Source organism: Peromyscus californicus, unplaced genomic scaffold (genome assembly GCF_007827085.1).
Source record: "Peromyscus californicus insignis strain IS unplaced genomic scaffold, ASM782708v3 Scaffold_9__1_contigs__length_137607984, whole genome shotgun sequence".
Lineage (NCBI taxonomy): Eukaryota > Metazoa > Chordata > Mammalia > Rodentia > Cricetidae > Peromyscus > Peromyscus californicus.
In genome coordinates, this window is record NW_026294617.1 from 62,501,388 (window position 1) to 62,572,451 (window position 71,064).

Sequence of the window (71,064 nt, forward strand, 5' to 3'; positions counted from 1 at the left end):
GGACAGCTTTTACAATCATGGAACAGTAAATTCAAACATACCACAACACATATGTAGGAAAACATCATTATATACATATATATGTATAACAACAATTGGTGAAAAAAAAAAAGAGGCCATAAATTTGAAAGAGCTGGGGTGGGGAAATGTACAGGAGGATTTAGAGAAAGGAAAGGGAAGGAGGAAATGTTGTAAAAAAAGTAATGAAAAATATAGAAGTAGAAGAAACCTTGAAAATGGTCCCATCATTCTTTGTATTATTTCTCCAGGGCATTTATGTCTAGAAAGAGTGACAGCAAGTCTTTGGAATGAGAAGTGATTGAACACAGTGCAACTTTGTCCACCATTGTCCAACTGTAGGCAGCTCTACAGACTTGCACACAACGCAGAACCTTTTCCTCAGAGACTTCAGAGGAGGAAACAAAACCTCACCCCGAGATTTCACATCAAGATGTTGGCGAAAGGAATTCAAGTGCAAAATTCACACAGGGCAGAACAGTTTGTTACATCAGCCATTGGGAATATGGTCAGAAGACAGGAAAGGACAACAAAGGCAAACAGATGCTGTGGACATCAGACGTGGCCTGCCTTGTGGATGGTGGGTAATCCAGATGGCCACCAAGATGGAGACTTGAGCTGCACTGTGAATTGGTGTCATGTATTTGTAAAGGTTCCTGTGTTCACATTCTTCGGTGGCACCTGCTAGAGTCTCCATAGTCCAGGGGCAAATGGAACAGCCTGTGAAATCTGGTTTCTTCAAGAGAGACATTTGAGTGAGTCACAGACAGAGTAGAAGATTCAAAACAGACCAGCCATCAGCTAGGGAAGAGAAGGAGCTAGCACCTCCTGCTCTTCTGTGACTCTATGAGCTCTAGGCACACTCTACCCTGAAAATAGTTGGTGATAATTTAGTTCCTACAGGAAAGAGTCCTTTAGCTTGATTTCTGTTGCTTCTGTGTCGGTGAACCTTCCCCTCAGGTGTTGGGCTGCTCACAGATCCCTGTTCCCTGAAGGGAGGGAGGATGGTTTGGTGTGACCCCCACTTCACAGGCAGCAGTCTTCCGAACCAGCACAGGACTGCAAGGGTGGTCAGCCCAGGAGTGAGGCATAAAGGCTCAGGGGGAAATCCTGAGGATGCCATTGGTCTGCTTCCTTGCTGTCTTCCAACTGCAGCTTTTAAGATGGAATGTAGATAGACCTTTGTAACTAGATGGCCTCCTCTAGCCCCAAATAACCTGCAATTGTCTAGGCCTAGAGGCTAAGCCATAGTAGATAATGTGAGTTTTCTGAAAATTGGAGGATCTGTGCTAGGACTCTCCAGAACCCATGCTGGGTGACTTTTCCTATGGAGACACATGCTGTGTGACTTTTCCTATGGAGACATGAACAACTTCTATTCACTTTGGATAGGGCACCCACTACAGACCAAGGGACAGATACCACCAGAGTCTTGGGTCTGGCTGTGGGTTGTTGAGGTCGGTTATTGGGGCAAAGACTCTGGAAACTACATTCCTGAACTCCATGCAGGAACTGGAGCCTCTAGACAGGTACAGAGGGCCCTGCCCCTAGGAAATGTTTACTCTTTGTCTGTCCACGGGCAAAGATCTATGAATCTTGTAAATTTCAGCTTTCCTCACTTGTGAAGCTTATTTACCTCCAGTTTTTTAGCCGTCCTTCTCCTATCCAGGAGATGTTTCAATTCAAAGGAAATTGCTGCATGACCCCTGTCTCCTTAGAATAGTAGGGACGTACTCAATAAAGGGAAATTTTGCAGAAAACATGGGAAGTCACTCAGCTCCATTAGAACCTAGGGGTACGTGGTACAGAGACCCCCAAATACTCATTTTCCAATTTTTATCAAGCCATGAGCACTGTAACTAACATTTATCCTGAAGGTCGTAAAACAAACACGTTATAACCAGTAGCTAGCTGTCAGTCAAACCTGTTCTCTATGTAGATACTGGGCTTTGCAGCTTAGGATGTGCAAGGCCACATAAATCCTCAAGGCTGTGCTGGAGAAGAGGCCCAGTGTCACCCAAAGAAACACTTTTAAAAAAAAAATCAAAGTAATCCTGCAAGGAAATTCCTTTTTTATTAAGGGTGCTCTGTGGCCCAAACCAATCTAGCAAGCATACACCAGGGCTGGAAGTCTACTTAATATTTATTCTACCACAGGTGTTGACTGTGTCTCACCCCAGCGGTGGGAGCTCAGCTCACAGTCTGACATTATTGGCTAATTCATAATGTCTAGTGGCCAGACAAACAGGCATGTACTTAAGAGTTCAAAGATGGGTGAAGGCCATGAAATACTGGCCTTCAATGAGCTATCCACCAGTCACAGAAAAGACTTGTTTCTCATAGCTGGTTATTGCATAGCCTCCTCATAACTAAATACTTTACATGTCTTTTGTTTCACCTTGTGCTCACAGTAAACCACCGAGGTGTATTATATCCATCCAACAAACAGGAAAACAGACATGGAAAGTCTATACTGCTAGTGAGTGTGCCACCAGAACTGAAAACCAGATTAGACCATAGACACTAAGTTCTTTCCAATATTGAGATCAGTCCCAGGGTGATCTTTGCTTTAACTCTATTAGATATAAATGCTAATGATGATCACTTTATAGATTCATTCAATAAAGACGTGTAGATGGCTGGTGAGATAGCTCAGCAGTTAAGACACTGTAGTGGGTAGCTATTCTAGCTATGACCTTGAAGCACCACCCCTACTGAGGTAGCTGGTAACTGCTCTACCTGCCTATGACCTTGAAGTACATGACCCTGGGGCATGGCTGCTTGGGACCCTTAAGACCTGGGATGTATGTATTCAGCTCTCTTCACTAGCTGGTGGTTTTGGATGCTGGAGACAGACTAGGCAAAAGAACATCGTGGAACTGTGCCTCAGCCTTTCAGGACCCTGCAGTAATTCCTCTGTTCTGTATCATGAGTTTCCCTTCTCTAATAAATTCCTTTGCCCATTAAGCAGACTCCATGGATTGCTAGCGATGTCTTTACCCAATTAAAACTCTTGCCACTGAACCTGACAACTTGAGTCAGGGACTCACATGGTAGGAGAGAACCGACTCTTCAAAGTTTCCTCTGACATTTATGTGCCCACTGTGGCACACCCACACCCTTACCCAATCACACACATATGCACACACACATACATTCACACACACACACATGCAGATTACACCCACACATGCACACAACACATGCACACTCACACACACACATGCAGATTCACACACACAAAGAAGCACGAACACTCATGGGCACACATGCATATGCATACTCACACACATATTCACAGATAACCATAACATATGTAATAAATAAATCTTTTAAAGCTAAAAATTAGTGTTGATAAACTCAATGCCCTGCCCTATCCCCGGGCAGAGCGAACACAGCAGCAATCAAAGCTGACACCATCCCTGTCATCTCTGGGCTGGGAATAGGAAGATTTGTTATTTTGCAAGGGCTGTGGAGACAAACAAAGCCAGGTAAGGGGTAGGAGTTGGCACGATGACTTGTGTCAAATCACAGCCCTTGAGCACAGCATGGTCTAGGGTGGGCACTTGTCATGAGAAGGTTGGAGTGAAGAGAGCATGAGGGGGGTGAGGAGTCAACGAGCTACTGTCCAGAGGAGACTTCAGATGGACGGACTGATGTGTGCAAAGTCCCTGAGGCTGGGGTGTGATTGGCATATTGGAGTAGTAGCAAGTGTTAGGGACAGAGACAGAAAAGATGAGGGCGGAAAGGGGGTTCAGACTAACTCACGGTGTTTTCTAAGTCTCTGCATGAGGTAAGTCAGTGAATAGTTTCCAGACACTTTAGAGCACGAATAACTTGCCTGAGTACTCTTGAAGCGATGTGAAAACTTACTACCTGAGGGCCAGAGGAAAGCCAGAGGACTAGGCAGGAGGCCGATTGCTTAGTTCAATTAGAGAAGTGGTTCAGACTAAGGTGATAGTAGATGTCAAGTTGACTTCAGTGGCATAGCCTGATAATGGGAAGAGAGAACATTGTTTTATTTTCCGTTGCTGTAACAAAATACCACAGGTTAAGTAATTTATAAAGAACAGATATTTCCCCTTACAGTTCTAAAGATGGGAAGTCCAAGGTCAAGGGGCTTGTGCCTGAGAAGAACCTTCCTGCTTCGCTGACTTCTGGCAAACAGTAAGAGTGCAAGATGAGGCCAGTGTCACTTTATAGCAAGCCCACTCTTGACAACAAACCCACTCTTGGTGGTAATGACATCAGCCCACTCATGAGGACAGTCTCATGAGTAGCTTTTTAACATAAGATGTCAAAGTCAGTGGGGTGCTTGGGCAGGGGTGTGTAGTGGAAGACAAGTTCATGTGGGAGGTGCAAACCTGGGAGTCTATAGTGATGGTACCCAGACAGCTGGGAGCATAGAGAACAGCCAGAGAGACCTGGCCTCCGTGGGTCAGCACTCAGAAAAGTAGAGAGACCAGGGAACGCTGTAAAGTGTACCTAAAGGAGGCAGGAAAACCTCATGAGACTCAAAAGTCAGAGTTTCCAGACCAGCATCATTTGCTTAAACACCACAAGGAAGATGAGTGTCCTGAGCTGACCCCAGAATGCCGCAGTTCTTGCACAGTCCACGGAGGTCCCTGGTCCCTGGAATGAGAAACCAAGTGTCTGAGCAAGTAAATGCATTGACAAAGCAAGCTCACACAGCCCATTAGCAGTAGTACTTGGCCCAGAATCAACCCCAGACTGGGACTTCTAGTCAGTAGTCTGTGACGTCATCCTTCCCATGGTAACTGATTGATTGGAGGACTTTGGAAGAACAGCAACTTGAAACAAAAAGGAATGTACGTCAATAGTATTGTTTCAAGCTCAGTGACAAGGGAATGGTCTGGTTTTCAAAACCGAGCCAAGAGCCCTTCAAATCAAATGGCACAACTGCCGCATCTCGGACAGGCCTGGGAGCCCAGACAAGGCTCAGTAGAAAGAAGTATCCACAGCACTCTGTTGGCTCTGTTTACTAGATGATTTCCAACAAATGAAGAACACCGAGGGCCTGACTGCCGAAGCGATGCGAGTATGTGCAGTCGCGGCTGGAAGACGGATCTGATTGGCAAACCTTTTTCTTTCACCTGATTTCTTTACCTTTGCCACAAAGAGGGAGCATGAGGACAGACTTCTTAAAAATTGTGAATTGTGTAATTTATTACTGCTGTGTATGTGAGAGCCAGAGAGAGAGAGAACAGAGAGAGAGAGAGAGTGAGAGAGAGAGAGAGAGAGAGAGAGAGAGAGAGAGAGAGAGAGAGAGGGAGGAAGGATGGGGTGGGCACGAGTGGAGGTCAGAGGAAGATTTTGCGTCACATCTGAAGGGACACTAGCCCACAGGAGCATGTGACTCTGGCAGGCCTCGCCCTTCTCCCCCATTCTCCATGCCTTGCTAAAAAACCAGTAGATGACATTCCTAAAGCTAGCCACCAAGGTCAATTTCCTTATTTGGCCACTTCCTCCTCCTGAGGCTGACTACCAAAGTCCAGCAATCAAAAGAAAAGCCCCCTTTGATTCACCCAATTAACTCACCCAATTAAAATTAAGCACCTCATCTTTATAAACTGTCATTTGCGTATGTGTCTCCTCTCTATCCAGAGGCAGTCCTTTGTTCCCCCAGGACAAATACCCCTGCCCCCTTTCTCTTGCCGCCTTCCCCTTCTCCCCATCTCCTTCCTATCTCCTTCACCACCACCTCCTAGCCCATTGGAACACAGACATCCCCCACCCCCACCCTGCCTTTTGCTCCTCTTAAAAATCACCCCTGCAAGGTCATCTGCTGCAGTAGTCTGCCCGAGTCAGAAAGCAGCCACTTTAACTTTTCTTTCCCACTTAATAAAGGATCTCTCTGTGTAAGCAGGTGTTTGGGTGTGGTCTGTGCCTAATCCGGGATCCGGGAGAAAGCCCCCACTGTCTGGAGCTCTCCTTCAAGATCTCTCTTTGAACCTTTACCTGGGTTTTAAAGAGACCTCCCAGGCCCTCAGGCTTGCTGCCCAAGCGCTTTTACCAGCTGGGCCAACTCACCCGCCTTAGGCCAGACTTGTTTGTTTTTGTTTAATAAACCAGACAAATGTTTAGTAAGGAAAAATGATAAAGCCCTAAGATATTCAATTGTCTTTTTCAAAAGTCAGTCTAAAGAGTCCCTTGCCTCCCTCCAGATCTTCAACTGCTGCCACCGAAGCAGTTGTGCTGTCCCTGTGGGCCCTCAGAGGCAAGCCTCCCTCCGCCCTGCGTTTTTCAGGTTAGGTACGGGGTTCCGTCAGTAGAGAGGGCAGACAACAGGAATGAAATCTCAGAGCAAGATGAGGGCAGGAGGGAGGGACCGACTGTCACAGGGCAGGGAAAGGGAGGGAGGGAAGGAAACTTTGGGAGCCCGTCCTGCACACTCACTTTACAGTGTGAGAAGTGCACACAGAGCCAGAAGTATGGTGCTTAAGTGCCTAGGTGTCATCTTTTGAATTTTGGTGTGTCCAAAATGCACCTAGCTTCCTTGGGGAGGATCCCGCGGTTGATGCTGGTGGGCGCGGGATGCAGGTGGCCATGCCTTTCCCGATACAGTCATCCACCTAGCCATCATCCCACCGGCCAAGCAGAACCCCAGGTCGGACTGGATTCGTGATCCCGTGCGCCCCCTGCTGGTCAGCCGGGCAGCGCACCCATGGCGGAGAGAGGTCCCCAGAGCCCGTCCCCGGTCCCCGGTGCTCAAGGCATCCCTCACCAGGAAACGTGGGCAACCAGAGGCTTTTCTGGGTCTCTGGAGTTAACGCCAGGCAATTTAAAGCTACTAACGATTCCCAAATTCAACGTTTGAGAAGGAAAATCCACCAAGGCAGAAGTGATGGAGCCCAAATTCTCACCCAAGGAACCAGGGAGTTCTGTCTAGGCCAGCCAGGACCATGAAGCGTCCTGTTTTCTCGTAGTTACTAATAAATAGCACGGGAGTACAGAGGATAAAAAGGAATCCCGGCCCACCCCGCCCCCCTACTCTTTCCTAGAGGAAAATGAGAGGAGCACAAAGGAAAATTCCCCCAGAGTCTGTGAGATAGCACAACACAGTGGATCATTCCGGATCCCAGGTAAAGATCCCGATTCCAATAAAGATGGAAGAAAGAGAACCAACTCAACAAATTGTCCTCTCCTCATGCATGTGCGACACACACACACACACACACACACACACACTTTCCCCTCAGAAATTGATACTCTGCCTAATTTTCATTTTGTTTTTTTGTTTCTTTTTCATTTATGATGAGTAATATAAGAGTAATGTGGTTTCCTCGAAAGCTGTTTGTTTTGGTTTTGGTCCTTTGTAGATCCTTGTTTGTGACTCTTTCTGTACTGACCCTAGGGAGGAAAAAGTTTAAATTAGAAGTGATACAACTCTATAATAAAAGACGGGAACAGGTCAGGCTTTGCGTCTTCACGGATGACTTCTGATGTTTATGAACTATCCGGCCAGCGCCGTGACAAATAAAATAACTGTCGGACACAGCTGAGTTTCCACGACTTACCAGAAATGAAATTCATTTTTATCATTAAATAGGTTCTTATGTGATGTGTCAAGCATTTTAGACTCTCAGATTCCTTAAAGCAATCCTAGTAAATGGGTATTATCACCTGAACTTACAGTTGAGAGACCTGAGGGCGAGGTGTGTGTCTCAAGGGCACACAGACGGGACTTAACCCACAAAGCTGGCGTTGAGAGCCAAGCAGCCTCTGGGTGTTCCCGCTCTTGGCCAGCATGCTAAACTGCTCTCATTAGCTATGATTTGGCTTAAGTGTCTCAACAAACCTAGAGAGTGGGTGCCTCTCTCTTCATTGTGACGAAAAAACAAAAACAAAAACAAAAACAAAACAAAAAAAAACAGGCCAGAAGTTATTTCCCACCACAGAGCTCTTAAGTGGGGCTGGCAAGTAAAAAAAAAAAGAGGAAAGCCTGACCCTAGGTAACCATTCACTCCACAGTGGGCAAGGGGAAGTGCCGGGGGAAAGTGTGAAGCTTTCACAGTTCTGATTTTATAATACTGAGACTTACACCCCATGCATTGTAAGCAAGTGTGCTGCCAGGGCCTTATAGCCCAGTCCTTTTGTATCTTTTGGGACCAGATCTCATTAAGTTGCTTGGGCTGACTTTCAACTCAGGTAGTCCTTCTCCTTCAGTCTCCCAAGGAGCTGGGATTACAGGCCGGAGGGCCAGCCCTTTCTAACCTTCAAGCACTGAGCTTCAAGGTCAGTCCCACATTGCCCTTCCTTGGCTCTAATTGTCCCTTTGAGTAGCCTTCCCCCCCCCCCGACCGCACCCCCCTAGACGTGCTAAGGCAGAAGGGGCCAGTGACCAAACTTAGAGCTAACTAAGGCTCACCCGTTTGGCTCACAGCTAGGATGACTCCCTAAAGTACAGCTCCTCCTAAGAGTCATCCTGTTTGTGGCCTCCAGGACACTTTGGGAAGAGGTAACCTGGGACACGGGTGGCATCAGATCCTCTATGTACCTGTTTGGGAAGCAGTGCTGCTCTGTGGGGAGGGAAGCATGAGCAGGGCCATGGCTCACACAAATCTCTCGGGTTATCTTGCTTTTTTCCTGCCTCTTCTTTCTCCCCGCTGAGGTGAGGCCTTTCTCGGCTGATGGTGCAAGTTTCTAGAGGTTTTTGAGAGGTGGCGTCCTGATTTAAAAGATCCAGTTAGCAATGGTCAGCATTCGGACAGGACTGTAGGGAGGGGTGAGCCTCCTGGCAGGCACAATGGTGTGGTAAAGAGAGACACTGTGCCCTTCTCTCTGTCTGTCAGACTATTGAAAGAATGGGTCTCCATTCTTAGGGTTTTGAGATGCAGCTTTAGGAAGACAAAGAGCGTTCTTATTGGACCTGTAGCTGATTCTTAGAAAGAAGTGGTCTTCAAAAGAGAAATCTTAGGGATTGGAGAGCTGGCTCAGTAGATAAGAGCACTGAGTGTTCTGCTGCTGGATGACCTGGGTTCAGTTCCTATGAATGTCATGTCATGGCTGCTTACAACCATTTGTAACTCCAGTCCCACAGAATCTGACACCCTCCTCTGCCCTCCCTGGGCATCAGGCATATATATGGTGCACAGACATATATGCAGACAAAATACCCATATGTGTAAAATTTTACAAAAAGCAAAAAAAAAAAAAAAAAAAAAAAAAGAACAAAAAAAGGATCTCCAGAAATTGAAATTTCCTCCAAAGATCTCATTCTTAGAAGAGGAAGAGTCTGCAACCTTGGTGCCCGAAACAGAGAGGATCTTATCTCCTGGAAAGAGATCTCACACAGTTCTCACAACTTGTCAGACCACCTTGGAGGAGAGAATGGAGCTGAAACAATGATGGTGGGCCGGACCCACCTTGACCAGGGCTGCTTAGTTATGCATACTTCTTGCCTTCTCTTTAAACATGAACCTCATGGCACCGCCCCATGGATGTCAGTGGACCCCTTCATTTGTTCCTCTTTCCGTTGCACTCACCAAGTCACCTTCCTCTGAGTTATACTCTTTACCTTCTCAATAGTCCTATTGAGGACTGATGGCTGAGATTAACCTGTTTGGGCTACCAGGGCCCAGACTCTGATCCTAACAGGCTCTGATAACAGGGGTGAATCCCACACAGCATGGGACCCTCCAGAACCTTGGGCACCTAGGCACAAAACAGTACCAATGAGGGGAGGAAGGCAAAGAACTCTGGGAGAAAAGAAATCGAAGGGGATGTTCATATTTAGATGATGGGCTTTAGCAACCCATCAGGTGCCTCTGTATCAATGAACATGAAAGGGCAGCAGCTGAGCCAGCTCTTTGCTGCTGCTGAGTTCATCCTTGGTCAGCAAACGCTGGGCGTATTTTCTCTGTATGTGAAGCAGGCAGGTTTGACGTGGTTTAAGAAATGCTCATTTGGCACGGGTTTGTAAAAATATGACTTTGCTGTCATCAGGTTTCTGGAGTCAGGGTGCCAACTTGTTGGGAGGAAATCACTAACACTGAAGCCAAGGTAAGAGCGGGTGCATTTGGGCTTTCACACACATGCTAACCATTAGCAGAACAGACCTCCAAGTGCACAGTGAATCTGTGACTCCATCAGACCCAGTCTGACATCCAAGTCTCTCCCAAACCTATGCATGTCAAAATTCTGAGTTTAAAGTTCTGATTTGAGGGCCCATTTAAACATTGATTATGGACATGGCACGATACCTCTCCAGACCATCTCCCAGGTGAAAGCCGAGAAACATGGCATTTGTGCAAGAACTCCAACACATACGAAAGAATGTGTAGGTGGCCATTTAATCTATAACAATCTCCAAAGCCGTTTCAGTCGAACAATGTGCCTTTTTTGTCTAATGGTCCAAATCACTCCACCAGAAGGTGGCAGTATGACATTAAATATCAGAGCCAATTTGTCTGTCACAGGCCTTAAAAGTTCTTGGTATTCTGGTCACTAACTCTAATAAGCCTCTGCAACCCTAGGCATCTGGAATGACATGTGCTAGGAAAATCCATCTGCAATTTTGAGCAATAGATTCTTCCATGCAGCTCAGAAATTCCGATTAGGAGATTCACTTCACAGAGCATATTAATTAACAAAACCTTGGCAGCCTCCCCACCTCTGACTCCATGGAATATGAAATATGGAAAATGACTAGGAATATGAAATACTGAAAAAGACTAATTGGTTCTGTGTTATGAAATATTATTATTCTTTGGTAGAACTGAAAGTCTTTACATCAGCAGGGTGCGAGGCAGGAACCAGCCATGGTTTCTTTTTCTATTTCATGGGCTTTTGTTTATTATGTTTGTTTTGTATGCTGGAGACTGACCCGGTGCCCTGGGGAGGATTCATGATTCATACCCGCTCCATCACTGAGCTACACTCCCAGCCCCTATTTCAGCTCCTATTTCAGATCGGACTTCCGCTCTTGGGTTCTTGTATGTTCTCATACCATCTCAGCAGCTGGCCCTGTGCCATGGGGGCTCTCATTCCCAAAGCCCCCTTGTGCATAGGGTCAGAGCCTGACCCTCACAGTCCCAACGGACTAAACTCAGCCAGCCATCTTCAACACAACCAATTAAAGAGCCAGGTAATAGAGAAAAACAGAGAAAGATTTATTCGATGTGGCCACACTGGGAAGAGGAAGGAATAAAGAGGTCCGGTGACTTCCACTCCCAATCCTATCTTTGGGAATCCAAGGTTTAGGTTTAAAGAGAAGACAAGGGATTGAAGAGAGAGAAGAGGGATGCTGTGAGCAAGGGCATCAAGATCATGATGGGGAAACCTGCAGAGATGACCAAACCAAACTAGTGGGAACTCATGAAATTTGGATCAACAGCTGTGGAGCCTGCGTGGGACTGGACTAGGCCCTCTGCATATCGAGACAGTTGTGTAGCTTGATCTGCTTAAGGGGCCCCCTGGCAGTAGGAGCAGAATCCTTCCCTGTTGCATGAGCAAGCTTTTTTGAGCCCACTTCTATGATGGGACACCTCACACAGCCTTGAAGCAGGGAGAAGGCCTTGGACCTCCCTCTACTGGATGTGCCTCCCCATAGGAGGCCTTACCTTATTGTAGGAGAGAATGGGGGGGGGGTGGGTTAGGATGGGAATTTGGAGGGGAAGGAGGAAGAGGGGGATCTTTGCTATGTAAAATGAACTTTAAAATTTCTTAATTAAAAAAAGAGAAGACAAGTGGTATGCTTAGATAAGCTCTCCTAGTCAAGGTGAGGTCCAGCCCATTGCCTCCACTTCAGTCTCTCCCGCAGGGTGGACCAGCACCAGTAGGCTGCCTGGTGTTACTGGTCTCCTCCCTGCAGGGCAAAAGAGAGGAGGCGAGAAATCTATGGCCCGAGGTCATTAGGGGATAGGTGAACTGACTTCTTGAAAGGTCATGGCCTATGCTCTAAGTAGGCTTGACGGAGTGAGCAGGGCTGCAGCAGGGGACGAGACAGACTCCATTAGGAGCGAGAACAGGTGAAGGCCGGCTGGCTTTCTTTCCTGTCCAGGCTAACTCTAACCACCCATTCAAACCAACCGCCTAGGCTGGTGCTAGCACTTGGCAGAACTCCAAAGCACCATGTTATAAGTTCCCTCACTTGCTGCTTCTAGAATGTTCATTTAGCTTAATTATGCTCACACTATTGATGGTCATTCATTCCAGGCAAGCAGGCGCAGCCCAGAAGCCAGTGTGCAGCCTTCTCCTCTTCTATTTTCGTACAGCAAATCAAGGGAAGCGGTAACAGCAGCTCTTGACTATTTCCTTGCTTATTTGTTTGTTTGTTTATTTGAATGGTCAATACGGGGCTTGGTGTAAAATGTTGCTGTTTTGCTTTGCCTTTCTACAAATTAAGCACATAAAATCCTTTTTAGTCAAAAAGTGTCAGTGAGTGCTCCTGTCCACTCTGAGGCAGGATAGCTAGCTAGAGAATAGAAGAGACACAAGAACAGATTCACCCCACCCCCACCTGCACCCTGGCTCTTCATGTCTTCCTGGATGATAGTAGGAGTTTCATCATAACTGACCAGACCTCCCTGTACCCACCTTTCCGGGAAACATTGCAAGCATGGTTGTCAAGAGACCGTGCCTCTAGTCCACCCTCCCTGTGACCTACTTACAAGTCAGGCTTTCTCTGATCCATGTTCTCAGGGCTACTGTTAGTTTCCCCCCCTCTAGCTGCAACCCTGCACGATATGTCACAAAACAAAACTCATCTTTTGAGAATAGAATTCTGTGCATAGGAAAACAAACACGACAGCACATGCTCCCCGCAATGTCTCCACCTGGTGGTAGATGAAGGCATTTCCAAGCCCCTCGTCACACACAGGGTCCCTGCTGAGCGCTCGCTGCCTGCCTGCCTCTCTTCACGTGCCGCTTTCCTGGTACTTCATGGACAGCCTCACTGAAGTCAGTTCACTCCGATTCTTCCAGAAATGCTTTTCTATGTCAGACCCGGATGCCTGCCCGGGTTCTGACGTGGCTCCCCAGGCTGCACTACCAGCAATGTCAGGTTGTGTCCCCTGCCTCTGGTGACGTCCTCGGGATGCCGGTTGTACGGGAGCCTTCCACGTTCTGGGGAACTGTGGACAGATTCTCCAGGGACAGTTATTTTCCAAGCTCAAAGAGGTTGCCTTTCCTTTCTTTGACTCATCTTAGAAACTACTTAATGTTCATGTTCTGTGCCCCAAACTGCACTGTTTTTTTTTTGTTGTTGTTTTTTTTTTTATGTCATAGTACTATCTAATAGTAATGGTTCAGTGGTCCTCAACCTTTCTCATGCTGTGACGCTTTAATACGGTTTCTCATGTTGTGGCGACCCCCAAACCACAAAATTACTTTGTTGCTACTTCCTAACTGTAATTTTGCTACCATTATGAATCATAATGTAAACATCTGTGTTTTTCCAATGGTCTTAGGCAACCCCTGTGATAAGGCCATTCCAACCCTGAAGGGGTCACGACCCACAGGTTGAGAAATGCTGGTTTAGAGGAAACCTGTCTTACTCACTCAACAGGTGTTTTCTGAGTATAGTGTTTTCAGTGTTTCAGACAAGAGATAAGAACCCTTTCCCCTCAGGTAGCTTACAGGAAATGCGTTCTAATTGATGTGTTGTTTCACAATTATAACGCTGGAAATTTAATGAGAATGTGATATTTCAATCCAGTTTAAGAGATATGGTGAACAAGTTACACTGGACACACGCGCGCCTGCGCACACACACACGCTTTAATTTTAAAATATATCTAGTGTGTGTGCATAGATGTGGAGGTGTGCAAAAGCAGAGTCTCTCCTTTGCCCTGGAGGTCCTGGAGCTGGAGCTCAAGTCAACAAGCTCGCTGACAGGAGCCTTCGATCACTGGGCTGTCTTCTTAGTCCCATGTATTCGTCTTTGAAAGGATCTTCGCTTAAAGGCTGGCAGTTTATATCTCCTTGGTTCTTGGAGGGTCTGAGTGTCTGTTTTGTTTGTTTCTGTGCTGGAGATGGAGTCCAAGTCCTCACACGTGGTAAGCACAGGCTCTCCCACTAAGCCACCTTCCCTCCCCTGCCAGCTCCCCTGGAAGTTCTCTGGAGACAATAACACATCACTCAAAGTCCATGACAGCGACATATGGATGGACTCACTGGTATTTCTTGATTATTTCCACATGGTCCCCATTTAGTGTGTTTTATTCTTACTCTGTCTCTAGGTTTGGCAAGTTTCTGACAGCCCCTCCAAATACAGCTAGAAAAACAGGAGCTAGAAATAGAGATCCAAGCTTATAGATACAAACGCCCTGCAGGTGGCAACAGCGAGCAGCCACACGCTTCTCCACTCACCAACACAAACCCTGCCAAGGCCACCTCATCCGTTTGCCTAAAACAGCACCACCGGAGCCTCTCGGTCCCCTAACTTTTGTCCACAGCATTTCTCAGGAGTCGATGTTCTATGATATTCGGTTTATTGCCTCTTTCTAGTTTTTCTAAAAAATCACACACACACACACACACACCACACACACACACACACACACACACACACACAAATTAAGCATTTATGTGTGCCATGAGACACAGGTAGGGGTCTGAGAACAATTTATTTGGACATTGGTTCTCTCCTTCTACCCTGTGGCTTCCGAGAATCAAACTCAGACTCTTCAGGTTGGGCAGCAGGTGCCTTCGCCTGACGAGCCATTGTCAGCCCTTTATTGCCCCATTCTTTCCCCTCAAATGTAATCCTGACAACAGGGTCTCCATCTTGTTCCTGTTGAACTCAGCCTGGGAAATGGTGCTCAGGGTATATGTGAAGATGAATGGCCACTTGGGGTGAATAACTGTGACCAAACTGAAGGGCACAGGAGCATTTTAAAGGCATATTTTAAGGGTAATTTTATATCACTTCTTGTCAGAGTTAGAGGCAGCATGAAGATAAGAGGAGAGATGTCTTTCCACACTCCTAAAGAGATGGTGTGGTGTTAAACATCAGTGACCCACTAATGGCTAAATTACCCATCAGTCTGTGGGACCCACAGGAATTATTCACAATGGGAATATTCAGGTGCTTTCTGACCCAGTCATGGGGGTGCCTGATTAAGCAATGGGTTTCCTGGATCTTGGTAACAGAGTTTCCTGTGCACTGTTTTAATGGGTGAAACACGCTGCTCTAAGTTCGCTTCCCCACGAGTGAGCTTGTCCTAGTCCGTGAATGTTGCAGACAGGCCACGATCGGTACACTCTAGCTGCAGTGGCTTTGGGACAAATTGGCTTGCACTCCTGTATTTCTTGCAAAACATTCAGTAAAACATTTGGGCTTCTGACCTATCTGGTTTTGCAAACTGATCCATTGATGAAGTGGAGGTCAGAGCTCCCACACACAAGGTAGAGAGAGTCGACTCAGCAATCCACCTTGGAAGGTGGCTGGAGTATGTCCCCTTTTGTGATCCCGGGAAGCCAGGGACTTCAAGATGTCAACACCAAAGCTAGCCTCCCTACCTAGATATTCCTTTGAAGGACAAATGTGCAGTCACAGGAGGGTGGTAAACCTCCCCAACAGTGAGAACACAAAAATCCAACCTTCTACCTGTTTGTTTGTTCTCACTCAAGATTGCAGGTTAAAACAAGTATGGACATTACCCGGGTGTGATGGGTGGTTTTGTGAATGCGATACTATTTTCTGTTCTTCTCACCTTCTGTTCTTCTTGGGTAATATATACTCCACCTTGAAAAAAAATACAGTTGCATGTGTCAAATGAGGAGAATTTTCCCCAAGCAGAGGGTTGCCCATTTTCCCTACCTCTCTCCTTACAGGCTTAGAAGACTGCTTTCTAGCACATAGTCTTGTGAGTAGAACTTGATGATTCTGTTCCTCATTTTGTTTGTTTGTTTGTTTGTGTGGCCTAACCTGCATCTATGTTCCTGCCCCAAGCAAGGGAGCTGTTTTCCTTGTGCCCCATGTAGTTTTTTCTGTCTTTGATTTAGCATAATTTTAAAATTATTTATTTAGTGTGTATGAGTGGTTTACCAGCATGTTTTTATGTACACCATATCACATCAGAAGAGGATGGTCATCCCCTGGAACTGGATCTCCAGTGGTTGTGAGCAGCTACATAGATGCTGGAAACCAAACCTGGGTCCTCTGTAAGAGAGGGAAGTGTTCCTAACCTCTGAGCCATCATCCCAGGACACACACACACACACACACACACACACACACACACACACACACACGCACAGAATGCTCTGCCTTTGAGTTAACTATTGAGACTGAAAGCACATTGTTCACTTTCACTTTCCATTGATGATTTCTGACTATTTTCATTCACAAAGCAAATATTCTGACAACTTTATTGCTATACCTGGATTTTTTTTTAAACTGTGATGTTAGATTTGTTTTCTATATGCCAACGGGCCATTTTCTTTCTCCTTAACTTGAGGAAATCCAATTCTGGTGAGTTAGGCTATGAATGTGCCTATGATCTGTAAGTGGGGTCACATGTTAGAAAGGGAGGTGCTCTGTTGTCAGAAGCGATTCAAATTTCCTTAGACCCAATGCATGCGTCCTCCACCAGCCTACTGAGAGGGTTCAAATTCTCAAGACCTATTGAACTCAGACAGTGAAGTCAGCATTAAGAACGACTTCCATCTAAAGTTGTAATGAACAAAAAATAACCATACAATAATTTAAACTTAAGTTTGAGAAAGAAGACAATTGAAAATTATGTAGCCAGATTTAACCAGAAAATAAGATATGGAGGAGATATTTAGAAAGAAGATACGTAGAAGGAAGATTAGATACATAGATAGATAGATAGATAGATAGATAGATAGATAGATAGATAGATAGAGAGATAGACAGATGATAGGTTTTAGAATGATAGATTAAGTGTACATTCCTGCAATCTTATTTATGTACATATACATATTTTTTAAACCTATAAACATTACAAAAACCCTATCCAATCAACAAATAACTTGCCTCTTTGTCTCATTTTAGATTAGGAAGTGCTTCTTGGAGTTAACAGGGTTTGTTGTGTGATAAGGAGCACCAGAGTTCAAATCCCAGCACAGTACCCATGTAACACGCCAAGCATCCCATACACACCTGTAACCCCAGCTCTGAGCAGGGCAGAGACAGGAAGACCACTGAGGCATGCTGGTTTCCAGCCTAGCCTAGAAAACAGGAGCCTGAGGTTCTGGGAGAGACTCTCAAAGGAATAGTTGGAGAATGATAAAAGAAAGATATCTGATGTCCTCATTCTGATGTTTGCGCATGGGCAGAAGCACACACACTCACACACATGGATATACACATGTGTGTACATACACAACACATATATACATACATATGTATATACATATACACATATATACATATATACATACACACACAGACATACACACACACCAGGTTCTCTGTGTATATTATGACTTCCAGTTTAGTGTTTTTTTGTGGGAGTCCTGAGTGTGCCAATGCAGGGGTCTCTGATTCTTGTGCTCTCTCTTGAACTCTTTTCCTTCTGTTTGTTTGTTTTGTCCATTTGTTGATTTTTTTAAAAAAACATTTATTTTTATTTTATGTTCACTGGTATTTTATCTGCATGTACATCTGTGTGACAGTGTCAGAAGCCCTGGAACTGGAGTTACAGACAGGCATGAGCTGCCATATGGGTGCTGAGAATCGAATCCGGGTCCTCTGGAAGAGCAGTCAGTGCTCTCTCAACTGCTGAGCCATCTCTCCAGCCCATTGATTTTTGTTTTTATCTTATTATATTTTATTTTCATTATTATCCTTTAGAAGCCAGTTTGTTTTCTAATGAGAGACAGAAAGGGAATGAATGTGGATATGGGATGAGAGATGGGGAGGAACTGGGAGGCGTAGAGGGAGGGGAAAACATAATCAAGATATTACTGTGTGAGCGAAAAACATCTATTTTCAGTAAAAGAAAACATTTTCCACTAAAAAAAAAGAAAAAGAAAAAAGAAATGTTTTGTGACCAAGTGCAGAATCATGGTGAAGTGCACAGACAGCGGGTAACAGATTTGTGTCCCTGGGTTAAATCCCTGTTCTGGCACAGTGGGGTGGCTAGGTCAAATAACCCTCTTGTGACACTTCTCATGCTTAAGTTCAGATCTACCTTGCAGGCTCATCCTAAATGACAGGACACACCAGTAGAAAGAACCGAGCTGCAGTGTAGCATCTTAGCATGAAGAAGATGCTCCAAGTTGTTGGCTCTTACCATGATTTTAGGCCAGGTCACCAGGACAGGGTGTCATCATTGATAAACTGGTTCTGTGAGTCCAGTTCAGCAGACACTTTTTGGAGTGAAGCTGAGTAGAGTAAACAGGACTCGGAAGGAGTCACCAGTACAGGGGAAGACGGTTCATAGCATATGTCAAGTCAAGTCAGAACACAGCTGGGTGGTAGGGAACTTGGAGGATTATTGCTCTCACAAACAAACCTGTGCCTTCTGAGTCATAGTAAGTTATTATTTTGGCTTACACGACACATCTACTGTTTTCTCTACAAACAAACCTAGAAGTAGAGGAAATTTGATTTAAGAAATATTCTTTCCCCTGGGAATTCATTAATCATTTATCATTTATCCGGGAAAAGGATGGCCCAAACACAGACAGGAGCAGTTAGTTAAAATATAATTAACCAAAGTGTTATCAAGCAATGCAAGACCAATGTAGGTCACTAGATCTGGGGCTTGAAACTAGTAAATTGTCGATTTTTTTTCTAAAAATCTAATAACACATTTCTGATTCCAAACTAATCTATTAAAAAAAAAACAACAAAAGTACTTTGATTTAGGGGCTGGACGGATGGCTCAGTGAGTAAATACACTTGCTGCTCTTACAGAGGATCTGGGTTCTGTTTGTAGCCACATGGTGGATCACAGCTGTGCAAAACTAGTTCCAGGGGATTCTCTACCTGGCACACACTTGGTACTATGCAATTGTGCAGACCAACACTCATACACATAGAATAAACAGTAAATCTCTTCTTTTCAATTATTGGATAATACACATTTTAACACCTTCAGCCGATCAGTTTTACTTGTGTTATACTCATTGATACAGCTAACAGAATTGTATGAGGCCAATGACTGTGGCCTAAATTTCAAGTCAGTATTTTCCACTCTTTGGTGCAAAGGCCCATGAGAGAGACATGTTTTGTCTATCTACAGGTGACTCTGACACTGTCACATACCTTCTTGTGAGGCATCAATATATTTCTCATCACTCAATCTGTGAGGGGTATATATATTTCATTTAGGAGGAACAATCCCCCACTGAAGTAACCCAGAGCTCTCTGGTCTTTGGAGCCCTCTAGATGGCAGTTAATCACAACAGATCATTTATAGAAGAAAATGTTCTGTAATTGCAACAAAGCTCATTTCTCATGAATGCAGCATACCAGTAAGAATTCCTATTGAGCCAGGCGGTGGTGGCGCACGCCTTTAATCCCAGCACTTGAGGGGCAGAGGCAGGCAGATCTCTGTGAGTTAGAGGCCAGCCTGGTCTACAAAGTGAGTTCCACGACAGCCAGGACTGTTACACACAGAAACCTTGTCTCAAAACAAAAAAAAAAAAAAACAAAAAAAAAAAAAAACAAAAAAGAAAAAAAGAAAGAAAAAAAAAAGAATCCCTATTAAAACTCTATGAAAATAAAGAAATCCCTATTTCTGTATTTCTACAAGTTGCATAAAACATCTGTGCATTGTTAGCTATGAAAACACTTGACATCCTACAAACATCTAGAGCTGAGTGCAGTGCTTTGGGGTGAAGCTGTGTTAGAGGGGACCAAACTCCAGGAAACAGGACTTCTGACTTACTTAGGATTTTTTTCAACCTCATGCTGCACAGAAGAGGATACCAGGAGGTTCATTTAGGTAAGTCTGGAGGGTGAGGAGAAGAAAAAGCAAGTCTAGGAGGACAAGCATTTGCTTTGGTGAGGTGGGGTGTTGCTAAGGGTCTTTAAGCAGCTGAATGGCACAGTAGGAGCTACTCTGTTAAGAAGAGTGGCAAAGGGCTTGCAAGCAGGAAGTGACAGAAGTGCAGGGAAATCCAGTCAGGAAGGGAAATGGCCACAGTTTTGGTTAGATGAGTCCACTTTGTTAGAATGATTTCTGACTAATTACAGAGCACAAACAGCTCTTAGCTTTTGTGTCAAAGCAGACCCTACTTGGTAAAAGCTTCCAATCAAGTATGAAAACATTAGTGCATCTTTCAAATTAGATGCATCTCTCCCTATCACATAGTTCATCAGAGTTTGCAGCAAGCTTGATGTTGGTGTCACGGGTGGAGGAGAGCGTCAGCTCACATTCAGTGACGGCCCCACAGCTGCCTGCCATTATCACAGAGAGCTTGACAATGCCTTTTCCCCACAAAGACAATGAATCTCCTCAGAGTGTCTCTCTGTCCCTTATCCTTCAGCAAGCCTTCTAACGAGGTATGTGGGAGGTGGGTTTCTCTGAGTGCAGGTTTCCCCTCCATGAGCTGGATGGGGCTTTGGGACAAACCGGGGGGGGGGGGCCTGGCCCCTTCCTTTTTTTGCAGCCGATGGGAGTCAGTCTCAATTCCAATCATGAGACAAATTGAGGTCAAAACTCAATGAGAATTGACCTGAGAAGAAAAAGACAGCACAGATGGACAAGAACCCATTTCCAGTATGATTCATTCTTGGGAATACAGAAATGAGGCATGGAGAGAGGAAAAGTCACCTCCTGTGATAGCCACAGGTTAAAAATAATAGTGTCGCCTCGTCCCTGGGCTAAGACAGATCTTTCAGTAATGGCTGTGGCTGTAGCAGGCCAGACCTCGGAATAGGCTGGGTTTGTTATGGGCAGGTCAGAACACTGTGTTTGTTCTGGTGGTGGTATACTGGAAGCAGTTGCATCACGCAGCCTCTGTCCCTCCTCAGAGCAGCAGCCAATGCTTTGCTGGCTTGTGCGGATGCCTGTGAGTCTGGGGATCCAGGTTGGGCTGAGCCCAAAAGGAGGAGCTTAAACCTGTGCGCAAAATCTGGAAACCTGACAGAGCACAGCTGGGAACCAGAACGAACAGAAAGAGCCCACGCTTCTGGTAAGGAGGCCCCGTGACCAGTTCCAGCCACTCTTAGTCCCGCCCAGGCTGAGAACTCACATAAAGGACCAAGGAGAGCCCGAGAGGTCACAGTGCTGGCCGTGAGGGGCTGGAATGCCAGGTCACCTAGACATCATGAGTTGGTCCATGCAGCCCCGGAGTTTCATTCTCTGCTGCACGCTTTTACTGCTGTCTCCAACGGCACTGGCGGTAAGCACCCCTCAGGAGCCATATTGTTTTAAATGCAAAAATGAGAAATGATCTGAGCCACTAGCAAAATTCTGTGTTTTTCTCCCACAGTACATTGCTACCAGAGATAACTGTTGCATCTTAGACGAGAGATTCGTAAGTAGTTTCTATGTCACCCCTTTCTTGGAACTAGATAAGGATGGGGAAAAAAGGCAGTTCTTTCATATTCCAGTTGGTATCTTAAGCTTTTGGAAAATGATTTAACATTTATGGATAGATAAGATTTAAGACTTCTCTTTTCAGGGTGTTCAGTTGCCTCCTTATTGACTTGCAGGGTAGTTACTGCCCAACCACCTGTGGCATCGCAGACTTTCTGACCTCTTACCAAACAGACGTGGACAATGACCTCAAGGCTCTGGAAGACATCTTAAATGGGGCTGAAAACAGAACCACGGAAGCCAAAGAACTGATCAAAGCCATACAAGTTTACTACAACCCTGACCAACCCCCAAGGCCAAGTGAGAAAGCCCACTGAGGAATTAACTTTAATGCTTTGCGTTGTGCTATTTGCTTAAGTGACTTTTCTCTGACCCCTATATTACAGATGTGGTTGAGGGTGCCACTCAGAAGTCTAAGAAGATGACAGAAGACATTATGAAATATGAAGCGCTGATATTGACACATGAGACAAGTATTCAGTAAGTGTCAAAGCAGATTGAGATTTTACTGAATTATTCCACATTTCACAGAAAGTGATATTGGAATGCATTTTTCATTTAAAATATCAAATTGTCATGAACCCAGTAGATCTAGGAGCTTTAAGTACAAAATCAGTTGTACCAGCTCATAATTAAAAAAAAAAAATAACAATGGTGGAGAAAGGTTATTATAGATGTCTTCAAATGCCATCCTGGCCCTGTTTGCCTGAATGACCTCCATCCCCTTACGATGTAAAACTTGTGGAAATACAATCCTTCTTCACAAATATGTCACCAAATCAACATTAGAAATCAGAAAACAGAGACGGAAGAAGGGTCTTGGCTTCTGTAGCAAATCATGTCAAAGGTGGAATAGAAAGTGAGTGTCCTGGAGCTGCTTGCCCACAGTCTGTGGGGCTGCCACCGTACCTTGTCCCCATCCTTCTAGCTCCTCAGGACTTGGGGATGGACTCTCGGGTGCAGTGTTAACTCCTTTCCCTGGTTCCCCCAAACTGAGCTCACAGCACCGTTGTTGGAAACTGCACTGCATGGTAGACGGGGAGACATGGCCTCAAACCTATTTCTCCTCTGGCTGCTGTCTTTATCATTATAATTTCCATGACCTCTGTTCATCGTTCCAGTAGAAGGAAAGCATCGTGAGAAATTTTCTAGAACAAAGGAACAAAGTGGTCCAACCAATTGTCCCTCCTCTTGACTTCAAAGGCAGACGCAGTGGTTTATGCATTGTTGTCCGTCATGTCTGAATATTTATAAGCAACCATGTGAGGAATGACCCAAGCAAAACTCTCCCTTTCCCAAGGTGGTCTACCTACTGCTGAATGTAAAGTGTCCCAGGTACCTTTCCCGTTTAAGTTAGAGAACAGATGGAAAGCCCTGGATGGCCCATGTGAGCTACTGCTTAACCAGGCCTACCATCCACACGTTATTACCTGAGTCCCCTCAGAGAAAAGGAAAAAGTCAGAAAAGCCACCTACAGTGACCTTTGTTTATTGACAAGGACTTTGTTATTTGTGTTCAAAGTTGAGACCGCCTGCCCCATCCAAGTCCCAATTACCCTCCTGTTGAAATGGATTGGGATTTTATTTTTCTTTTCCCCAAAAGCTTCCATTTAATTTTAGAGTTGGAAATTTTGCAAGTTTTCCAAGAATGAAGTAATTTATCGCAAAGGAGTGCTTCGAGGGAAGACAGCAACATTTTCTAAACACAGAGAAAACACGTGTTTCTGGAAGGAGTGCTCACCCCCTCTGACTGCATTGCCCTGTTTCTAGGTATTTGCAGGAAATCTATAATTCAAATGCCCAGAAGATCGCGAACCTGAAGCAGAAGGTGGCCCAGCTGGAGGCTCAGTGCCAGGAGCCTTGCAAGGACACCGTGCAAATCCATGACACAACTGGCAAAGGTATGGGAAAACTTACCCGGGGCCGGCGTCGGCAAAGCAACCAGCCAAAACGAAAGCAGTTGTGCATCTTGCAATGTGTAGCAAGTTTGGAAAGTACCAGACCTTAAATCTAAGGATTCCAGCTGCCCACAGTGTTCTTGCCCACTAATCACTAATTTGGGAGGAAGGGTGGTAGGAAAGGCTAGGGAGGCGGCTGAACCTGTTAACTCCCGACCTGGACTTCAAGCAGTTTTATTTGCTTTTTCTTCATCAGATTGTCAGGAAATTGCCAACAAGGGTGCCAAAGAAAGTGGACTTTACTTCATTCGGCCTTTGAAATCCAAACAGCAGTTCTTAGTATACTGTGAAATCGATGGAACTGGAAATGGATGGACTGTGTTGCAGAAGGTAAGGCGCCTCTGCCCACATATATAATAAATAAAGGGTCCACGTTGCTCTAGACACTTCTCTAAGCACCCTGTGAAAATTAGCCCACATAACTCTCACCATAGCCTCTTTGGGGCGAACACTATTCTCACCTTAACTTGTAGAAGAGACACTGAGGCCTGAGACCACCTAAGTAATGAGTAACGGGCAGGGTTCGAAGTCAGCATCCTAGCTTTGCTATGTTTTGATGCAACACTGTTCTGACTCTGCTGTTACACGTTATATGGTCACGTAAGCAAAGTCCTTTAGTGACAAGGAATGAAAGAGGCCTCTTTCCTCAGATCAAGAGCTAAGGCTGGCCATTAACAACAATCCAAAGCCTCTCACGGGATAAAATTGGGTGGCTTACAACAAAGCCCTTTTTGGGCATCTGCCTGCCTGGTGTGCACTGCAAAACTGTTCTTTGGGGGGTTTTGTTGTTTGTTTGCTTTTTTTTTTTGTTTTTTTTTGTTTTGTTTTTGTTTTTGTTTTTGTTTTTTTGAGACAGGGTTTCTCTGTGTAGCTTTGCGCCTTTCCTGGAACTCACTTTGGAGACCAGGCTGGCCTCGAACTCATAGAGATCCACCTGCCTCTGCCTCCCGAGTGCTGGGATTAAAGGCGTGCGCCACCACCGCCCGGCCTGTTTTTGTTTTTTACCTTGTATGGTTCCTGCCATCCTTACAGCATCCCCTGCAGGGTTGTTTGGGGTGTGATTGAGCAGTGCACTGTAGTACCAAGTGTGAGTTCTGAAGACTTCTGTGGGTCTCCCAAAAACGTACAATTAAAACAAAAACTAAACTAAAAATAACAAGAAAAATATCCCTTTCACTAATGTGCACGCATGCTCGTGTATGTGTGTGTGTGTGTGTGTGTGTGTGTGTGTGTGTGTGTGTGTGTGTGTAATGTTTACACTCCTCAGAGCACCATCATTCTGTTTGGTAGGTGATGAAATGGAGGTGGCTTCCACGGGGTCAGTTAGCTGGCCGGTGGCAGAACCCTAGCCTCCACATTTTGAATGTTGTTTCTTTATATGCACCAATCAATCACCTGTCCTCTCCTCTTGCCCACACTGTTGCACAACTAGAGGCTTGATGGCAGTGTGGACTTCAAGAAGAACTGGATTCAGTACAAAGAAGGATTCGGACACCTGTCTCCTACCGGCACCACGGAGTTTTGGTTGGGAAACGAGAAGATTCATTTGATAAGCATGCAGTCCACAATCCCGTACACGCTGAGAATACAGCTCAAAGACTGGAACGGCAGAACCAGGTAGGGTGTGGGAGGGACTTTAATGGACCCTTTGCAACTGGCAATGGACCAGCGGCAAAACATCCAGACAAGTGCAACATTTGTATCCAGGCTCTTCCCTAGGAGGACATTTGGTCCTTGGACAGCCTGAAGAGCCAGCTAGGCTCTAGGTCTCCCCAGTATGGATCCGAATGCCCCCATACAATTCTCGTATTTGGGAACATTCAGAGTGATTTCTATGGGGTGTTAAATGTGAACCAGAAATTGAGCATGAAGTTAAAGCATTCAGATTCCCTGCTCACATCATGACTATTCATTCTGCCAAACTGTGGACCACCTTAAAATCAATTGATTCCTGTGCTGATCTCCAGCCTTCCTAGGCTGAGTTCACTCATCGGAGCTCATTTTTGTGACCTATGATAATGTGTGTGTAATGATAACAAAAGTTAAATGAGAGGTGAAATAATTAGATTTACCAAATGTTTTCATTTGATAGTAAGATTCTGTAATTAAAAAGCAAGTACATAGTTTTTAGTTTTTCTGGGATTCACAGAAGGCTTTTAGATCCATCCTGGGTGATGAGGATGTGCTCGGGACTGGTGCACCACAGGGATTGCCTATATTTGCAGAAAACTTCACTCCGTTTGTCTATCTTGGCCTCGTGACTCAAGGTGTATTCTCTCCATTCCATCCTCACAGCACTGCAGACTATGCCATGTTCAGGGTGGGTCCTGAAGCTGACAAATACCGCCTGACCTATGCCTACTTCATTGGTGGAGATGCTGGGGATGCCTTTGATGGCTATGATTTTTGGTGATGATCCCAGTGACAAGTTTTTCACGTCCCACAATGGCATGCAGTTCAGTACCTGGGACAATGACAACGATAAGTTTGAAGGCAACTGTGCTGAACAGGATGGATCTGGTTGGTGGATGAACAAGTGTCATGCTGGCCACCTCAATGGAATTTATTACCAAGGTATTTTTTCTTCAGTTTTGAGCAGTGTGTAATAGACATTTAATGGAAGGTGATAAATGGAAGCAGAGAGATGAAGAATTATAATAAACACAATGTGGTTTTTATTTTATAGCTCTTTATTTGAAATCAGAATGGGATAACAGTATTTATCCAACTAGCATTATCTTAAATAATATTAAGCTTTTGCCTACAGTGGTCACCTTTATAGTCCTTCCCACTCCTGGGAGATATCAGTGTTTTGTTATTTGCTGAAACTCTCATTGTCTGAGTTGGGATTTAGGGCAGTGGTGTCTCCTTTAGACCTACCGTGTATATGACATAGATGAACTAGCATTACCATATCTATGCTTGTGAACACATTAACCTGACTCAGCTGTGTTCATGAACTGCAATGGGCAGTGAATATATGTCAGGAGAAATCATATAAAAGGCAAAGAAAGCCGGGCGGTGGTGGCACACGCCTTTAATCCCAGCACTAGGGAGGCAGAGCCAGGCGGATCTCTGTGAGTTCGAGGCCAGCCTGGGCTACCAAGTGAGTTCCAGGAAAGGCGCAAAGCTACACAGAGAAACCCTGTCTCGAAAAACCAAAAAAAAAAAAAAAAGGCAAAGAAGTACTAGTAAGAGCAAAGATTCATAAAAGCTTGAGTGGAAGGGTCTTGCTTGGGGATTGTAGACACTTGTTTGAACCTGGGGAGGCAATGGTTTCTGTAAGGCTGGAAGGGTTTAGAACACTGATTTCACTGACCACCTAGCAGTTTTGAATGAAGAGACACCAGGGAGACTAAAAGATCTTTTAAGAAATTAGAATACAGTCTCACCTACTGCCGAGAAACTGCACGGTGATATAGAACAACTTCCTAGAGATATTTTCTAAAGCCCTTCTGATAGCATCTTCTATTAACCAGAAGATTATGCTCTCATACAATTTCAGACCACCTGATCAGGAACTTGTGACTCCTACCATAGTGACCTGAATGCAGAAAGATTGTCTCCAATAGCTGAGAGAGAGGAGAGAGAGAGAGGAGAGAGAGAGAGAGAGAGAGACAGAGACAGAGACAGAGAGAAACAGAGAGAGACAGAGAGAGACAGAGAGAAACAGATAGAGGAGTTCCAGCCCTGATGATAATGGATAAACTTGAAGTATGTATGTGATCACAAAAACAGCTTATTGCTTTTTAGATCTCTAGGGATGTTTTCGGTTAGGAGGAAATGCGAAAAAGTTCATAATGATTCTAATGGACTCTGATGTAAGGAAATGTAAGGATAAAGATACATGCAACTCTGACTCATTGCAGGTGGTACTTACTCAAAGTCATCTACTCCTAATGGCTATGACAATGGCATTATTTGGGCCACGTGGAAAACCCGCTGGTATTCCATGAAGGAAACCACCATGAAGATAATCCCCTTCAACAGACTCTCCATTGGAGAAGGACAGCAGCAGCACATGGGGGCATCCAAACAGGTCAGCGTGGAGCATGAAGTTGACATTGAATACCAATAAGTCATCTGCCTAGAAGGCTTAAAACATATATATATATATATATATATATATATATATATATATATATATATATATATAAAGGGTTAACTATTAGCTTCTATTAGCCTGTACGAAGTTCCAACGATTTCCTCAAGTTTTCTTCCACATACTCTTATTCTGTTTATTAAGTTTAGTTTTTCTTAGAATGACACTTATAGCCCTAAATGGAAATGAAAATCCACTTTGGACTGTATTTCTAACTTACTGGAATCAGAGCTGTTAAAAAATTATTTACTTGAGGAGACAACATTTTGTTTGATCTTTGCTCTAAATATTAAAAGTCAAACTACTGTTTTATTTTATGATCAACTGTAATTACTGTTTTTGTTGTTTTTATTATTTCTTAAGTATTTTAGTGTATACTAATGAAATAAGAGAAAATTTTAGAACTTCACATGTATAATTTTCCTCTTACCTCTACATCATATTTAATTCTTTATTAAACAAAAACAGTTATGTTTTTTAATATCTCTTTTGTTTTATTATATATTCATAGGCTGGAGACGTTTAAAGAACATTTCAAAGCTGATTTGCTTTTTTAAAGGACTTTATCCGCAGAGAAATATAATATTTTTCTTATGGGACAATGGACTTTCAAAGCCTCACTTCATTTTAAGAGTTAACGGAATCCATGTTGAAAACTCCATTAGCAGTTTTATGCTGGCAATAATTTTTCTACATGCATTTCAATAAACATTTTGTTTCCTAAGCTGAGATATTTGGTGCCTTTTATTGACCTTGGAAAGCATCCCTTTTCTTCCATCAGTGTTGGTCGCTAAGTTTACATGGTATGCTACACAGAGGATCTGAGCCAAGGGGAATGGAGGGGAAACAAAAGCCTTGGCTCCTGCCCTCCAAGGGGTGTGAGATGCCCAGAATACAGCAGCTCAGGGTGACAGATGCAGCAACCACGTGATGTGGGAACATAAGCAGAAGTCACAGAGTCCCAGGCATAGAGCAAAGGTACATCGTAGGCCAAATACACTCTACTAGAGCAAGCTATTGGGGGATTCTTCTAGAAGAACCTTTGCTCCAAGCACATGTAGCCAATATCTCAGAACTGCCATCCAGAGCAGAAAGTTGAGGGGGCAAACTGCCCATCTCAAAGGTGTGCAAGAAGATGAACAGAAGGAGCGCCATTTACTCGTTCTGAGTGAGGGATATTGAGATCCTGGGAGCTTTTAAGGATCAGCCAAGGCTGGGAAACTTGCAACAAGTTACTATGCTGAATGCTTGACTTGTATCATGAAAAGATCGGCTTGTGCTGAAATCCTCAGTTTTAGCTTTGGATAGTCTTACTTTGCACAATTTCTTTCCAAATTTGTTCATTTCCTGATTCTCATGACTCCCCATTGAAAAATATTTGGTAATGATATCACTACATTGCTTGACTTGCTAGAATAAGCTCATATTAATTTTACGGTTCATTTTGAAATCCAATGAGTCACAGAAAATGGATTAATTTCAATGTTATGCTTATTTGGTTATTAATATCTACTGGTGAATCCTGAGGATTACAGTTTCAGAAACAAGGCATGAGAAATACTTCTAGACTCAATTAGATCATGTCGCTGCAAATAATGGAAAAGTTCAAGCAATTGTCTTGATAAATCAACAACAATGAAACTTATGTGCATTTAAGAGTTTGGGGCCTTGTACAGATATGAAGCCTCTCTCTGCAGCTCAGAATCACTGATAACTATTGCTCATCTCTCTCCTTTACTCCTCTGAGTACCAGGAAGCCTCAAAACGGGGAGGCTACATGCCAGGTCCCAAGGTCCCACCCCATATCTCCAGATGGACTAGAGGCCCAGGACAGTGGTTGAGTGTTTGCTAGCATGTGTGACACACTGGGTTCCATCCCCAGAATCTACACCTCCCCCTGAAAAAAGAAAGTCTTGTTTCCATGGCTTCAATCCATACAACTGTAAGGAAGAGGTCTTGTGTTTACAGGCAAGAATAATTACTCATTGGCCAAACGCCATGGTTTAAAATATACCTTCCCCAGTCCTTTTCCTGCAGATGTGCTTTAGGAGCAAGTTTCAGGGGTGTGGGGTGTTGAAGGTGAGTGGGGATTGAAAAGTTACACTAGCCAGGTGTGGTGAGCCATAGCTATAATCTTAGCACTTCGGAGGCTAAGACAGGAGGCTCATGAGTTCAAGATCAGCCTGGGCTATGAAACAGACCACTGCCTCAAAAAAAAAATATCTCGAGGGGGGAAAAAGGAGTGAGGAGAGACAAAAGAGGAAGGGGAAAGAAGGAGGAGGAAGAGGAGGGAGAAATGTAAGGGTAGACTGCGCATCTGAGAGCTTCGTGAGGCCTTAAATTCTCTCTCTTTGACTTATGTCAGCGTGAATTACCGAAGGTATTTCTGCAGTAGATTCTTTGGTTTATTCAGATGGTAGATGTGAAAAACTTAAGGGCACATTAAGCTCTAGGAAGGATGTCTAGCTAATAATTCCTTGTCTGTTTGATGAAGCTTGGGAAGAATGAGGGAGGCTGATTGATGACTTGGTGGGTAAAGCATTCACTCACTGTCTGCGTCTCCAGAACAAATATGAAGGCAGACTCACTGGTACCTAGCTGTAATTGGGGCTGTGGGGAGGTAAGAGGCAGAAGTGCAGTTCAGCCTGCTCCTGGGCCAGCCAGCCTATAGAGTGTGAGAGCCTGTCTCATATAATGTAGGAGGTTAAGACCAACACCAAAGGCTGTCGTCCTCTGACCTCCACACATACACCCAATCATATGTACACTACCCTCACTCATATGATCATATACACACATGGGGGCAGTGTTAAAAATAGAGTGAGGTGCAAATATTAAAATTAAATGTCAAAGATAGTAAGATAGTCAAAGTGAATGAAAAATACTGAGTGCAAAGGGACTATACTCCGTGCCTCTTTGCAATGTGCTCACCATGGGAGGCAGGAGCTGAGAGACGCGTATTCCTCATGCACCATTCCTTTTGGTCTATGCTGAATCAGTCTCCATATTTATTAATTATTATTTATTCAGATTTCCTTTCCTTCCCATCTTCCCCTTACTGAGCAGTCAGTGTAGTTAAGTCTAACAAATGCAACTTTACCTACTTGCTTTTTTGCTTATCATAGAATGTATGTGTATACTGTTTTAAGTTAAATGATGTTTTTCTATAAATCAGTGTTATTGAGACTGAGCCTCAACTTACCTGTTACTAGTCTGCATTAAATACAAAAATCTAGGATTTTCATGTTGAAGAAAATTTTGTCCATACTTTGTTTGCTTAGCTTTGTATTTATTGAAGTGTTTTCACCTTTTGGATCTAGAAAAAAAAATGGGGCCTAGGTTTTATGTAGCTTTTTTTGCTGTTCTTTTGTTTTGTTTTGGTTTTTTGTTGCTGCTGTGTTTTTTTGAGACAGGGTTTCTCTGTGTAGCCTGGCTTTCCTGGAACTCACTCTGTAGACCAGGCTGGCCTCGTAGTCAGAGATCTGCCTCTCTCAAGTGCTGGGAATTAAAGATGTGTGCCACAGCATGGGCAAGGGAGAGATATCCCCACCCACCCACCCATCAAGGCCTGCGGCAGATGGGAGAACTGTCCCCATTACTCATCTGTCATATGGTGGTATGGGGGGGCGGATATCGCTCCACCCCCACTCCCCACCTCAGGTGGAGAGGGGGCCCTGAGGTCATAAGGGCAGAGTGGGAGAGCTGCCCATGCACTTATTAGCTGCCACACTCAGGAGAGTGTGGACTGGGCAACTCAGAACAGCTGGTCCTGGAGGTGTAGGTGTGGGAGAGCCGACCCTCACCCCTTGGTCATCGATGCAAAGGTGAACTAGCTGGGGCAATGCTGGAAAACTCACCCTGGTGGTGAAGACAGGGGAGAGCTGGAGAGCTGACCAACCCTGCAACTGCCCAGGCCCAGAACCAGGGTTAAGTGTTGGCTTACCGCAACACCCGCCCTATCTGTGATCTGCTGGAGCACAGGCGGGGGTGGGGTCTGAAGACCAAGGACTACAGGCTCTCCAGGACACAGGACAAGCAACTAGATGCCCAGGAAAAGTCCCAGTGAGGGCCCAGTGTCTATAGTGTAGAAGAGACCAGGGCCTGGAACAAGACCAATGATTATTTGCAACGAACGCCTGCATGAACGCCTGCATGTAAAGATGTACGGATAAATGTGTTTTCTGTGTGACTCACTGTGTCACGCTGCAGCTTCTATGACAAGATTTTCCCTTTCTTCCTTTCTTTTATTTTCATTTTTTTTATCTTAAACTTTATTTTGTTTTATTTTGTGGGGGAGGTTGCAGGGGCAGAGGGTGGATGTGAGGATACAGGAGAGGGGTGGGAGCAGGATGCATGATGTGAAAGACACAAAGAATAAATTTTTTTAAATCTTAAAAAAAGGTGTGTGCCAGCTGTTTTGTGTCGCTTTAAAATTTTTTACTTATCTGGTAATTTGTTTCCACTGCATTTTGTAAACTAATACATCTATAATTGAGTAGAATTTTAATAAGAAATGTTTATCACAAGCAGTTTGAGAATCTCTAACATCTTTGTTGGTCTACTTTTCCCTTTCCTCCCTCCGCCCCGTTCTCTTTCCTTCCTTTTCTTTTCTTTTTCTTTTTGGTGCTGTGAACATCCAACCCAGGGTCTTGCATAGCCCAAGAGAGTTCAAGCCTGCAGCTACACACACCCTTTGCCCAGTAACTTTGTTGTTCTCTTAAGATCTTTCTCCAAGTTGAAGGCTTTATAATTTCCCTCAGCTTCCTTTTGAGTCCAGGAGTTATAAAGTAAATATTATTTATTTCCAAACTTGTAAATTTTTCAAATATTTTTAAATTACTATTTAAATGCCGCACTATGATCCAAAGACATGGCCTTGATGATCTTGATTTGGGGGAAGGCAAAGTTTGGCCAATTATCTTGGGGAAGGGGATTGTTGCTGAATTAGTCCACCCCACAAAGTGAACACAACTCATAATCACTCTCCAGTATGAGTTATGTAGCAGAGGCCTGTTGACTGTTATTTCCTTTAAGAAGGAAACAAACAACAACAAAGAAAACTCAGGCCAAATGTAAATGAATACTTACTGGCTTTGTAAGCATGAGCTTTGGTCCATGGCACCGCAACCGTGATTGGATTATTGTGAGGTGTCACAGGTCCACCCATCTGAGCCATCGGGACAGCCTTCTGGGAAGGCTGCTGGCACAGGGCGGAACTCTGGCTCACCTGGGAAACACTGGAGGCAGAAAGTGTGGTGAGTTGCAGGATTGTGGCATTCACTCAAATCGACAAGCTGAGTCACAACTGTGTCCTTCAAATCTAGACACCAGGTCTTTGGCACTGGCTCCTACCAGCCAGGTCATCACTTGATTTTTCTCTTACTGGCAAGTGGAGGAAACTCATCCTAAGTCTGGGTGGTGACTCTCCTTAAGTAAACATGGTAGGGCAGATTCCACTCTGGAATTATCCAGGACACATAGTTAAAATGTTACAAAAGAAAAAGAAAACACTAACATTGAGGAGACTTTGGACTGGAGATGTTTTTCCTCCTCATTTGTTTTCTTTACATTGCAAAGCTGTGGTTAGGGTCACATGAGAGAAGGTAGGAAATTGTCCCAATAAATGGCGGAAACTGAGTTGCTTCTCACTGAAAAGATTAGCATTACCGCATGGCTTTGAATCTGATATTAAGTTTGGAAATACAAATTTAAAACAATTTTTTTGAGGCAGGGTCTCATGTAGCCTAGGCTGGCTTCAAACTGACTATGTAGCCGAGGATAATCTAATCCTCCGGCCTCCACCTCATGAGTGCTGGAATTACCTGTGTGTGCCACCATACCTGCAGATGCCCCAGGGTACCACATTTCCTTTCTTACTTTTGTTCTGCAGGTTTTACTTTTTTTTTTTTTTTTCATTTAGAGGAATCTAGTTTTGTGTCCTGGCCAGGAATGTTGGAAAATGTCTTCCATGTAGGTCTCTCTGTGGTATTTCTCAGTATTTTTGTTGTTGCTGCTGAATTTTTATCCAGATACAACACTTTTACAAATTGGTGAGACCAGATCAAACAACCCTTTAAAACTGGGTCCCCAACTGAGGCCATACCTTCATGGTAGAATGTGTGTTGAGAATACGCTAGGCTGTCCCCAGCATCACATAACAAACAAAAATGATGGACCTCAGCAATTAGCATTACCTCCTTTTGCGTGTAATTCCTTTCTTGGGAAACTGCTAAGAGTCTTGTAGATACTGTTTCTTCACATTTCACTGTAATATGTTCACAACTGGTAGGCTTTCTGTGTTCATCTTTACCCAGCAACACAGGAAGAGTTTGCTTGCTATAACAAACTGAGAATGAATGTTTGAAATGAAGTCATGGTGTCTGAATTAATGTGTCAACTGAATATTCATAGGATGGCTGTATTTACTTTGGTCTTTATTTATATTTCAAGTGGATGAATTTTGCCTTCATGTCTTTCTGTGCACCCTATGCTTGCAGTGCCTGTCCAGGCCTTAAGAGGGCTTCAGAGCCTATGGGAGCATTGACAGGTTCTAAAACAAATTCCTCATTAATCACTCCCACAGGGATCGTTGTAACGCATTGGCCCTTTGCGGTAAATAGCTAGGCAAAAATCAAACTTTTGTAATAACTGAGAAATCCAGGAAGGGCACATCAAACAAGGGCATGGAGCTGAGCACGGCTGACAGGGTCTCCTAAGTAAAGACTAAGGAGACTTGCTAGAGCCCAACCACTGTCAGAAAACCCAGGCAGAGGTCATGTAAACTTGGTCACAGGAGCCAAAATCTCCTGCTTATGGTCAGTCCGACAACAGGAAGTGTTTTATCCTTTCCAGTTGTGTGTTTAATTATTGTTTTAACCAAGTATCTCCTGCTTAAGTTCCAGTACTTCTTGTTATTAGGGAAAAGTAAATGTACATGTTCATATGGATTTTTATGATGCAGGATATGAATTCCCATCAAACTTGTAAATTTTTGTTTTTGTTATTTGTAACTGGTAGAATGATATCAGCTGTAAGAAGATATCTAACAATATCCCCACGGGGCTAAGAAAAACATTATGAATTCCTAGGGGGTAAGCCATTAGAATTATACCACAGAAAATTTCTTTAAATTTTACTGATTTTTTTTTCTGCAGTTAGAAAACTCTCCTTCTTGTCACATACTCTTTGAAAATGATGACTGTTGAATTGTTTGTACCCTGTGAACCTGCGTGAGGTGCACGGCACAGGAGGTGTCACAAGGTAGAAAGCCACCCCCGAATAATAAAGAACCAGGTCAAGGATGCCCACACAAGTGCTTACTGGAAGAACCTCGCACTAGAGAGAAAATAGGGAGCTTTTGATTACAGACTCTCGGACCTTTTAGAACAAATTAAAGGTGCCATTTCTAAGGATCGTGTTGCGATTGTCTGGTATCGCTCTCCACCATCTGGTGCTGCTCCATTGCCTAGGTTGATAAGTACCATGGGGAAAAGCAAAGCAGGGCTGTGCAAAAGCACTTCAGGGTGGCTGCTCCTCGGGTGAAGAGCTCAGAGAAGGAAGAGGGAAAGGAGGCGGGGGGCGGGGGGGTGAAGAGGGGAAGGGGAGAGGGTGAGGGAGAAGGGGAGGATGATAGAGTTAGAAAGTGAGATTATACAGACACTCTAGAGGACCATGGAACAGCAAGGGCACTGTTCTCAGGTGGACATCCTTGGAAATGCTTCTACGGGCTCCACAATGGTGGCTTTCGATAACATTGTCTCTCTTGGTTTACTTTCAAGAAGATTATGGTCTGTCCATTTACCTAAAAAGAACTTCCTGCAGGCCCAGGGGGGAAAAAATTGTGTGGGGGGGGTTCCTATCCATGCCTGACAGGTTGATGGTACAGTGTCTGTGGGTGAACGTTTACCACTGTTGTCTGGAGTCTCAATGGGCTCTAGGGCTTTCTCTGAGCTCTGAAGCTGTCTTTCCAAAGCTGAGGAACTCGCCTCTGAGTAGATGGACATTGCCTTGACGAGAGCTTTGATCTGTCTGTAGCAAGCTCCACATGTCTAAGCTGCTCTGTTTGCATCAGAGGAACGCATCCATGCTTGCTTGCTTGCTCAATGAGGATCTGTACCTTTTCGAGAGACTATAAGGACAAGCAAAATAGTTCAATTTTTCATTTTCTGATCTAGTAGAAGAGACAGGTAATATCCCTGCAATGATACAGAGCACTAGTGATGACTGATCTAAAAAAAAAATAGACAGACAAGGGACCACATTTGAGTATTAAATCAGGACCCTGTGGAACATGTGGAACATGAAGAACATGGCAAACATGTGGGTGTTCAGTAAGCACTCACTAAACATCGGTGACTGCTGTTACCAGAGTGGCTTCACAGAGAAAGCAGATTCAGACAAAGTAGAGCTGGTTGCCAGCTAATGGGATACCCCGTGAGGTTTGAATTTCACATGTACAACAACAACATTCTAGTATAGGTATATTCCAAACATCACAGAAGACGCACATACACTAAGATATACTGGTTGTCTGTCTGAGATTCAAATTTAACTAGTCGCTCTCAGTTTTTAATTACTAAATATAACAAACTTAAGTCAAAGGCGTCTCTTAACGTTATTGAATCACGACTGATATGTAAAAGTTATATTTGTTTGATGTGAAATAACCCCCTTTGAGCTAATTAGCATATGTATCACCTCATTTGATTAGCTTTTTCTTTTCTTCTTTTCCTATTTCCCTCAGTTTTCATCTCCCAGCAACCAATACTGTGTTCTGTGTCTCTGAGTTCCCCATTTTGGGTTTCACACAGAAGTGAAATTGTATCTTTCTGTTTAGTTTCTTTCACTTAGCATGATGTCCTCCAGGCTAATTGATATTTCCCCAAAGGCAAGATTTTCTTCTTTTCACAGGCTGAACAATAATCTCTTGCATTTGCCCTTTTCTTTATCCATTCATCCATTGAGGGGTATTACTGTTTCCCTAGGGTGGAATTGTGAATAATGCAGAAATATTCTGTTTAAGATCCAGCTATTGCTCTTTGGTGGGGGGTGGGGGAGGGTGGGATAGAAGTGGGTGGGTGGGTCATACAGCAGTTTCACTGAGCCCAGGAGATCTGGACGTGGAGGTGAAGAACAAACAGAGTCTACGCCCAAAGCCAGACTGAGGGACGAAAACACTTTCCGCAGCCTTTCTGTTCTCTAGTAATGGCTACCACTTACTACCAGACAGTGGTGTCAACTACTACTCTGAAAGCCTTGAAATAATTCACCCATCTGTTTATTAACATGTGTGGTAGGTTGTCATTGCCCACATTCTTTAATTGAGGACACTGATTCACAAGGATGAAAAGTAAACTTCCTAAGAGCACAGAGCCAGGAAACTGGAGCTAGGATTGTGGATGTAGGTGTTGGACACCAGTGGCTGCTACTTTGACACTGGAGTGGAGGAAAATCTTCCGTTTAACATAAGCTTTCTGTAGGCTTTCAAGTCATTTTGAAAGTTGGATGGACTCTGAATCCTACACAAAGTCAAATATCACTGGTCAAATCTCTGCTTCATAGAAGTGATAGCCAGAATGCCCTAGCAACCCTCCCTCCCTCTTCAGGGGTGGAAACGGTTCATCTTTGTATCCTCAAAGTCCCCCATTCCTTCATCTTTGTATCCTCAAAGTCCTCCACTTCCTGGAACGTGGACTCTTCCCCCAACTGCAACAACTTATCAGTAGCAAACAAGCTACAGAGAATTGAGCAAGAATTTCTGGGATACCAACACTGTGGTGAGAGCAAAGGATGCAGTGTGAGCTTTGGCCCTTTGACTAGGACAAAGGTGATGATTAACTCAGCATCCTGCAGATTTAAGTAGGATGGGAGCTATGAGCAAAGTCAGTCCTCCTCTCTTTCAGCTGCAGTGCTCCTCGTGAGCCATCCTCAGACGAAGAGAAGATGCTTTCCCTGAAGGTCGCTTGCCTCATCCTGAGTGTGGCCAGCACGGTCTGGGTATGTGGTTTCTCTTATCTCATTCTCTAGTATTTCTCCTACAAGGAGCTTTGAGTTTGGAGTCTACCAGGTCTATTATATTAGATAGACTACTGTACCAGGTCTTCGTTCTAATATTTTTCTTAACTTCATGAACACCAGGCCATGGAGGCAAATTTCTAGATGGGCTTGGCAAGTACACAGGGTAATGTGATGTCAAGAGGAAGGCCATAGGGGCACAGTGAACACATTCTCACAGGATCCTGACATCTGCCACTCAGGCTGATTCATCTGTCAGATTCAGTCTTCCAAACTAGCAGTGTTTGGAAGTTTGTTATATTGTTTGTTATATACTTTCAAGGTGTGAGACACTGTGCTCTTTGGAATGATTTGTGCTCTTTTTAGATAACATCTAAATACTGTAATAATTTCTAAAATTAATCTCCAAAGACATATAAAAGAAAGAAACCTACATCAATAAGGCTTCTGAAGCATTCTAATTTATGAAACAAGTCAACTATGTCCAAGGAACTGAGTGACATCCTAATTAGTTACCCAGGGTGCATATTATTTCACTTGCCTTCTTGGCTCACCATTCATAAATCTTGATTATCAGTGAGTAAAGAAGAAAACTTTTTTTATGGGAATAAAACTAAAATCACCAGCAAAGGTGATATTTCTGGATAATTCATAGGTCTGTTATTTTCCTTATCTATTATTATATTCAATTTCTGCCTGCTTTATTGTTGCATTGTTTTATTCTGAAATGCAATTGAATTTACCATTATATTTCTTATACAAAAGGATCCCACTTGTTTCTTTAATTATGATGATTAGGGTTATTTGAATGTTCACCGATGAGAATGAGCCCGCGTTGACTAATTATAAGGATGAACTTCCCCAAACTAGAGTAGTGACAGTAAAACCCTTGTGAGTTGGTAATACAGAGTGGAAATAATGAAAGCCTAAAAGCCATCTCCACCCATTAAACTATAAAGTCTTCTTGGACAAAATGTTTTATAGTTCATTTGGTTTAGAGCCGAGAACTTTCAACTCCGTATTTCTAATAATAAGGTCTTTAAAAACTGCTAGTTGCTGACTACTGCTTTAACTGTTTATTATTTTCATTTTGAATGAAAATCTACAATTGCATGATTGTAGTACAAAACACTGCCAAGTTTTAGCTTCCTACATTTGTGTCCTTGATAAACGCTTGTCTGAATCATGGACCATCTCCAAAGGTTACCATAGAAACCTGAAGAAGAAGGAGGACAAGAACAAGAGGGTGTAGATCTTCGCATACAGAAAGAGTACTTACAGGAGAAAGAACTAGAATTTTTCAGCTATTTTTTCATGTATGGTCACAAAAGGGGGGGAAAAAGATGAAATTTAACTAATCTTGTTAATCCAGATCATTTTTTGTTTAAAACCCCTGACATATAGCAAGTGCTTATTGAACATCAAACACAGTTTAAAAAAAAAAAAAAACTTCACACCCTTTATCTCCTTTGCTTCTCATAATGACTTCATAAAATAAGTAGGATTTTCATTTGACTGTAAGAAACTGACAGGCTGGCTGTGGAGGCTGGCGGCTTTGACCTCCGCCTTTTCCTCCTCGGGACTTGTGAGCATCACGATGTCTCCATAACCAGCATCATAATGGCTAACATTGTTGCCTCTGCTCCTTTTTGGATGTTTGGATGAACCCTTGAAGACCTCAGACACCGATGGCGGCGAATTTTTAGCGGAAGGAGCACAGGGGCGTGGCCCAAGAGTTATGGAGAAACAGCCCAGTCACTGCAAAGAGGCAGACTGGCCCTTCTGCTCTGATGATGACTGGGTAAGCAGAGGACATGTGAACAGGGCGTCCTTCCTTGTGGTACAAAGAGCTACAGGCTCACTGGGTGGGTCCTGGAAACCTTTCCCTATCGGAAATAATCTAACGGGAACCTAGCTCCTTACATGCCAAATTAGAGAGAGAAAATGGAAAAAAAAAAAAAAAAAAAACTAGTCCTAAGGCATTGACTAGTTATCACGGGTCGCTGGTGGGATAAACAATGGGATGCCTGAATAGTAGGATTTCAAAATTCCCAGAACCTTATGAAAGGCTAAGTGGACCTTCATTCTGGAATTTCCCTCTGGCCTCTGAACTAGTCCTCAGAGGTACTTTTAAGTCAGTGGATACTTGGGAGAGCTGGGGAGGGGAAGCTGCAGGGATTGTTTTAACAAAGCTTACTGGGAGCTAAGAGATAGACCTTTCATATAACCCCCACCCCTTCATTTTCAGAACCACAAGTGCCCGTCCGGCTGCAGGATGAAAGGGCTGATTGATGAGGTCAATCAAGATTTTACCAGTAGAATAAACAAGCTCAAAAACTCACTATTTGATTTTCAAAAGAACAACAAGGATTCTAATTCGCTGACCAGGAATATTATGGAGTATCTGAGAGGGGACTTCGCCAATGCCAACAGTGAGTAGGACATACTTAGTGCTCAGAGTTTCTAGCAAAGACAGCAACGAAAATCCCCAATGATAATGTTTTCTTGCCGCTGCTGTGATTTTATTCCAAACCACTGAAATTTAAGGAGGTGAATGTCATTTCCACAAAGTTAGAGAAGTTAGCTTAGATTTTTTTTAACAGCCCATATACTGAAAATAAGGAGAGGCAGACCATTCAAGCAGCCGTTCTGCTTGTGGTCTACAGGCAAGGAGTCTCAGAGGTCAAAGGGCTTCTCGAAGACACAAGTTAGACATCAGGCATCAGGTCCAGATTCTGTTGAGCCAATTATATATATATATATATTTATATATATATATATATATATATATAAATATATATATATATATATACACACGTGTGTGTGTGTGTGTGTGTGTGTGTGTGTGTGTGTGTATGTGTGTGTAATTTGAAATACAGGACCATGCTCAGTCTTCTCCCTAGGACTCACCAGGGCTAGGAAGCACTGTAGTCACTCTGGACATGGAGAGCAAGTCGGTGGAAGTGCCAGTTCTTGAGGCCTTCTTTGCCTGTTTGCCTCCTTCTGTCTTCATGAAACACTGAACAGTTTCATGTCAATGGTGCAGCACTAGTTGGTGGGTGGCTGGGCCCTGGTATTGTCCAAAATGTTTAGAAACTATTTCAAAGTTCCAAGTAGAATGAAAATCTCCTCAACAGAAATATCTAATAATAGATTCAAGTCCCTTGAGTAAAGTTACAATCAAATAATTGGATGTGATCAAGCTCACTATTTACCAAACTTCAGTTTTAAAACTCCAAAGTATTTTCTTTTGGATTTCTAGATTTCTAGTCATGAGTAGGACAGTGTAACTAATACCCATGGATGACTTTTGTGTGGAACAATCTAACTAAGCCTGAAACTTGTAGATTATACATCCAGAACACAGACTATAAAGGAATAAAGTGTGGAAATATTTATAAGCAATTTCCTTTTGGGAGCAGGGCTTTAATAAGCAAATCAGTCTGCAGCCACCTGAATACCTTGCATTTTCTATTTCAGACTTTGATAACACATATGGCCAAGTGTCAGAAGATCTGAGACGCAGAATTGAGATCCTGAAGCGCAAAGTCATAGAAAAAGCGCAACAAATTCAAGTTCTGCAGAGCAATGTCAGGGCTCAGCTGATAGACATGAAACGCCTGGAGGTAAGTAGGAGGCCCTGGCCCCAACTGCTTCGTGTTTGACTAAGAAGGAAAAGGAAGACACTGGTCTTCTGAGTGTCCACCAAGTCCATGATCTACCCAAAAGAGAAGTGTCTCCACCACAGAGATGAAGACAGAAGTCCAGAGATGTGAAGGAAATTCTTGAAGGGTAAACAGAGAGTGTGTTTCAAAAGAACACACTCTGCCGGCCTGCCCACCACGTGTGGACATCTTGGCTCCAGCATCATAGTGGCTCTTTAGGGAGGGCTTCCATTCACAAGCATTTGCACATTTCTCTTTCTCCATCCAAATTCGGATATGGATCCAAATAGCTCCCACTGCACAACTTCCCTGGCCCTGCACAGCTTCCAGTGAGGATGCCATGGTTAGTCAAAGAAAAAGGGTAGGACTGCGTTTTCGGATAGCCAAAAGAAGTGAAACCCATGTCCAAAGAGTAACCCAGTTTCCAGGAACCAATAACGTCAATAGACGTCATTCGCTTCTCTGTCTTCCGTTCTTTAGGTGGACATCGATATCAAGATCCGCTCTTGCAAAGGGTCCTGCAGCAGGGGTGTGGCCCGTGAGATAGATCTACGGGACTATGAAGGTCAGCAGAAGCAGCTTGAACAGGTCATTGCTAAAGACTTGCTTCCTGCAGAAGACAGGCAGTACTTGCCAGCAATAAAAATGGTTCCAGTTCCCGACTTGGTTCCCGGAAATTACAAGAGCCAGCTTCAGGAGGCCCCTCCAGAGTGGAAGGCATTAACAGAAATGCGGCAGATGAGAATGGAGCTGGAGAGGCCCGGGAAGGGTGGGAATTCACGAGGAGATGCGCGCGGGGATTCTCCAGGAGGCTCTGCAACATATGGAACAGGGACAGAGGCAGGAAACCCCAGGAACCCTGGATCTGGTGGATCTGGGTATTGGCGTCCTGGGAGCTCCGGGCCTGGAAGTGATGGGAATCGGAACCCCGGGACCATGGGGTCTGATGGACATGGGGGTCCTGGAAGCTCTAGACCTGGAGGGTTTAGGCCAACTCCCTCAGTCTCTGGGAACCCCAGGCCTAGCAACCGTGACTGGGGTGATTTTTCAGAATCCACAGGAAGTAGCAGCCCAGCAATAAAGGAAGAATATCACACAGGTAAAGTGACCACCTCTAAAGGAGATAAAGAGCTCCTGATTGGAAATGAGAAAGTCACCTCTACTGGCACAAGTACCGTACATCGTTCATGCTCTAAAACCATTACCAAGACTGTTACGGGTTCTGATGGTCGCCGAGAAGTGGTCAAGGAAGTGGTCACCTCGGATGATGGCTCTGACTGTGGTGATGCTGTTGAATTAGGCTTGGTCCAGAGTTTTGGGGGCAGGTTTGATAGATTTGCCCAAAGGTTCCCCGACCAAGCTGCTTTTTTTGACCATCACTTGGATTCACTCTCATCCGACTACAAAGAATATGTCAGTAAGACCGAGTTTACAGGCCCTGATTCTTCAGACATAGCAGACTCACGCTTCCATGTACCTGACCTTCCTTCCAGTAGTAAAACCTCAACTGTCAGAAAACAAGTCACCTCTAAGACCTTCAAAATGGCAGATGAGGCAGGAAGTGAAACCCACCATGAAGGAGAAACTCGGACCACCAAGAGGGGCCGTGCCAAATCGCGTGCATCCAGAGGTATCCACACTTAGCTTTCGGGAAGTTCCCCTGACCCCCCAGATCAAGTTAACCATTTCTGGGACGTGCCCAGGCACGCTGCACTTCCTCCTAACCTTCTATTGTGCCTTGTTGAAATCATACTTTTTTTTGGGGGGGGGTGTCAGTTTTTCATGCTAGACTGTACGTTCCATGGGGGCAGTGACTTTCCATATGTCTATCTCTGTAATTCCCAAATGCCTAACAGTGCAGTCGTTTCTCAATAAATATATTTTTAAAAATGGACAAATTCTTCTGAAACTCAATTCTGAGTCTGCTTGACCGAATTCATTCAAAATGTGTGCTATTGTGACATCCAACTCACTAATCTTAAATTTAGTCTCCCTTGACATTTAGATCAGGTTAAACATTCGTTCTCTTAGTATTGATGGATGGATGTTTAGCTACCTTGGATGACCATTTGCTATTCGTATATGCAAGTAAGATTTCAAATCCCTTTGCAGAAAGTTGGCACTTTGAAGACTTACGTGTCCTTTACCTGCTTAAAATTTCTCAGTGCAGCTGCATCTTTCTCCCATAGGAGGAGGGATGGAAGGAGGGAAGGGAGGGAGGGAAGGGAGGGAAGGGAGGGAGGGAGGAAGGGAAGGAGGGAGGGAGGGAGAGAAGGAGGAAAAGAAGAGTTTAAGCAGGTAGGCAGGTAGTGTCTATCTCCTTTAATCTGGGCAATGCTTTTCTTTACAAAGTTAAATAAGAGTAACTTCTTCCAACCAGCTTAATTTTTTTTTTAGACTGTGATGATGTCCTCCAAACACATCCTTCAGGTGCCCAAAGTGGCATTTTCAGTATCAAGCTTCCTGGATCCAGTAAGATTTTTTCTGTTTATTGCGATCAAGAGACCAGTTTGGGAGGATGGCTCTTGATCCAGCAAAGAACGGATGGATCACTGAATTTTAACCGGACCTGGCAAGACTACAAGAGAGGTTTCGGCGGCCTGAATGACAAGGGGGAAGGAGAATTCTGGCTAGGCAATGACTTCCTCCACTTACTCACTCTGAGGGCCTCTGTCCTCAGGATTGAATTAGAGGACTGGGCTGGGAAACAGGCTTATGCAGAGTACCACTTCCGGGTAGGCTCTGAGGCTCAGGGCTATGCTCTGCAGGTCTCCTCCTACCATGGCACTGCTGGAGATGCTCTGATGGAAGGTTCTGTGGAGGAGGGGGCAGAATACACCTCACACAACAACATGCAGTTCAGTACCTTTGACAGGGATGCAGACCAATGGGAAGAGAGCTGTGCAGAGGTCTACGGGGGAGGCTGGTGGTACAACAGCTGTCAGGCTGCCAACCTCAATGGCATTTACTACCCTGGGGGCACCTATGACCCCAGGAACAACAGCCCCTATGAGATAGAGAATGGGGTGGTCTGGATTCCCTTCAGAGGAGCAGATTATTCCCTCAGGGCTGTTCGGATGAAAATCAGACCGCTGGTAGAGCAGTAGCTGAAGACGTAGGGAATGGGGGCTCCATTTTGTTTTTGTTTGTTTGTTTGTTTTGTTGTTGTTAACAAAGAAGAAAGAAAATAAGGAAGATGGAGTCAAGAATCTTGTCAACTTCTTACAAATTTTCAGGTGCTATTTTATTGTTCTTTGTACTGTAGCTAAATGTAACTGAGATGTATTACTCCTTTGAAAAATAAAATTATACATTTTTTTTCACCTTTAAATACCTCTATGAGTTTCAAAGCTTTTGTAAGGGAATGTCCATTACATCAGGAAGAGGGAAACAGACTGGAGCTCTTCTTGGCCACAACAAAGAGTGCTGATTTAAACACGCGGCTTCTCAGACCCCTCAATCATAGGCCCATTGCAAGTACAGAAGTTAGTTCGCACATTAGATTTGGTGGGTTTTAAGCTGACCTTGTGGGCCCAGCCTAACTAGTCTCCTACGCTTGCCTGCCTCAGCTCTCTACCTTACGTTTTGAGGCAGGGTCTCTCACTGAACCTGGAGTTTGCCGGTTTCTCTAGACTGGCTATCGGTGAGCCCCACAGGTCTGATGGCTGGTTGGTGTTATGTGACTTTTTGTGTGGTCGTTGGGAGTTGACATAGATCCTCCCCTTTCACACGGCAAAGTCTTTACGGACTGAGCCAGGGCCCAGGCCCAGGGGTTTTTGCTGTTGTTTGGCTTTTTTGTTTTCCCACTGTAGTTACTAATGATACAGGCAGAGAAAGAGCATTTAAACTATGGCCAACTCCTCTCCACAGCAGCAGTGGCTGCCTGGCCCTTCATAAAGCCTTTCTGGTTGCTCTTGGTGCTAATTGCTACTCTTGCTTTCCTAGCACTTGTATAACTTCTAAACTGGAGTTTGTTGGGAGAAAATCACCAGCCCTTCCCCAGCCACCGCCCTGAGACCCGCTCCCTATTTGAATGTTTATGGATTTATAAAAAGAACCATTTATAAAAATCACTTCAATTTGGTTTATTATATTCAACTTTCAACAACTATCAACTTTTTTTCTGATATGATGATAAATCCAAATCCCACTCTTGGTTTATTAACTGTAAGAAAATGACACTTTAACCTTTACCAAGAATAAGTATTGAATTTGAGGATCAAACTGGGTATGGGGGGGATCACTGTTGAGTCCCTTCTAAACACTCAGCTACTGTTGTTTAGAGCTAAAGGATTATCACTCATCACTTCTTGAGGAGGGGAAACTCCATTAATCTTCCCCTGAGGAGCTGATAGGGAACAGACACATGAAACACCACAGTGTTTGAGGAAGCAAGATAGCACTTACCACAGAGGTTAAAGGTCATCCTCTGTGCCCCTTGCCTCATTCCAATCTGAGTGAGAAGGACTACATGGTGCAGCAAGTCAAGCACAGGAAGACAGCTGCCCATTCCCATCCGGGAGAGGAAGAGGGAAGAAAACTGATGAATTTCAACATAATTCAAGCCAGCACAGTGCTAAGGCCTATGTTATAGAGGTTACCAACCAGAGGTAACCTTTGCCACGTGGGTAACCTAGCAGAGCTAACTATGCGATGGGGATAACTAGCAGAGTTAAGCTATGCTATGGAGGTAATCTAGCAGAGCTACAGGGGTAACATACAGAGTCAATGTAGAGGATTTACGGAGCATGAATAGGCACCTTCAAAGGTAATGCACCCCCACTTCCTGAGCCCCATAAAATGAGACTTAGAATGCTCCTGCCACTTCTCCATATGCACACTGAACACATGTCAAATTTGTTCAAACAAGGTGCTGCTGGCTGGTCACTACAGGTCAACAGCCATGATACATCCTAACGTCATACCAAGCCTGACTAGAGTCCTGTATCAATCTGACTCACCCTAACTATGTTTGCATGCATAATTTGAAGGGAAGATGAGAGCATTTTAAATCCTCAGTGAGGTGGAAGTGAGTGGATACCTATAAGTACAGCAATCAGGAGAATCCATGCAGGTTTGAGGTCAGCCTGGTCTACACAGCAAGTTCCATGCCACTAGAGGAAAAAAAAATCCTTAATAAATGAAAGGCTCAAGAAACAAAAGTGTTCCAGATCCTTTGTCACTTGATATGGACATGCATAGCTTCCTACTGAGCATACTGAGAACAAAGAATGTATGTTTAAGTCTGAGCATTTGTCTCTGAAGAGACCTCAAACACATAGCCCACTAAAACATACATGAGCGTGAAGAACACACAATTACCTCAAACGTATATATTACCACCAGAGGCTGCAGTGCAGACTGATACTAAACACACAGAGGAAGCTAATAAAGTCTCCTCCCCCATCTTCATGAAATACAGACTCGGAAAAGCCTGGTGTTAAAGGAAGGTAAGACTCAATGTTCTAGAAGCCTAAAAGGCCAAAGTGCCTGCAGGAATGCTGACAGGCCTTTCACAAGGAACACAGCATTTGCTATTGTTGTTGTGGGCAGCTAAGAAGCCCGCTAAAGTGAATGGGATATACAACTTGATCCTCCATCCCAAAACTGACAAGTATAAATTCAATCATGCTGACAATATTCCAATGTGAGCATCCTGTTTTTTTAATCATGTACTAAAACTCCTTATCAGTTCTTTAGCATAACAGTGAAACAGTAAAGTGATTGTCTGCCACTGAGCTTTTTTGGTATAAAATCAAAGTTAATGTGATTTTTCATATTCCTTGATCAGGCCCATGAGATGGCTCAGTAGGTAAAGGTACTTGCTGCTAAGTCTGATGATCTGAGCTCAGTCTTGGAACAAACGTGGTAGGGAAGAGTTGACTCGCTCAGGGTGCCTCTGGCTTTCATACATCCACACAGACATACACTAAATACACATAGTGTTTTTTGAAAACTGTTTTTTATACACTGTCTTAGAAACCTGAGCGGGTGAGACAGCTCAGCAGGTAAGGTGCTTGCCACATAAACCTCATGACCTGAGCTTGATCCCGGAGCCCATGTCTGTAATCCCAGCACTTCTGCTCTGAGATGACAGCTTGTGACAGGGGACTCACTCAAACCCTCCTGGTCCAGCTAGCCTAGAGCATGCAGCATGGCAAAAAAGAGAGAGACCCTGGCTTAGCAAGGAGGCCAGGACATGCTCATGCCCCCCCCGCCTCTCTCTCTCTCTCTCTCTCTCTCTCTCTCTCTCTCTCTCTCTCTCTCTCTCTCTCACACACACACACACACACACAGTACAAAAAGTCTTAAAACCCAGAAAAAAATATTCCTTAAATAATCCTTTATCTGAGAAAAAATAAGCTGCCATTCAAAAAAAAAATCTACAAAAATGGGGTACTGAGAAAATAAATCTAGACTAAAAGGCAGGGAAACACAAAAGCTAAATGTCATTAACTTTTCAATCTATTAGCATCATTGGGCTCTTAAATACTGCTCCCTTCAGCTCATGCTATCCAAGGTGGAGGAGGAAATCTATGGATTTTCCCCCAGCTGCTTTCCTATGACTTGTCAAAAGACCACCCTCAACTGCACAGGGCCATCTCTCTGGTTATGGCTTTTTTAGTTCCTTGAAGTCTTGGTCTCTTGATTTCAGGTCTATGGGCAATTCCAGTGCTTCAGACCAAGTAAGAAGCAAAAGCAACAGTCCAGAAGCAACATGTAGCACCCTTTCCATCATGTGGTAAGTGAAGGACACAGTTAGGAAAAGAGTGTCCTAGGGTGGGATGCTGGGCATCAAGGAGGCTGTGTGGAGAGGCTCCATGCAGCAGTGGGAAGGCAGGGAGACACACTCCACATTGTGTTTGTATGGAAGACCGAAAAGTGTTCTGCCATATATAATGTGAGATTTCAATGCACATTTATAGCATAAAAAATTTCAATCCACCATTTTCAAAAAGGAAAATCTCAACTCTTTGTGGCTGTGTTTCACATTAACTGAACTTCATTTGCTTAGAAACTACCTGTCAATTTGAAAATAAATCTACTTCTTCCTTATTATCCCCAAACAAGGAGACAGACAACCAGCCAGCCAGTGGTATGCACACACACACACACACACACACACACACACACACACACACACAGAGAGAGAGAGAGAGGGTGTGTTTTGATGATCTCATTTGCTCTAAGTGGCTTTAAAGAATAAGTAGCAGGATAAACAGACCACTGTCTTCAAGTCTTTCTGAAGTGACAAGTGATGAAATCAAAAGCAAAAGTCACACTCCCACCAAAGCCAGGCAACCCCACTCCCTGAACACCCCCCACTATCTAGATCAGGTCAGACAGTAGGCAAGTCTATGAGGGAGTTATCTTTATTACATTAATTGATGTGAGAAGACCGATCCCACAGTGGGAGGCACTATTCCCCACATTTGGGTCCTGGGCTATCTCAAAAAGGAGAGAGTGAGCTAAGTACTAGAAGCATGCATGCATTCACTTTTCTCTGCTCTTGACTGTGGCTGTGATGTGACTGTTTTGAGTTCCTGCCCACCTTGGCCTCCCTGTGGGGATGGACTATAACTAGGAACTGTGGGGACTCCATAAGCTGCTTTTTGTCGGGATGTTTTATTGTTTTATCATAACAACAGAAAGACACCAGGACACTTAGCATTTACTGAAACAGTTTGGAATTATAAAGGTTTATTTAGTAGCCATGGTAATAATACAAGCTCTCTTAGGTGACAGACTTTACACAAAAGCAATTTCTGAGATATACATGATCTATTCGCTTATTTATGCCTTTGCTAACTCACTGATGGTTGGAGATTTTGTGTTTGTTTTTTTTGAGAGAGAGAGTCTCTTTAAGTAGCTCTGGATGTCCTGAAACTCACTATGTAGGCCAGGCTGGCCTTGAACTCACAGATGCACCTGTGTCTGCTTCCAGAGTTGCCAGGATTAAAGACAAGGGATACCACACTCAGCTTGATGGATTATTTTTAACTGAGTGTTTTATAAATCTCAAGTATAGAGAAATACCCATAATTAATTGAAGGTGAGAGCAGGGAGGGCCTTAAGTATCACAGAGGGGAGTGTTAAGATGAGGAATTTGCACCTGGGAAGGAGAATTGATCTAGTTCTTACATGAAAACTGGCCACTTTCATTTCGTGTGGTAAAGGCAAGTCAATTTAAAAGAACTGCCAGATTTCCAGTATAATGGCTGAGCAGAGGTTGAGCTGTCCATCAGCTCATTGCTGAAGGTGGGTGACGGTGATTGCAACAGAGTCCTCTGGAAAATATTTGCTAAGCTCACCTTTGACTCAGCCGTGGAGGTCCCTGACCCCAAGTTTGTACACCTACACTTGTGTTTGCAAAGCTGTGCTAAGCATCTCCTTTGGAGAGATCCAGCACACGCAGCAAACAGTCACTGGGTATAGGTGAAGGACACAGGGGTACTCATTAAACTGTTCCTGAAATTGCTCTTATGTCTGAACCTTCCAAAACAAAATGTTAAGACGAGAAATAAATATAATCCAGACAACAAACAGTAACATGCTACCCTTTGATCACATTTGCCTGAGAAGAGACAAAGGATGTGATGGTTTTAGATCTATAGATAACCAATGGGTATACTTCAGAGGAATTTAAAGTCCACCTGAGAGAATCACATGAGCCTGACAGGTAAAGTGATTTTTACCTGATTTTGGCCTTTGGAAATGTGTTAAGCCCAAGTGTCCTCTTAAACATAGGCAATTGGTCAGCTATGAAGTCATGGCAACTTCAAGGATGACTATGTGCTCAACAGTGATCTGTGGCCACCATCTGCATCAGAATAGCACTAGGTCAGAAGGATGAAGAGTCTCTCACAAATATAAACATATTGGTAATTCCAAAATCCAGCCTGTGATCAGAAACTCTTGAGGGTGTTTATTGAAAAGCAGACGATTCTTATAGCCAATAAAGGTTAATATTTAGATCTCTGTTTTTAAGAAGCCTACAGATTGAGCTGGGCCTGGTGGCACAGGCCTTTAATCTCAACACTACTTTCTAGATAGATTTACATGTGACAGATTTTGCAAGAGGCACCCACTTCTGCTATTTGCCCACTGAAAACAGACCATCAGATCAGGTCTCTGCTTCCATGGTTCCACTGTGGCTTTACTTTAGGCTCTAGGGACTCATTCTGCCCTCTCTGTTTGCTTAAGGGATAGAGCAAAGGTCTGAGGATCATGCTTTTCCACCTCCCTTAACTCACTGAACTTTTGTACTTTCAAAATTGTACTTCCAAGTATTCTACCTTTTGAAAGTATGTGTGTGTGTTTGAGCCTTTGTTAGAAAAACAGCCTACATATATATATATATATATATATATATATATATATATATATAATATATTATATATATTATATATATATATATATAGAGAGAGAGAGAGAGAGACAGAGAGAGAGAGAGAGACAGAGAGAGAGAGACAGAGAGAGAGAGAGAGAGAGAGAGAGAGATCCAAGGCCTTGGTAATTCTTGAAGTTTATTCATTCAATGTTTATGAAATTACAATCTGTTCATGCTGGAAACAAAAGTTGAAGAGAAGCTTCTCAGGGAAGCAAAACAAACAGCCCAATGGATGGCATTCACCTCTGAAATGTGAGGCATTTCCCAAGGCTTTCAGAAAGTTCGGAGAGTGAACTGGGGGTTTTCAAAATCAACAGCAACTTTTCAGATTATGTTGGAGGTAACACATTGCTGGGCCTGGCCAGCGAGACAGACACAGGAGTGCAGATAGTTCCCCAAGACCGTCTTAACTTCGGTGTTTGGACATTTTCTTTTTTTCAGGAGTGGAATTGTTGAATCACCAAATCAATTCTATTTTTTATTTTTTGAGGAAATCTTGTTTTGTACGGTGGCCTCTTTATTTTATACTCTCACTAACAGCACGATGATAGTCGACATGGGGCAGAAGGGGAGAAGGGAGAAATTTTGATGTAAGAAGTTATAGTAATGAGTAAGTTCGAGAGCTTCCATGCAGACAGAAGTGCAGTGTTGTGCACTTAAAAATGATCCCATGTCAAGTGCCGGTACCTTAAGACAATGGAACAAAACAAAAAGAGAGTAGGAAAGTTTAGAAGGTTATGGATGTGATAATGCCATGTGGGTGAGGGGCATGCATGTGCATGCGTGTGAGCATGTGTGCAGTGTAGAGATTTGGTTTTACAGTGACTGTGTACAACTATATGTAGGCAGGGTTTTGTTTTGTTTTGTGTATGCAAGTAGGTATGTAATGAAAGGGGCAGGACGTGGTAATGGGAGGTATTAGCAGTCAGTTTTGTCTCCAAGTGTGGGGTTTGGGTTCAAGGCATTCAGACCTTGATAGTAAAGAGCTAACTTTAAGCAGGCAGGTAAGTTGGGCAGAATTGTCTGTCTTTTGGGCAAAGTAGAAGATACCAGAGTGGCAGGTGTGGTATAGACTATGGTGGATAGACTCTATGGCAACAAGTCCAGGCAAAAATAAAGCAAAGGGACAAGACCCCAAGAGAGATTTCTGAGCAACGGGTTAATCTTTGCTTAAGTAAGTGGCAACTGAGAAGACGGGATTCAGGACCCTAAGTCTGTCCAAACAGGCAGCAACGACAGCTGCAGGGAAGCACTGAGCTGAGTGAGACTCACTGAAGAACTGTTGCTATGGGTGCCCATGGGGAGAGGTATAAAGGGTAGGAAAGTCTACCTCCACGGTAGTTCCAGTGTAACCAGCTACAAAAATAACAATCCGAGGATGATGGACCACCTGGGCTTCTCCCTCCGCCATTTCCCTAAGACAGACACACTATGAGGACTTCATCTAATTGCTTGCTTGGACTCTGGCCTGAGGTCCTCTTGAGGGGCAGAACAGTTGTTTTCCCATGGAACAGTATGGCATTTGACTCTTCAAATAGTCAATGCCAGCTCAGTAGACATCTGAGATTGTGTAAATACTTTCCTGCCCTACAAATTCAAATCCTGACAGCATGGGCCACAAAATAAGAAAACATTAATTTAGGACAACAGGAACTGGTTTATATAATAAACCTGTTAGAAAGATTTTTTTTCTTTGCAAGATACCTTACGTGAATAAATAGGATTTTGAAACCAGACATAGAAACACTGGCGTTCTTTTGTGTAATGCTTTTCTCCAGTGGGGATGGACGGTGCTTAGCCTGAAAGGTGTCACAGTCAACTGGAGTCAACTGATTCTATTTATTACCATCCTTTTCCTTAGTTCTCTGCAGGAAAGGTAAATGAAGGATATAAAGGAGGGCTGGAGAGATGCTCAGAAGAGAAGATCTGACTCCAGTTCCGACATGCAGAGGCTCAAGGCTACTGTAACCCCAGCTCTGGGAGAATTTGACCCCTCTGGCTTCTGCAGGCCCCTGCATTTGTGGTGCACATATCCACACCCATTCACATAATTACAAACAATTAAAAACAAATTTTTAAAATAAAAAGAACACAAAAGAAATCCATGTGCTGTTTTCAATGTTTTTATCCTACACCTTTCCCCAAAAGACACAATCAACCACTGTTTTGAGTTTTAGTGGATATAATGTATCAAAGAAAATACCAACAACATAACATAAAAAAATGTCACATAGAAGAATGAAAGTCTGCATTTGGGGGACTATTGCTGTGGGAAGAAGGGCCTGATCTTCATAGACATCTTCCTCATTGAGTACCATGATCCCTTCCAGTTCATCCACACCACACCATCATCTGTGCCATGCTTGGACATGTCCCAGCTGTAAAGACCACCCCAGTAGTATCTGCCATTTGGATTGGCTGCATGGCATCTGTTATACCACCATCCACCACCATCTTCTCTTGAGCACTGCTTTTTTGGATCTGTAGTTAACCTGAAAGGAAATGAGTTTGAGTTAGCATACATACAAGTACCACTGTCAATTCAGTTCTTTGGCAGGAACCTACATGAAAGTACTGTGTTCAGTTGTACATGGTACTCTTTCTCTTGAGTTCTGTAGGTAAAGCTCAAATACAGCAAAGGCCTTCTCTGCCCCACAGCAAGAAAGGGAAACAGCTGGGCCTTTCTGGTCTAATTTTGAAATAGTTTATCTGATGCTGTAGTATGAGAGACCCTGAGATACGAACTGATAGTTTCAACAGCTGCATTAGTGAATAAAAACACGAGTGTTTATATAGCTACACAAAAACACAGAGAGTTTACTCTAGTTGCTGGTCTATCTTTGAGTAGTTGTCTGGCTTTGGGCAAATTTATATCTCCAAATTTCATCTGAAAGATGAAATTGATGATGTCTGCCTCAGAGTTGGGATGCTTTCAATCGATAGGTACAGAATTCAGGAGAGGGGCTTCCTAATAAACTTCAAGTGTCCAAGTATGGGCAGTTGTTGATAATGTTAGGTACATTCATGATGCTGGGTAATGATGATAGTGGGCACTTTAAGGAAAAGGAGCCAAGACTGCGGTGCTTACCAGCCATCATTGTCCCTGTCGTATGTGCTGAAGAACATGCCATTATGGATGGTCATGGTCCTGTTTTCCCCCACCAGCTGCGAGGCTCCGTCCATGAGGGCATTACCAGCTGTCCCTTTGTACTTGTCCACGGAGACTTGGTACTTGCTAGCCTCATTCTGCACTGTGAACCCTCCGTAATGTGCCTTCACTTTGTCTCCTTTCCAGTCCTCCATTTCGATCAGAAGTTCCGTGGGTCCCATCCTGGTAAGCTGGCTAATCTTATCGTTCCCCAGCCAATATTCACCTAGAGAAAACAAATGCAAAATATCAGAAAAAAAAAATGAAGCCTCTGGGCAACCAAGAACTGCTTTTCCTCCATACCTTTAGCTCCCATATTTAATTTTTAATCTTTATTGTGTGTGTGTGTGTATGTGTTTATGTGTGTAGTTAAATTCCTATTAGCATCCCAAAAAAATCTAAAAATTGACCCCTCTTCTTGATGTTCTTAATAGGAAAAAAAACCTCATGAAACTAGAAGAATTTTATTTTGCACTTGAAGTCTTTACCTGGCAAGCCACAGTACTTCTTCCCATCTTCATTGGTTGCAATATTTCCAAATCCTTTTTTGTATGGGTCCCATTGCCTGCCAAAGTCGACACTGCCATCCTGACGATTCTGTATGAGTGTCCATCCTTAAGTTGACAGAAATAAAATTAGCCTAAGGTAATCAGTAATAGCAGCACTCTGGAAGGAAAGTCTGAACCCACTGCCCATTTGTTTTATTTTATACTTGCTTATGTTTGGTTCTCCAAGTAGATATAATAAGGAAATAAGCATGAGAGGCAAACTCTTTCAAATATTTGGAAATGTCAAGTGCCACATATCATCGTAATGCATGCATCAAGGATCTTTTAAATCTTTTCAAATACCAGATTGAATTTCAAATCAAGTGGCCAGCTACATTGGAGCAGAGCCTTGTTTCCCAGCATCCAGGATACTTACAGAATGAGAAGTCAGCCACTGACTAGGACTTACCTCCATTTTCTGTTTCCATGTCACAGTAGACTCTGTATGGCTTGCTGGAGGTGTCAGGCTGAATGAGATACATTTCAGATGTCTCGCCTCCTTTCCTAATGATCTCCTCACATTCTGCAAGAATGCGATGCTGGGTTACGTTCAGGGACAGCAACACAGTCTTCAGCCACTCATACCTGAATAACACTGACTACACTGCGTACAAAGGACCACTTTGTCACAAACATTTGAGGATAATGTTCTATGGGTTGGACCTTCTTCTCACTGGCAATCAAAACCAAGTCAAGAGAATTATAGAGCTCTCTTTATCTCCCATTCCTACAAATAGAGCACACAGGACTAGGAAACTGGGCATCTTTCTGTGGTCCTGTCATCTGTGTATGTCACATGCATGCACACATTAGAGAGCCCTGGAATCTCCACTTTCATTGTAGCAGAAGCTACTCAGTAGAACTGGGTGGAGTCGTCTGCCAAGGCAGAATACAAAAGCCCAGGATACAACTACAATGTGCTAGACTATCATTATATTCTGTTAGGGGAAAGCTAGTGTGTTCACTTTTTAGTCCCTATGATTAGAGAGTGTTAGATCTTCTGGAATTCGATGGGATTTATTTACTAACTCACTACCTTTGCCAGAAACCACAGGAATATTGCAGCTGACAGTGCATGGAGTGCGGCAGTATTCCATCTGAGCCGAGATGTCAGATTCTAATTTTTGTATTTTGCTTCTCAGGTTCTCCAGGATTGAGCGGAGCACACGAAGATTAAGGGGAATATTATCATTCACGGTCTCATCAATATATAATCTGTGGTCTTCCAGAATGGAGGAATACTCGTTTATGACATTTTCATTATCTGGAAAAACAAAATGATGTCGGAATGGTCAGCACTTTTGCCTATAAAAGTATATCTAACTATGTAAAAATGATTTTGATTTTCCCAAGAATAAATAAATAGAATTTGAGGCATCATCAAGCAATCATGATTGCTGAACTTAAGAGGCATTATTTATTTTATGACATGTACAAATTGACATACAACCCCACTGCTTCTCCACTGATTTGCCCTGGGTACACGCTAAAGATCATATATGGTAACAAATACAAGTTGTCTCCTCTTTGGTGAGCAGTGTGTGAAGGCTCCATCTCAACATGTAACATTATAGAGAAGAAGCACTTGACACTTACACACCGCAGAGCCTTGGGATTTGCAAGGACATTTCAGGATTCTTTTGATTCCTAAATGTTTACACTTGGGTGAGCTCCTCTGAAAAGCCTGTGCCATGCTGACACCCCAGCTGATTCCTACCCACCAGGTCCATAGCCCTCAAGGCTGACATGCCAGATGTCACTACTTGAAGGTTACTTTATGTCACACTGACCGTTCTCATATTCAACACCTCAAGTGTTAAACTGTACAAACACTTAAGTTTTTATTCTATGTATATTATCTTCAGAGTCACAAGACAAATGTCTAACAGACTGAAAATAAGAAACCATTATGGCATTTCTCAAAGAAAGTCATTATAGTGAAAGCAGCATGAAGACTAATAACTTGAGGAGTGCTTGTCTGGCAAACTGCAGCTGGAAGTACCTGAGGGTGGACCCAGGGTAAGCAGGGACAGAGAAAAATCAGCACACATACTGATTGACCTCGGATGTTTAACTGCACATGACTGTATATCCACAGTTAATGGTTTCAATGTTCTAAACGAGGCAGGTAGAAAACCCCCCGTATGGCTACCTTTAACTTGTGCCTGCTTCTTTTTCCACATGTCTTTTAGCAGAGACAGGTACTGGAAGGTGGTGGAGGAGGTCTCAGAAACGGACTGTATGTTGTTATTTAACTCAGCAACACTCGTCTTGATTGGCCTTTCCTGGTTTATCAAAGTCTGTTGCAATTGACACCCTGTAGGACACAACACTCCCTGTAAATGAGGAAAAGAGCTGGCATTAGAGCAGTAGATATTTGTTTAAAATGTGTGTTAGTGAAACCTTAGTGATCTCATGAGTCAATTAAAAAACTTGATATTTCATTTTCTTTATGGAAGAGCAGAAACCTTAGAATTATCAGCACACTCTTATAAAGAAAAGAAATAGTCCTTACCACAGGAAAAAAAAAGTAATCAGGCTATGAAAATTTTACCCAACCCAAAGAAGAAAGTAGGCAAAATACAAAAGAAGAGACCATGTCCAAACACCCTAGTCTGTTATCTTGTGTACAGACCCAAGAGTCCAATAAAGGAAGGGTGAATAAAAAAAAAGGACTCAATCAAGTTCATACTTTGAATTTTAATTCTTAAATAAGCAAAATAGCAAGGATAGAGATGTTGGCCCATGAAATATTAAGATTTCTTGGCACAGGAGACCCACCCTGAAAAAAAAAAAAACCACCACCAACCCAAAAAAACCAACAAATGCCCCTACCAGGTCTGGGTCAGCGTGATGACAGCCTCCTGCATCAGGGGCTTTTCTTTCCACTTTCTTCTGGCTGGCAGCCACTTTGGCTGGACGGGCTCGATAGCCACCTCCGCTGATAGGAGGGGGGGCAGGTCTCAGGCTAGGAGCCCCTTCCTTTCTCCTGTCAATAGGTCGATGACCACGGGCATCCAAGCCACCCTACAGGAACCGGGCAGGGAGACGATGCCAAGTTAGAGAAGCTGTGAGAGGTAACTCTTCCGAGGTGGCACAACCCTGGTGATTTGCTCCAGGTCTCTCCACTGGCTGGCTCACATTCGTTGTGTCTCTTCAGGTGGACGGGGGATCAACAACACACAAAGCTACTGCATAATCTAAGGCACTTTTATAAGGCGGGGTGGGGGGGGGTTGGCTGGGGCTAAGACAAACCCACCCTAGATTGTGAAATCTAAACTTTGGAGCACACAGAACTGTCAGGAGTCTAGATGATCAAAAAGAATGAATAGTCTCAATTCACTTGGGTTAGTAAATTTCTACAATTGTTATTATTAATCAATTCCCCAACTTTCAATGTTTATAAAGTGATGATCAGGTTGAGTCTGATATGATTGTATTTGGGACAAGATGATCTATTTAAAGAAAACTTACTCGCAATAATGACTCTAACATGTTACAGAGAATCAAGATAGTGTGGGATAAGGTACTGCTTGGGTTCAAGTGTTGACCCTGCACCTTGGGCAAGTTACTTTACGCATGACTCAGTTTTCTCATTTATTAAATAAGGACATCCACAGCTTGCATCTGACTTGTAAGATTGTTAGGAAGATAAAATCTGTTTACTTGTGACACCCTCGGAATTATACTTGGCTCCTCCTAAGTTTTCGTTATTATTTTCAGTGTAGCCATACTTCAAAGATACTTCTGACTTCACTGTTCATTCCTCTTCTAGCCTCAGTTTTCAACACTATTTGTTAAGCTGTTCTCTTGAAACTCCCTATGTAATTTCTTTATCAAACATGATGTTATTACCTCATGATGTTATAAAGTAATTTTCAGACTTTATAGACTGTATTAAAGACGATTTGCTAACTTAATACTCTTTAAAAAGATCCTCGAGTGGAAGAGATGCAACCAGATAGGAAGGTTTTGACTTGGATTAAATATGCTTATCGCTTTCAATCGCCAGGAGTCTGACTCTGAAGGCTGTATTTGCAGATGAAGAAACCCCAAAAGCTGGAGCAATAGCCAGTTATGTGCATCTAAGCCACCACATGAGCAGCTGCACCTGACAATTTGCTGCCGTTTGCTCATTAAATAATTATATTATTTTACATTTAGTGGGGTGGTGCAAGGATTGAAACCTTGATAGACTGGCTGCAGATTTACTGGCTTAATTACTGACTAAATCTCTCTCTGTATGTCTCTCTCTGTCTCTGTCTCTGTCTGTCTGTCTGTCTGTCTCTCTCTCTCTCTGTGTATACAATGCTATGCATTTTTAATGGGTGAGCATTCAGGGTGATATACATATTTCATATTAAAGACCTGGTCCTAATGAGAACTTGTCTGCTCTAACACAAATTTAATGAAATGTATTTTTTGCTCACTGCAAATACAATTATGAAAAAGCAAACTACTGGCTTGTTTGCTTGATTTAGAATGTTGTACACAGGTGACATTGATTGGCTTCACTAGAGAAAATAAATGACAAATACTGAAAGAACCAATGGGGACACAGGCTAGGAAAGAGCGCTTGCAGAAATAATTGAAACCAGGAAATCCACATTGGAGCTTAACCTAAAGGATTAATTAGTAAAAATCTGAAAGCACTTTTGAAGTAATTTCTGAAAATGTGCACAAATACATCATTTACATTTTTCTTACTTAACCCAGACAAATTTCTTTTTATTTGTATCATCAAATAATCTGAATGCTTACATGCCCTTTACTCCAAATCATCCACAGTGAATCAGCTCATTGCGATATTAATGTGTATTCTGAGAGTAAATTTCATCACGATACATTTAGTAATAAAATTTAAACTCTTTTCTTAAATACACTTCTAATATTTATGACATCAAAGTAATACCAATAATAAGTTGGTGAAACTACTTGGGCTGGGCATGGTGGCTCAGATCTGTAATGCAGTTAAGAAGCTGAGTCAAGCTAGGTAGCACATGTCTTTAATCCCAACCCGAGGGAGTTAGAGGCAGGCGGATCACTATGCGTTCATTAGAGGCGAGCCTGGTCTTACATAGAGTTTCAGGACAGCCAGAGCTACATAGTAAGACCCTGTCTCAAACAAACAAACAAACAACAAACAATCTGAGGCAGGAGGACTGCCACAAGCTTGATCCCCACCTGAGATACAAAGTGAAAGTCTGTTTCAAAAAAAGAAAAAGAAAAAGAAAAAGAAACAAATAAGATGAGAAAAACACTTCTACAAGTAAGCAAGTTATGCTATATATTAATAATGACAACAAATATTACTTCTGTTATAATTTTTTAATCTGAAAAATACTCCAAAATTTCATTTTATGATATTAAAATTATAAGTCTTACCAATATTCAATAATCTTGGGAGTTATATATTATCTTACTCACTAAAGAGCAAACAACCTACCAATTTTTTTCTTTCAAAAAACTAATCTTGCCGGGTGGTGGTGGCGCACGCCTTTAATCCCAGCACTCGGGAGGCAGAGCCAGGCGGATCTCTGTGAGTTCGAGGCCAGCCTGGTCTCCAAAGCAAGTTCCAGGAAAGGCGCAAAGCTACACAGAGAAACCCTGTCTCGAAAAACCAAAAAAAAAAAAAAAAAAAAAAAAAGACTAATCTTTTACTATCATAGCACCCATAAATTTAAAAAATTGTCCTTTATAATTATAATAATGTAGTGCAAGAACTAAGTGAAAATTCATAGAATTAGAACAAGACAGAAAAACACATCTTACATAAATGAAGCCACCTTCACCTTGGAAAAATAAAGGTGTTTAAACCAGAAAATAATATATGACTTTTCTTTCATAGATACAATCCTACAAAATATGTTGAAAGTCAGAGAGGTCCCTGAAACTAACAATTTAGTTTTGTAAGTACAACCCAGGCTACCTTAATTTAAATAACTATTCACTCAAAATTATGATTCCATTATTTTATATTAATAATATTAGTAGCAATATAATATCTGTAAAAAAAAAAAAATCACCGGGGATGGTAGTTCAGGTTCATCGTAGTCGTCATCAGCAGCTTGAGTTTGAACTGAGAAAAGACAGAGCAGCAGCAGCCATAGATACTTCATGGTTTTGGATTTTTGGAAATTCCAAGCAGTCGCCCTTTCCTGCAGACTTAGCTGAGAGACTGCCGATCTTATATATAATGGGTCCTCTCCCAGGCATGACTTCAGAAATGGTTACCTCCCATTAACTAAAGATAGTTAATGTTTGACATTTGGGGTCACTTGTTGGCTGAACTGCTTTGTCGTTTGAGCAACATCTTCCCAGCAAGCCCTGTTTACCTGTCAGATAACTCACCTTCTCTGCCGGCCTAATGTGGACACATGGAGGCTCTTCAAGTCACTGGATCAGAGGAAATGATAGGAACCAAGAACTTTCTGAAAAGAGTCTCATGTCAGAGGTCCAGTAAATTGTGGGCAATGGTACAGGAGTTCATAGAGGATGTACAAGGGAAAAAAATGTTTAATTCAGACAAAACCATTTGGCCTACTCAGGAAGGGGCTCAGGAAAACCTCAGTAAAGAGATGCATGCATGCTCACGGGGTGTGGCAGTTGGATAAATCAACTTTGAGAGAGGCCATCGAAGAGTTAGTATATCATCACGTGTCTATTCTTTTTTCTAGATGTTAATTAGAATTACAAAATAACCATTTCTCTATGCTGTGATAGACAAACAGAAAAATAAAAAGTCCTAGCTTCCCTTTTATTTCTGCCCTGATTGGCTTTTATATTTTGCATTTTTTATGGTTAATTTTTTTTTTTTTGTCTTTCGAGACAGGGTTTGTCTGTGTAGCTTTGGTACGTTTCCTAGAACTCACTCTGTAGCCCAGGCTGGCCTTGAACTCACAGAGATTCTCCTGCCTCTGCCTCCCGAGTGCTAGGATTAAAGGCGTGCACTACCCACCTGGCTTTTTATGGTTAAATTTTTTTTTTTTTTGGTTTTTCGAGACAGGGTTTCTCTGTGTAGCTTTGTGCCTCTCCTGGAACTCACTTGGTAGCCCAGGCTGGCCTCGAACTCACAGAGATCCTCCTGCCTCTGCCTCCCGAGTGCTAGGATTAAAGGCATGCACCACCACCGCCCGGCTTATGGTTAAATTTTTTAATCACTTCTAAACACTGTTATGATACCAGTGGAGTATAGATTCCCATATTAAGATTATAATTATAGTAATGGAATACACAATTAACATTTATCATTATACTATATATTTTTGTCTTATGTACATGAGAGGATATCATTTTAACATGTGTGAAGTCTTCCTATGGCTCTTTCAGTTAGTATGGCCATACGGTAAATGCGGTCTGTTTTCTTTTGTCATTTCTCATAAGTCACCACTTCTGTGCTACCTGCTCATTTGTTTGCAGTAGTAAGAATCAAGAACTACTCCACCCACCTAACTCAAACGACATCCAAAGTCAACAAGCCACGTTCCGGCAAGTGCATTGCTCAAAAGCATTTCTGGTTTTGTATGAAAAGTGAAACATTCTCATAAATTTTGCAAAATATTTTGTTAAGAATGATAGCAAATGATCTGAGTTTGGATCGTGAGAGTGTTTGAAACAGAGACACGGAATTTCTTCTTTTGATAGTACAGTATATCAGATTCTTTTAACTTAGACTGCAGAAACAAAGTCTGAGTGTAGATACAGGAAAACACTGATTTCTTTCTCGATCCGTGCTTCCTTTATCAGGGTAAGCATGCTTTGAAAGTCTTTTGATTTCATTTTTTTTTCTTAGAAAAATAAACAATCTGACAGAAAAATCAAGTTTGTATATGTGCACTAATCAAATGTACATGAGAATGTACTTTCAAAATATAATTGATAAGAAACACATCTTAAGGATCTGGACAGGATTTCATCACTGTGACATTTATGTTTTTGCTGATTTGAAAAGAACTACCTTGAAGAAGACTCATCATGTTTTGAGATGTATGGTATGACTCTATTTCCAATCTCCGACAGGTTTCCTCCTAGCGATAGTGCTAATCATTGCATAAGTCTGTGTTTTTTAGTATCTCTACATATATGCGAGGCAGATCTTGTTCAACATGAAAGTGAAAGTTCCTTCAATTGCCTCTGCCTCTTCATGCTGCTTTGACTGGTACTCTGAGATTTAACAGTCATTCTCCACACAGCGCCTGCAAGCCTTCAAAAGGACAGATAGTGTGCTAGAGCTGGGGATACACAGAGAGGAGCAAGGCAGAAACAGAGGGCATTCAAACCATTAATCACAGAATAAACACACGAACTGGACTTTACAGATACATGCCTAGCCGGTGTTCATTTGTCTTTTTTTTTTTTTTTTTTTTTTTTTTTAAGACAGGGTTTCTCTGTGTAGTTTTGGTGCCTGTCCTGGTTCTCACTCTGTAGACCAGACTGGCCTCAAACTCACAGAGATCCGCCTGGCTCTGCCTCCCGAGTGCTGGGATTAAAGGCGTGTGCCACCACTGCCCGGCTCATTTTATTCTTAAAAGCAAATGATGAATTTGAAGCTCAGAGGTCAAATAAGCTACCTACAGGCAAAGAGGTGGCAAGAGCTGGTACCAGGCTTGACCAAGTTTGTCTGACTCAACAGGCCCTGTTTTGTGCCCACTAAACCGCACTGCCCAGTGGAATGCATGTGCAGACTATAGAGTTTTGCTTGTACCTTATGCTTGTTGTTGTTGCTGTTTGGGGCCAGCTCATCTATTAGGGTGTCTCTGATTGGCTTTCTGTTTGGGACCAGCTCATCTATGGTTATTATAGTGTCTCTGATTGGCTTGCTGCTTGGGGCCAGCTCATCTATGGTTATTACAGTGTCTCTGATTGGCTTGCTGTTTGGGGCCAGCTCATCTATGGTTACAGTGCCTCCGATTGGCTTACTCATTCTTACCTCTTACTTTCATTCATCTTTTTCAGCCTGGTATATAGCTTGGGCATGGATGTTCATGGCCACGTGGCAGATTTAGGTGATACCTTTTAACTTTTTTTTTCTCTAAAGTTAGACAGTAAAAGCACCCTGAGTTGTCTAGTAGTCCCAAGCAGATGATTCCATTTTAATGAGAAGAAACATACTGAAATACTTAAGTATTTTTGCACTCTGCTGCCATTGGTGGAGAAGAAAGGGAGTGCTGTTTGCTAAGCCAATAATGCTGTGTTTTTCATATTAGTTGATCTTGTTATGTAGGTCAAGGGCAGTCGATCAGTGACAGAGAAAACATGACCGACCCATCCTGCCCAGCTGCTTCTTGGCACCAAAGACAAAGACTTGTGAACCCCGGTTATCCAGACACTCTTCTTGTGACTTTTTCAGTTCATGCACGGCTCAGCCTACACAACACAAGGCCATTTGGGCTAAGTAGCGATCTTTGAGTTCCTCCTTTGCAGGTGGGTAGCTCAGTGAGCAATAGACACAAGGGTCCTGAGTTTATGAAGAAAGACAAGAAATAGAAATCAGCTACAGAAACCTGTGCTAAGCCCTACAGAACTGTAGGAGGCTTTTGCACAGTACCAACCTTCAAAGGGAAAATGGACTTTAAAATGAAAAGGGTTTTTGAACTTGCAACGGGCAGGCAGCGGGGGAGGGGAGTGCTGAGTAGCAATGACTGCTTGTATCATACACCTTACACCTGAGGTGTTTCATATCTACCAGTTGAGTGAGTTTATGAATGTATGCATGAATGAATAGATAGGTAAGCCATATCAGTGACCCTGCTTGTCTACACAGGCATATAATTGGAAACGTTATAATTATTAGTCTTTTAGCATGTTCTCCTTGGCTACAGCTTAAGAACTGTAACATGAATCTTAAAAGGTCTTATTAATAAAAAAAAAAAAACAGAGCCAGATATTGGGGTTAATCCTGAAAGACCAGAGAAATAGGACAAGCCACAGTCAACCTCACCTCGCCGACTCCTCAGCTGATCCTGTTTCCTCAGACCGAAAGCCTCTGAGTCCTCACCTGTGAGGGATCTCAGCTGAACCACTTAAAAGCCTCTAGTTCCTGGTCCTCATGCCTTATATAACTTTCTGCTTCCTGCCATCACTTCCTGGGATTAAAGAAATGTGTTCTTCCCAAGCAAAGGCATGAGATCTCAAGTGCTAGGATTAAAGGTGTGTGCCACCATGCCTGGCTCTGTTCACAGTGTGGTCTTGAACTCATAGCAATCCAGATGAATCTCTGCCTCCCAAGCGATAGGATTAAAGGCATGTGTGCCACCACTATCTGGCCTCTATGTCTAATCTAGTGTCTGTTCTGTTCTCTGATCCCCAGGAAAGTTTTATTAGGGTGCACAGTATGTCAACCACAAATAACTGTCCAGTGGAAATTAGCCCTGGAACGTTGGAGGCCAAAATGAACTTCTGGCACAAACATTAGAACAGTGTGGCTGGGATACCTGCAGTTGACCTGTCATCCTCAGTAGGAGAGAGCATGTGGCAGGGATGAAGAGTAAGAGGCCACTGTCTATGTGGACAGCTCCCTTTGTTAATCTAGTGATGTCAGCTACTCTTGAGTGTGTAGCTCATAAGGAACCCAAGGAGCCAGGACAAGGGGGCATTTTCTTTTCTGACTAGCTCCAGATCACAGGAGCAACAGCAAGAACAAGACGATCCTCCGCGTCTGTCGTCTGGAGGCAGAAAACACAAAAGTTTAGTGGTCATCTTTGGAGTTCAAGAGTCGGACCACAGTGGTCCTGCCAGTACGATGACACTACAGGTACCTAAGTTAAGAGTGGGCATGCCAGCCTTACCCCCATGCTAGCCCTGACAGTCTCTTAAGCAATTTGAAATCTTCAAAGGAAGTAAGTAGAAAATCAGGTCCATTGTCTTGATTTCACATTCATGAAGGCACTGTAGAGAGAAGACTCAGCTACCGCAGTTCAAGAGTGATAACGTTTCTCTGCTTAGTCATTTGATTCTCCAGTTAAATCTGTTAGGCCCTCAGGTCCTTCCAGTGGTGCCTGGTCTCACTTTACCTCACCTATCGTTGCTCAGCAGCAAAGGGTACACTATTTGAAGAAAATAAAAAGATTTTTATTGTTGAGTGAAAACAGCCCAGTTAACGAAGAAAGGCTTCCCTTAAAGTCTGCATGATTGTTTTCACATATACGAATGTAGCATTCATACTTATAGTCATAAATCATTTGTCATGTTTTCTTAAGGGGAAAAAAAAAATCCTCTGTGCCCTTGTGAAGAGCCATAGTGACATCTACTGTCCACATAAGGCAGCTCAAGATGTTAGGCAGTGCAGGAATTCTTTTTTCCTTCCTTCCTTCCTTCCTTCCTTCCTTCCTTCCTTCCTTCCTTCCTTCCTTCCTTCCTTCCTCCCTCCCTCCCTCCCTCCCTCCCTCCCTCTCTCCTTCTTTCTTTCTTTCTTGCTTTTTTTTTCAGATGTGGCCCTGTTTTTTGTTTTTCTGTTTTGTTTTCTCTGTGTAGTCCTGGCTGCTCTGGAACTCAGGCTGGTCTCAAACTCCGAGATCTGCCTGCCTCAGCCTCCCATGTGCTGGGATTAAACGCATGAGCCTCTACCACTAGGGTCTTTTCACAGTTTTTTGAGCCAGGGTTTCTCTGTGTAGCCCTGGCTATCCTGGAACTCACTATGTAGACCAGCTGGGCCTTGAACACCAAGATCCACCTGCTTCTGCCTCGAAAGTGCTGGGATTAAAGGCCTGTGCCACCGCCAGCTGCAGCTGCTGGATCCACTCAAAAACCCAAGAAAATAGGAGAAGGGAGGCCACATCAAGCAGAAACACTCAGGTTCCTACATAACACATGGAATCTACCTATGATATGTGTGATTTATGGATCCCAGACTGGATAATAAGGTCACCTAAACTCTCTATTAATCTAAATAGGCAATTTTCACATGGATGTCATAATCCATGAATTGTAAGAAGAGCAAAATCTACTGTGCTTTACCTCAGTATATTGCTGTTATGAGCCCGTGTGTAAGTTGTGCTTAGGATGATTAAGTTCCGACAGGTTTAGTAAGAGCTGTCTGGCAGTCATTACATTACCATAGATATATTAAGGTCTTTCTTACATTTGCTTAGTGTTATTGTGATTTAAAATGTTCTTTTCTATGCCCGGCAGCGGTAGTGCACGCTTTTAATCCCAGCACTGGCAGATCTCTGTGAGTTCAAGGCCAGTCTGGTCTACCGAGTGAGATCCAGGACAGGCACCAAAACTACACTGAGCAAACCCTGTCTCGAAAAGCAAACAAACAAACAAAAAAACCCAAACCAAAAACCAAAAAAATGTTTTCTATGGTTATTACTATCTCTGGGTAAGTTATAATATTATTAAAATCATCAGAATATGTTCTATAGTTATGGTATTTCCTTGCAAAGTGTACCACCATTGGCCACTTTTACAAAAAACAAGGTCCTTAAGCTAAACTCACATTTAAATTTAGAAATGACTACTCTCAGGCTAGAGAGATGGCTTGGCTGTTAAGTTAGGGACCAAAAAAACCAAAAAATAAAACAACCCTAGAAATGACTGTTTTCAGGTAAAAATGTGACCTCTATGTTTTTACGAATTAAAAAATAATTTGAGAGCACTGATTCTCACTGCTATATTTGTGCTACATTATCACTCTTCTCAAAGTACTCGCAGTATTCTCTGAGGACGGATCATTGAACTTAATCACGGTTCAGGAAGATGTAGGATCAGTGAAAATGTCTTATTTAAGATTGCAAATACCAACTACATCAATTATTTTTACACAAAAAACATTCGAAAACGATAGATCACAAACCACAGATTATACCTGAGTAAAACATAAAACTTCAATACTTTAGCATCAGGCCAAATACAATAAAAAAGTTAAGTTCGCTATCGTTTTTGAAAAACTGCTTAGGATCTCTGCGTTAAGGAGCATTAAGCTTCCAGGAACAGGTACCGCCCCTAAGCAAGGCTTTAAGGCTGGCGCGCTCCCTAGGATCCCCCGCAGGAGTCTCCGCCCTCAGCCAGGGGACTCCGCCCAGCTCTGTCGAGACCCGCCCCTCCACCTGGAGACTCCGCCCACCCCACCTAAGCCCCGCCCAGCTCCTCCCCGAGGCAGCGGCGATCCGGATCTCGGCCTCGAGGCTCCGCTCAACTCCGCCTAGCTCCCGCCCTCGACCGCTAGACCCCGCCCCCTCGCTCCCCCGTCTCCGCGCGGCGGGTGGCTAATACGCGTGCGCGGGTGGCGTCACATCCGCCGTCAGGCCCCAATCTCCGGAAGGAGCTATAGAATAGTGGCGGCGATTTCTGCGTCGATCATTCGAGTTTCTTCGCTGCTAGAGGAGTCGGCTAAGCTGCGGCGACATGGTGGAGGTAAAGTAGCACTCGGGAGTCGTTTGTCTCTGGAGCTTTGCTTTGCCCACGAACGTGCAGGATGAAAGTGCTGGGAACCTGGGGAAAGGAGCTGTGTGGCCAAGGCTGGTGGTCCCGGGATTTCCGGGCGAGAGGAAGGCCGATGACATCTCGAATCTGAGGTTCGGTCGGCGGGAAGCCCGAGAGAACCTTGCAGTCCCTGTGTGTCACTTCGAGCTGGCGCTGTCCTCGGAGGCGGGCCTTCTGATGTTCCCACTGTGGTTGGGATGCTGGTCCAAGCTTACTTCTCAGTTTGACTGTTATTTAAGTTCTACCCGAGTAAAGCTTGCCCTTCTTAATTTCTTTTTGATTGTTTGTTTTTGCGTATCCCAAGCGTTTCTTAATTTCACCCACTGCATTCCAGATCCACTGCAGTCCTCCTAATCTAGCCCAATATCTTCTTCTGGGACTGGTGAATTAGCTTGCAGCTGGTCTAAGGCTTATGTTTAACGAACACATTGGAGGAGTGTAGTTCAATGGTAGATTGCTTGCCTAGCATGCACAAGGCGCTGTATTCAGTCTGCAGCACCACAAACATAAATAAAATATGAATTGGCCCTGCTTAAAACTCCTTTCTGGCCCAGTGTTACTAGAATTAAAAATGTAAGTGGTGGCAGAGGTCTGAACCTCACAGACCCTTGTAGCCTCATTTGGGGCACGCGCACGGCGGGGGGCGGGAGGGGTGAGTAGGAGACAGGGTTTCTCTGTGTAGCCCTGGCTGTCCTGGAACTCCTGTAGACCAGGCTGGCCTCAAGTTCACCTGCCTCCGCCTCCCAAGTGCAAGGATTAAAAGTGCGCCACCACTGCCCAGCCTTGAGGCCTCATTTTATACTACAGCCCACAATCCCTCAGCATTCACAACTGTGCTGCAGTTCGGGTATTATCTGAACACCTTTGCAGTGTTTTCTTCAGCTTGCGTCTTTCATACCTCTGTTCAGTGTTTAAGGCTGTCTTCCTCAGCTAAACCTTTCATAATTACATTTAGCAGTTCATTTTCTCTCTGACTCATCCCATTGCCTATTTTCATTGAACCTCCCAAAATGTGGAATTATTTTGCTTATTTTTGTCTGTTATTTCTTGAATGCTCTTCATGCCAGATATAGTACAAGCTCAGTAAATGTTGATTAAACAAATTACAACCCTAGGCTTCATTCAGTTACTTTTACCCAGAGCTCCAGCCAGACAGGAGCTTTCTCATCTTTGTTGTTGACTGCTGTACTTTGTTACAGATAGTGTGGAGTATACATCATTCTGTGTATTTAACATGTAAAGCACATAACCATTCTAGTGTTGATTAGGACATATGGGTCACTTGTGGTTAGATGTGTGATTTTGGTTGTTTCTTTACAGGAGGTACAGAAGCATTCCGTACACACACTGGTGTTCAGGTCATTGAAGAGGACCCATGACATGTTTGTAGCTGATAATGGAAAACCTGTGCCTTTGGATGAAGAGAGGCAAGTTTTATTCCTTTTCAATCTCTAAAGTATTTAAAATTTTAATATTGATAGATGAGCACGGAGAGAAGGTGGTTTTTAAAGGTCTTAAAAGTGGTGCAGACACTCCCAGGATACTTGGGCAATAGCAAGTGGCTTTTGATCATAGTATAAGTAGAGTTTACTCATTTTTTTCTATTATCTTGTCTTTTACAGTAAAAATCCTATTAGCTAGTTATAATTTAGAAATACCCAGTGTGATGGTTTTAAGGAGAATGGCCTCCATAAGCTCATGTGTTTAAGTGGTTGGTCTCTAGTTGGTGGAACTCTTTCGGAAGGTTTAGGAGGTGTGGCTTAGTTAGAGGAGTTGTGTCACTGGGGCAGGCTGTGAGATTTCAAAAGCCCACATTCTCAGTTAGCCTGCTCCCACTCTCCCTCCTTGCCCCCCACCCCATGCTTGTGAATCAGTATAAGCCCTCAGCTGCTGCTCCAGCACCATGCCTGCCTGCCTGCTGTCTCATGGTCAGTATGATGGTCAAAGACTCTAACCCTCTTGAACCATGAGCCCAAAATTAAATACTTTCTTTTGTAAATTACCTTGTTTATGATGTTTTGTCACAATAGAAAAGTAGCTAAGATATCCAGTAGTTAGGAGCATTCTGGTTAGGTTATCTGATTTTTGATGAATCACTTTGTATGTGCTTTTGGCTTCCTGCTCTCAGAGCTTCACTGAACTGAAATTGTACTTGGCCAGTGCCTCTACTCCCATACTTGCTCCTTAGTATAATGAAGACTTCTGAGGGGCATATTTGGGTTCTTACCAGCCTCAGTCTGGGACTGTGTTGTACGCAGTACCCTTCTTTGTCCTTTGCTTTTTCTTTTATACGCTACTTCCCCTCATTTGCATTTATATTTAATTTATAAGGTGGATTTTTTTTTAGGTAATATAAGTACATTTCTCTTTAAAATGCTGAGCTAATTTAGTGCTTTCATTGGGTCTGACATTTTAAATAACTAGTAAAAGTGTCTATCAGATATTTAAAGATTTTTTAAAAGATATATTAGTTTGTGTATGCCAGTAGTTCAGTTGGGCCCTTGAGGCCTCACCAAAAAAGCTTTTATGTTTATTGGGCAAACTAAGGTCCTACTTGGGTTTAATGAATACTCTATGATAGATTGTGAGAAAAAGTAAATATACATGGTGTGGAAATGCATTTTGAAATTTTGTACTTGTTAAAATACTATTTAACTTGAAAACATCCTGTATCTGTGAGAGTGAATGAAGTATTTGTTTATATACTTGTTTTCTGTCAGTCTGAATATTTTCATTGGTGAATGTGTTTTCAGTATTTAAGGATGCATTTCATGTTTATGATTTTTAAATAGTCACAAGCGGAAAATGGCAATCAAGCTTCGAAATGAGTATGGTCCTGTATTGCATATGCCTACTTCAAAAGAGAACCTTAAGGAGAAGGGACCTCAGAACGCAGCAGATTCTTATCCTCATAAACAGTATCCTGCCAATCAAGGTGAAGACCATCAGGTTTACATGTGAATTTTTAAAATAGAAAAAAAATATTTTCTTGGTTCCTCACTGGGGAAGACTGCTTATTTGTTGCTGTTACAGTGGAAATCTTGACTTGCTCATTGGAGGAGTAACTAAGATTTTTTACTAGAAAACAGAATTCTTAAGAGATATTCAAGGTTACAATGAGTCTACAGGGAAAAAAATTGAAGTTTATTACTAGCCTGTGGAGAGACCATCTGTCGGGTCTATAATTCAAAAAGATGAAATTATAAGGAACAAAGAATCTTGTATTCCATGTGAAGCTATTTGCTTTGAAGAACAATCCAAGTAGTTGTCAGTGAATGGGAAGGCCTGTGTTCCCAGCACGGCTAGGAGAG

General features: G+C 43.2%; 4 protein-coding genes across 9 annotated transcripts in view; 3 read left to right on the forward strand and 1 right to left on the reverse strand.

Annotated features, from left to right (window-relative positions):
• The first annotated feature begins 20,840 nt into the window (after nucleotides 1–20,840).
• Nucleotides 20,841–27,538, forward strand: Fgg (fibrinogen gamma chain). The gene is given in 10 exon segments (XM_052732174.1): nucleotides 20,841–21,306; nucleotides 21,397–21,441; nucleotides 21,620–21,803; nucleotides 21,890–21,983; nucleotides 23,273–23,403; nucleotides 23,657–23,790; nucleotides 24,893–25,077; nucleotides 25,756–25,864; nucleotides 25,866–26,034; nucleotides 27,330–27,538. Coding segments are annotated over 10 exon segments (1,356 nt in total). The 5' UTR covers nucleotides 20,841–21,210.
• A 9,966-nt stretch (nucleotides 27,539–37,504) lies between these two features.
• On the forward strand, nucleotides 37,505–44,348 carry Fga (fibrinogen alpha chain). The gene is made up of 6 exons (XM_052732242.1): nucleotides 37,505–37,558; nucleotides 39,252–39,377; nucleotides 39,825–40,008; nucleotides 41,057–41,202; nucleotides 41,722–42,871; nucleotides 43,639–44,348. Exons 1-6 carry the CDS (start codon nucleotides 37,505–37,507, stop codon nucleotides 44,346–44,348), a joined length of 2,370 nt encoding a protein of 789 aa, XP_052588202.1.
• Nucleotides 44,349–52,892: 8,544 nt separating this feature from the next.
• Fgb (fibrinogen beta chain) lies at nucleotides 52,893–60,468 on the reverse strand. 6 transcript variants are annotated; one of them, XM_052731711.1, is made up of 8 exons: nucleotides 60,378–60,468; nucleotides 57,305–57,357; nucleotides 56,481–56,628; nucleotides 55,365–55,592; nucleotides 54,738–54,851; nucleotides 54,269–54,394; nucleotides 53,721–54,006; nucleotides 52,893–53,124 (listed from the first exon to the last, which is right to left on the reverse strand). In XM_052731711.1, exons 1-8 carry the CDS (start codon nucleotides 60,445–60,447, stop codon nucleotides 52,893–52,895), a joined length of 1,257 nt encoding a protein of 418 aa, XP_052587671.1. In that variant the 5' UTR covers nucleotides 60,448–60,468. The 6 variants fall into 6 exon arrangements, with proteins under 6 accessions (XP_052587671.1, XP_052587670.1, XP_052587672.1 ...); XM_052731710.1 differs by having other exon boundaries at nucleotides 56,481–56,532; nucleotides 57,164–57,357; XM_052731712.1 differs by having other exon boundaries at nucleotides 52,893–52,926; nucleotides 56,481–56,664; nucleotides 57,164–57,357.
• A 7,083-nt stretch (nucleotides 60,469–67,551) lies between these two features.
• Plrg1 (pleiotropic regulator 1) overlaps nucleotides 67,552–71,064 on the forward strand; it is a 14,811-nt gene continuing 11,298 nt past the window's right edge. Inside the window, exons 1-3 of the mRNA XM_052731258.1 lie at nucleotides 67,552–67,684; nucleotides 69,074–69,180; nucleotides 70,546–70,688. Coding sequence (XP_052587218.1) covers nucleotides 67,676–67,684; nucleotides 69,074–69,180; nucleotides 70,546–70,688 — 259 coding nt within the window. The 5' untranslated portion in view covers nucleotides 67,552–67,675. The remainder of the gene's footprint in view (nucleotides 67,685–69,073; nucleotides 69,181–70,545; nucleotides 70,689–71,064) is intronic.

Bases quoted from the DNA above. Each gene is read 5' to 3' on its own strand.
- Fgb (XM_052731708.1), bottom strand. From the start codon at position 60,447: ATGAAGTATCTATGGCTGCTGCTGCTCTGTCTTTTCTCAGTTCAAACT. The intron at 55,593-56,480 runs GTAGCCATACGG...TTGTTTTTCCAG, and splicing joins GAAGCAGGCACAAGTTAAAG to ATAATGAAAATGTCATAAAC. The intron at 54,852-55,364 runs GTAGTGAGTTAG...GCATTCTTGCAG, and splicing joins TCCTGTGGTTTCTGGCAAAG to AATGTGAGGAGATCATTAGG.
- Fga (XM_052732242.1), top strand. From the start codon at position 37,505: ATGCTTTCCCTGAAGGTCGCTTGCCTCATCCTGAGTGTGGCCAGCACG. The intron at 41,203-41,721 runs GTAAGTAGGAGG...TCCGTTCTTTAG, and splicing joins TAGACATGAAACGCCTGGAG to GTGGACATCGATATCAAGAT. The intron at 42,872-43,638 runs GTATCCACACTT...TTTTTTTTTTAG, and splicing joins CAAATCGCGTGCATCCAGAG to ACTGTGATGATGTCCTCCAA.